This window comes from Pinus tabuliformis, chromosome 3_1, assembly GCF_031772625.1.
Source record: "Pinus tabuliformis cultivar Carrire ecotype Pingquan chromosome 3_1, CPIR1, whole genome shotgun sequence".
NCBI lineage: Eukaryota > Viridiplantae > Streptophyta > Pinopsida > Pinales > Pinaceae > Pinus > Pinus tabuliformis.
The window spans coordinates 683,085,746-683,157,834 of NC_142301.1; the positions used below are offsets into that span (position 1 = coordinate 683,085,746).

Here is a 72,089-nt window from a genome sequence, read left to right on the forward strand (position 1 = left end):
TGCCCTGAATGGGGTCTCTGTGATCAGGTGTACATAGATAAGGTCAGATCTGAGTTTGATACCCATGGCTTCTTCATAGTGAGGGTTCCAAGATTCATATTGGCACCGAATTTTATTTTATTTTTTGTAGTGATCACTAATATTTGATCGTTGTATTGAGATCATAGTATCAATGGGAATTCGTCCACTATAATCATATTTGTGAAGTCTCACTCTAGTAAATCATAGAGGGGATCAAAACCTTTCATCATTGATGCTCAAATTCAATCAGGACCAAATCCGGAGTTAGATTACTCGGATTCGACTTTTTTAGTGGGTTGATCTTTACTCTTTTGGCAGTTGAGCATCTGCACGTGCAACAGATACTTCGACGACATGCTAATATTTTTGTTACAGTTGAAGTCTCATGTACAACTCTCTCATCTGGGGAGAAGGGTGCACATCTGCCTGAATCTCTAGAATCCATATGAGATAACTAAATGGTATAATATCTGAAGCTCATGTTTTGAGAGAGAAGAGCTTTGGGTTATATCGTTGATCTAGTTTGAAAATGTCAGCTCAATATTCCATCATGAATTGGTCTAATAGTGGATCGTGGTTTTGATCTCGAGCTCACCCTCTACAGATATGTTGACTCTAGCTTTTTTGCTACAATCTAAATTTTCCCTTCATTGCCTCCAGGCCGATCAACAATTAGGCATAAAGGAAACATATTTGAATTGCAAGCCAAGACAAGTGGATATGCATACTTGTATTCGTGGGAACAAAGGCCTGCATTTGTTTGTTATGAAGCAATGACTATTATAACAAATTCTCATAAGTGTCATGCAAACAAACACGAAAGAGGCATATGCGTGGGGATTATCGTTGGGGTGTTAATTTGCCTATGTTATTGGGGAGATTACAATTGGGTTTTATTTTCCTCTCACCTCTCTTAAGCCCAATAAAAGCACATTTTTTATTATTAGTTGTTTGTACTACGGGTCCTTTTTCCATAAAGGATTTTTAAAAGAAGGATTATTTTTTTCTGGGCACAAATTATTTAAAACAAGGATATTAAATCTTAAAATTTCCATGCATTGTTTTATATGAAAATGATGCCGAATGGAGAATAGCCATATATCCATTTGGTTGATGTATTTGGTATCTTGATGGATGCTAGTTATGAAATCCTTTCTTGTTTGCCAGTGGTACAAATGTTGTTGAATTGATATGATTTGTAGCATGCTTTGAATTGTAAAGTAGTTGTTGTTGTCATCATCAACTTTTTTTTATAGTAATTTTTGTGGCTAGTGAAAACACATTTGCCAACTTTTGTTATCAAGATGGGTAAAATATTTTAGGATATTCATGAGAAGAAGGCACCAGATGAACTTCATGAAGAGGATATTCAATTGCAGTCAGTCTTAGCCCTTTTTCAAGGAGAGAATGCAACTCTTAAAAATAGGTTGCAAACTTCATTCGCTCAAAAAATCAAGAAGGTTGACCATCTAGATTCAACCATGGGAAAATATTTCCAAATTCTTGCAGATGAACTTCAAGAAAAGATTGACCTCCTTGATGAACTGGAGGAGGAAGTTGAGACTTTTTCTGACTCAAGAATAGAAAATTTAAGGAAGCAACTAGAAGAGAAAAAAGTTTAGCATGTTATGAATATTAATTGTTTAAAAGAAAAATGTTGGAACAATATCATTTTTTCAAACAAGATTATGATGCCTTATCTCAGCAACTAATTGAGAAGGAGGAGGTCATTCAAAAGTTTCAATATTCTAAGCAGGAACTTGAATTGGAAGTTAGTCTTCTTCAAAAATTTGAGATGGAGATAGTTGACGTTAAGGTGCCAAGCTCTCATTCTTCCACACTTGATGATGAATACCAGAAGCCTTGTAACACCCTCTTCCCACATCTACCCAAGCAACCAGCCAGTCGACGTAAACATGTGATGAGAGGCCACTATGATATGTCTTGACCTCCTAAGTCACATTAAGGAAGTGGAACCAACAGAAACACACCATACAGACATCCAACATCATCAACAGAACCCTTAGAGGACAAGTCATCCACTCAAACAGCTTGTCTCTAGGCCCCACTGCTATTTTAAGTCTCTTGGGCCATAGTCAGTCTCATGCTATTGGAAAGGGAGCGACCAACAACCTAAAGTCTCTTTCACATGTTTGACCACCAACGACTTTGGATGAGAATTGCTAGTGTTGTGCCATCAACCTTAGGATTTAAGTCACTTTTTCAGGCTCAGAGCCCAGGTCACTACCCAGAATTGATCCATCTCTTCAAATTAGTAAGATAAGATGGAAATTACAGTACTAATGAAAATACTCGTTCAAGACCTTGTCCAGACCCCTACTAGCCATGACAGGCATTTCATCCAACATGTTGCAAATGTGTAATCTACAGGTGTAGTTCAAAGTTCTGAGTATAGGGGTCTCATACTTAGCTGAGAATCACTAAGAACCATTGATGCCTCAATGCATCAACTACCATTCCATCCATTATGTCATAGATACATTGATCATTCAATTATAAGTAAAAAGAGCCACACATGGCTGCTGTCATAAAACACATACATAACCGGCATAATAGCAACAAAAAATACTCATGAAAGTATAGTAATATAGACCACATATAATTCATCAAAATGCTCATAGAAATACAACGAGAAATAACCATTCATTAATTATGTAAAATACAAACCCGGGATGGGACTTCCACGTTACACCCGACCGTAGAATGGCTATGCCAAAACTCTCTTCAGCCATTCACCCCTGAACCATATTCCAAGCATGAATGTGGGATATCATCGAACACATCAATTAAACCTCATCTAGGGATTCCAAAATCCATCCACCTCAACCCATCAAATAGTGATTCCACCTCATGGTTGAAAATCACAAAACCATCATCAAATTGGTCTCCATCCAAACCTTCCAGGGCTTTCAGAGCATTTGTTCCAACAATGGCTTCTAGGACTAGTAACTCAACCCATAGCTATCCTTGAGCTTCCTGAGAATTTGTCTAACCAAGGCTTACAAAATTAGTAACTCAACCCACCAAGGCTTCTAGGACTAGCAACTGAACCCAATTTGTTACAAGGATTCCAGAGCGTTTTCCCAACTAGGGCCGTTAGGAACTAATAACTCAACCCAAGCTAAGGAAACATGAGAACCAACCAAAAGAAAACAATGAAAATAAACCCACAATCACCATGGCTATCCAAGAAATGGCAAGGCTAGGAAATCCATTATCAACCTAAGCAAATCCTTCCTTCCAATGATAGATTAGAGCCAAGAAACTACATGCATGTTCCATGCATGCCAAAACTAGTGAAGGAAACATACATGCAACTCGATGCTTGCAAGCAAATCTGATGTAGCTGCTGATCCTTGTGCATCCTTTCACTTTCCTGTTTTTCCTTTGCCTTCTTGCTCCAAGAATCCAAGTACGCCACACCCTCCAAGAGTGCTCCAAGAAAATTCTAAGTGTCCAAGAGTATGAGAGAGAGAATAATGAGAGAGAGCTCCAACACAAAACTGACAAAAGGTTACCAATTGATCCTCAAAAGCCTTTTTATGGATGAGGCCTAGATTTTCCTCATTTTGCATTATTTCCTTCATTTTCCTGCTCACATGCAACATGTGACCTTTCACCTCATTTTTCTCCTAAATTTACATTATTTTCATAAATAATTGTACCAAAAGTGTCTTTTTGCATTTTAATGCCCTAGCCATTGCCTCTGCCATTTTTCTTAAGGATAAACAACCAAATGAACACCCCCTTAGGATATTTTTCCTAACATTCAGCTTGGAGTAATTGTCCCATTGACCGTGGTTATTTTTTTAAGCTTTTATTACATGGAATTTCCACCAGGGCTGTTATAGAACCCTCACCCTTGGGGGACACCATCCTCAATGTTCAATCACTCATATACCTCAACAACCTGTTGAAAGAAGACATAATTCTCACAGAGCTTTATAACACAACTCGATGCAGTATTTATATTGAAATATTTTCTTGAGAGAAAAACATCATGACAACATGACAACATACTGCATAGTGGAGCTTTATAACACAACTCATTACGGTATTTACAATGATCATCTTGCCGAGCGCCAACTCATATAACATCATAACATTGTGATAACATAAACACATGATATCATAATAACATGACACCCATATCGCATAGTGGAGCTTTATAACATAGCACGTTACAGTATTTACATTCATACGAAGGTGTACATATAGCGACATCATAAAAAAATATAGATACCAAAACATATGCCAAATCATATACCAAAACATATATGAAAACATATACTAAACACCATGTCTAAGCATATATCAAACCATCATGAACCATATATCAACCACCATAAAGCAAGTACCAAACCATCATAAAACAAATACCAAACCACCATATCAAACTGCTTTGCCTCAACTGGAAAACAAGGATATATAGCCCACATCTGATCCTCCATCGCCCATGTAGCTTCATTGGGCCCAAAGTGCTTCCGTTGCACTTTAAATTTCTCTATTGCCTGGTTTCGGAGCATGAACACCTTTTTCTGCAATATACACTGAGGCTCCGGCTGGAATTTTCCATATGGTTCCATCTGCAATAAAAACAGTCAATTACACGATTAACACCTTTAATATGCTTCTTAAGCAATGATACATGGAAAACATCATGGACTTTCACTTTTGAAGGACGTGCAATTCGATATGCTACTGGCCCAATCCTCTCAATGATGCAGAAGGGCCCACAAAACTGTGGTGCTAGCTTGGCACATGAGCCAATCCACAGGAGCTCTTCTTCAGTTTGATGCGCAAGTACAGTTGTTCCCCAACCTGGAACTCCTTGAACAACTTGTTCCTATATGCATAACTTTTTTGCCTATCCTGTGTTGTCTTTAGATTCTTCTTGATTACTTGCATTTCCTCTTCCATGTCTGCCAACATATCTTGTCCAAACAATACCTTGCTAACCAGATCAATCCAACTGATAGGAGTGTTACAACTCCACCCATGCAGTGCCTCAAAAGGACTCATCCTCGATGACTCTTGATAACTGTTGTTGTATGCAAAATCTACGAAGGGGAGATACTCTTCCCACTTTCATTGTTGATGCATCACATACATCCTCAACATGTCCTCGAATATCCTGTTGACCCTCTCTGTCTGTCCATATGTCCGCGGATGATAAGTTGTGCTGAAGGCAAACTCTGTGCCCAAACTTGCAAATAAATCCTTCCTAAACTTGGAAGTGAACTTCGCATCCCTATCTGACACAATATTCTTCAAAACACTGTGTTGTCTAACCACATCTCTGATGAATACTTGTGCCACATCACTAGCTGAGAACGTAGACTTCACTGGAAGGAAGGCAACCTTTGGAAACTTCTCCACAATGACCATGATGGATTCATGCTGCTTCACTGTCTTTGGAAAACCTGCGATGAAGTCCATGGAAATGACCTTCCATTTCAATTTCGTAATCGTGATCGGCTGTAGCAGTCCACCTGGATTCTTACACTTTGCTTTTACTTGCTGATAATCAAAACATCCAACCACAGACTCTGCTACATCCCTCTTCAATTTTGGCCAATAGTAAGATCTCTTCACTGTTGTCAATGTCTTTTGGTAACGTGGGTGACGTGAATATGGTTTCGCATGAAACTCCCTTAAGATCACTTTCTTGAGATCACTATCATCCGACACATATATACTGTCTCGGAACCTAACCAATCCATCTATTGTAAGACAATATTCCAAGCCTTGTGCACCTGCACCTGAACCTGTACCATTACCTGTACATGTACCATCACATGTACCTATACCTATACCATCACCTGTACCTGTACTCTGTTACAACCTATGCACAATCTCTATATATCTGACGTCCAGTTGTCCTGACCGCGAGATCATGTCCTGTAAATCTGTCCCATAAGAGCTCATAGCGACTAAGTGATTCACCTGTACTCGCCTGCTAAGAGCATCTGCCACTCTGATCTCCTTGCCTTTGATGTATCTGATCTCAAAGTCGAACTCGATGATCGTAGCCAACCACTGAGCTTACCTACCATTCAGATTTAGTTAGTCAAATAGATACCTCAACCCATTATGATCACTCATCAATGTGAAACTCTTGCCTAGAAGATAGTGTCTCCATATCTTCAGTTCATGTATAATTGTTGCCAACTCAAGATCATGTGTGGGATAGTTATGTTCATGCTCTTTCAGTTTCCACAAGTCATAGCATACTACCTGTCCATCCTGCATAAGGACTCCACCAAGTCCTCTCTTGCACGCATCTGTGCACACAACAAACTCTCTATTCGGGTCTGCAATCTTCAACAATGGTGTATGCGTTAACAACTACTTGAGCTTCTCAAAACTAGCCTCACATTCCTCTATCCATTGAAACTTCTTACCTTTTCTTTACAAAGATGTGATAGGATAAGAAATCTGCGAGAAGTTACTGATGAGCCTCTTGTAGTAACCTACCAAACCCATGAAAGATCTCACCTCATCCACATTCTTAGGAGATACCCACTCCATGATGTCTCTTATCTTTTCTGGATCTATTGCAATGCCTTCCTTGGAGACATATGCCCCAAGTAATGTACCTTCAACTGAAAGGAACTGCATTTTCTAAGCTTAACATACAACTGATCCTCTCTCAACAATTTCAACACTGCTGCTAGATGCTCGTCATGCTCTTTTTCATTTTTATAATATAACATTATATCATTAATGAACATGATAATAAACTTATCTAAATATGGATGCAATACATTATTCATTAAGCACATGAATGTAGCTGGAGCATTAGTTAAGCCAAATGGAACTACAACAAACTCATAATGCCCATAACTGGTCCTAAATGAAATCTTGTAAATTTCCTCTTCCTTGATGCATACCTGATGGTATCCGAATCTCAGATCAATCTTTGAGAACACTTCTTCTCCTTCAATCGATTGAACAAGTCGCCAATCCTCAACAAAGAGTACCTTTTCTTGATGGTCACTTTGTTCAACTGCTTGTAATCAATGCATAATATGACAGTACCATCTTTCTTCTTCATAAACAGGACCAGTGCACCCATGGTGATACACTTCGCCTAATGTATCCTTTGTCCAACATTTCCTTCGGCTGCAACTTTAACTCAACCAACTCAGTTGTACTTATCTTGTAAGGTGCTTTCGATGATGGAGCTGCCCCTGGCACTAACTCAATTGAAAAGTATACCTCCCTGTGAGGCGGCAACTTTGTAATGTCCTCAGGGAATACATCCTGAAATTGCTGCAATGCTGGATATCTGTTCAACACATCTGCATCCTCAACCTCCTTACCCTTATAGCTTGCACCCTTTCCTGCGGCTACGCTTTGCTTGCATAGCTATCACCATCCTAATAGATGCAACTTTCTTCTTACCTTACAAGACTCTTGGTTCTCCATTGTCATCAACACACTCAATAGATTTATCATAGAAGTCTACCTTGGTTCTATGTAGATACAGCTAGTCCATGCCTAATAACATACTGTATGAACCCAACGATAATACATTTAAATGCGCTGTTGTAGGCATACCAAATAAGTCAAATGCGCAATCTCTTACCCAGTGATGCACTCGCTTCTTTGTACCTGTATCCAACTGCACTAACTAAGACTCCACATACAATTCCTTACTCAAACCACACTTATCCACCATGTTAGGACTAACATAGTTATAATTAGATCTAGGGTTAATCAAAATAGAAATAGCTTGATCAAAAAGATTATCATCCATCTCAATGATAGATGGTTGATGCTCTGCCTGTTTGTTATCCAAGCCTGCATAGATATGTGGAATACTCTGACTAATGTCTCCAATAGTTTGCACCTCTTCTGCAATGTATATATGAGGTCTACCACCCTGATTCTACAGAAAATCTCTCTTGCGATGATATTTGCCACAATTCCAACACTCTATAGGCTTCTAGCCTCCATCCTTATTATTTTCTTCAAATCAATTTCCCTGTCGTCTATATGATGCATTGAACCTCTTAGGTGGTGCGACATTCTCCTTGTTACCCGAATCCTGTGGTCTTGCTCACTTCTTGTCTAAGTTTCCTTTGTTCTTTGCATTACCTCTTCATTCTGGCTTAGTCTCAGTTTTGTGCTTCATTTGTTCATAGCAATGCTTTAGCTTTTGAATGACCTCCTCCAAATATCTAGGCTCATCAAACTCAATCCTGTCTTTAAATTCAACTGGTAACCCAGTAATGAACCTCTAAATCTTGGCCTTCTCCAGTAATTGTGTCATCTATGTCTGATCGGTGACTTCCATGTGATCCACTGCCATATGCCCCATTAGTTTTGTTCTCTTGCTCATGATTGATCCAAATCATCCCATGTCGTTTCAAATCCGACAAGATTTGAAGTATGGCTGCATTTACCTCTGCTAACTTTTCCTGTGACTATATGATTCTGTCATTATCTTCCTTACAACTCCTTATCTCTTCCTTTAAGCTTCTCAGTGTTACTGCCAAATTGGAAGAGTTCCCAACACCATACTTCTCTTTGGATTCTTAGGGACAGTCTTTGTAGTCAACCATCTTGCTAGCCATTTGATGTTTCTCCTACAAGGTATATCATGTCAGTGAAACCAAATCAAAATAAACCACGTACCTTAGTATAGCTCAGGGAGGATACGTTGTCTGAAAGATGAAGCATGATACATGTATAACATAATCATAACAATATATAAAATAGTAAATAAGAATATAACCATGCAACTGCCATTCTAGCTAGGGTCCAGTCATCAATGCATGACCTTAACACAACACACACTATAACCTCATGCATGAAAACATCCACTACATCACAGTAACTTGACCACATGCAAACATGAAAATGCATAAACATAACATAACCATACATACCACGACCTTATGCATGATGACATAAAACATACCATTGTATATGGACCATGTACAACCACAATGTATACAATACACCAACTTACATACAGATAACACTCAAGCACGAGTACAGACTATTCCTAGACATAACACATATAATCAATCATAAATGAACAACAATAGTATGTAGCATCATGTAACCTAATACACAAGAATGATACATACGACCAAACATACAAGAATTTAACCAAGAAACCCCATGATACATGTAAGCGATATATAACAACACATAACTAGTCATATACTTACAAAGATGAATCCCACAAAAGCACGCTAAGTTCCACATGATGACATCACCACAATAATGTTCAACATCATGCAATTTTAACAACATATGGAATGCAAGTGTGAGAGACACACATGCAACTGACATACATGTATGACCGAAAGATAGCCCATCCAGTTCGAGGGGTGAACCATGCTCTGATACCATTACGTATTGCTATCCTCCCACATCTACCAAAACAAATAACCAACCGGGGTAAACATGTGACGAGAGGCCACTATGATATGATTCGGCCTCCTAAGTCATATTAAGGACGTGGAATTGATAGAAATATGCCATACAAACATCCAACATCATCAACAAAAGTCTCAGAGGACAAGTCAACCACTCAGATAGCCTGTCCCTGGGCCCCACTCTTGTTTTAGGTCTCTTGGGCCATAGTCACTCTCATGCTATGGGAAAGGGAGCGACCAACAACCTAAAGTTGCTCTCATAGGCCTGCTTGCCAATGAATGTGGACCAAAATTTCCAGTGTTGTGCCAGCGAACCCGAGATTTAAGCCACTTTTTTAGGCTCAAAGCCCAGGTCACTTCCCATAATTGATCCATCTCTTCAAATCAGTAAGATAACATGGAAATGATATTACTAAAGAAAATACTTGATCAAGACCTTGACTAGACCCCTACTAGCCATGACAGGCATTTCGTCAAACATATTGCAAATGTGTAATCTACAAGTGTAATTCACAGTTCTGAGCATAAGGGTCTCATACTTAGCTGAGAATAACTAAGAACCATTGATGCCTCAACGCATCAACTACCATTCCATCCATTAGGTCATAGATGCATTGATCATTCAATTATAAGTAAAAACATGATGAGAGCCACATATGGCTTTTGTTATAAAACACATAGATAACTAGAATAATAGCAGTAGAAAATACTCATGAAAGTACATTCATATAAAACACATATAATCCATCAAAATTCTCATAGAAATACAAGAAGAAATAATCATTCATTAGTGATGCAAAATCCAAACCCAGGATAGGACTTCCACATTCCACCAAATAGTAGAATGGTTGGGCCAAATCTCTCTTCAACCATTCACCCCTGTTCCATATTCCAAGCATGAATGTGGGATCTCATAGAACACATCAATAAAAACTCATACGAGGCTTCCAACAGCCACCCACCTCAACCCATCAAACAGTGATTCCACCTTAGGGACGAACATCAGAAAACCATCATCAGATTGGTCTCCATCCAAGCCTTCCAGGGATTCCAGAGTGTTTGTTCCAACCAAGGCTTCTAGGACTAGTAACTCAACCCACAACTATCATCGAGCTTCCAGAGTGTTTGTCCAACAAAGGCTTCCAAGACTAGTAACTCAACCCACCAAGGGCTTCCAAAGTGTTTGTCCAAGCAAGGATTCCAGGACCAGTAACTGAACCTAAGATGTTACAGGGCTTCGAGAGTGTTTGTCCAACCAGGGCCTCCAAGAACTAATAAGTCAACCCAAGATAAGGAAATATGAGAACCAACCAAAAAAAAACAATGAAAATAAACCCACAATCACCATGGCTATCCAAGAAATGGAAAGGCTAGGCAATCCATTATCAAGCCAGGCAATCCTCCATGCCAATGAAAAATCACAACCAAAAAACCACATGCATGTGCCATGCATGCCAAAAATAGTGAAGGAAACATACGTGCAACTCAGTATCTGCAAGAAACTCTAATGTAGTTGGTGATCCTGGTGCCTCCTTGCACTTTCCTTCTTTTCCTTTACCTTCTTGCTCAAGGAATCCAAGTACGCCATACCCTCCAAGAGTGCTCCAATAAAACTGTAAGTGTCCAAGAGTATGACAGAGAGAATGTTAGGCCCCTATACTACTAGTGTAACCCCTTATTGTTATTAGTATAACCCACTTATTATATTGATGTACCCATGTAGTGCCCATATTGTTACTATTATGCCACATAGAAGCCCACCATTGTTACTGTTGTGCCCTACAATATTATTGTTATGTAGGCTTTGATTGTATTGGGACCACTTAGACTCCTATATATAGAAAGGAGGTATTTTCATTTGTATCATCCAAGAATTGTTCATTTATGTAATGTAAAGGAGGTTGCCCCCTCGAAGAGGCTGAATTCTAAGGCGTGGATCTCTCTTTTCTATCTTTTTGTGAGCTGGTTTCATAACATTTGGTATCAGAGCTTTGGATTCTAGGGTTTCGCTGCTCCAAACAGGTCATCTTGGCAATTTCGCTATAACGTTTTTTCTGTGACGTTTCAGAAGTCGCAAAAAAAACCCATTTGAGAAGAGTTGGTGCTAAACCTTGGGTTCGAATTTCAGATCTTTTTGCGTGATATTTTCGGAGATATGATCTGCGGAATTTGGTCTTTTTGCAGACTCCTGAATTACACTCAAAACAGGTGACCTGGGGAAAATCGTCATAACTTTCTTTCTGAGCATCGGATTGAACTTTCGTAAGAAGGTACAGAAATCGGACGGACTGTAGTTTCAGTTTATATATTTTTCAGAGTCAAAGGTTGAAACAGGGACACGTGGCACTTCATACAAGTTCGCTCTACTGAATTAGTATATAATCAGGTCACTGCGGGAGGTTGTACATAACCTTTTCTTGGAGAATCCAATTTGGATCAGACTTGTGGCATTGGAAAGAGGACACAGAGGGCTACTACAGGTCACAATTTCAAAACTTAAAGATCCGAAAGTACAGAGTTACAGTCGTTTCAAGGTAGAGCTCCTAAAATCAAGAAAAAGCAAGATGAGGAAGTTTGATGGCAAGGATCCGGTAAATTGGATACTTCAGATGGAGCAATATTTTGATATACATGGTGTACAACTGTTACAAAAGGTATGTATTGCATCTTCATATTTAGAACCAGATCAATTTTTATGGTACAAAGGGCTTTGTTCTCGTAAAAAACTTGTTACGTGGTCAATTTTCACGGAGGAAATGATAGCACATTATGAGGATATAAAGAGCAACACCTTCTTTAGAGCAACACCACAACAATTGGAAAGAGTAAAAGGGCTTTGTGACATAATGGAAAGCAAAATTATGGAAACCAGGAAGCATACCCCTCACAACTATAAAGATGGAAGTGTTGTTTCTCCCAGCCTTCCACAACCTACAAGAGTTACACCACAACAATTGGAAGAAAAAAGAGAAAAAGGGCTTTGTTACAATTGTGATAGCAAATGCACTAAAGGTCATAGGTGTGCTGAGAAGAAATTATTTTACATAGAATATGAAGAGGAGGAAGAAAAGGATCAAGAAACATCAAAAGAAGAGGATATACGTCAGGACACCACCCTAGAGAAAGAAGAAATGAATCAGGCCATATCTTGTAAAGCATTGGCAAGAATTACCACTCCTCAAACTCTCAAGATAGAAGGACATATCAAGAAGAAAAAGGTGCAAGAAGTGAAAGATCACCTCAAGAAAGAAGAAATGAATCCAACCATATCTTGTAATTCAATGGATGAAATTACCACTCCTCAAACTATCAAGATAGAAGGACACATCAAGAAGAAAAATGTTCAAGAAGTGAAAGATCACATCGAGCATCAAGAAATGAATCCGACCATATCTTGTAAACGACTGGAAGAAATTACCACTCCTCAAAAGATAGAAGGACATATCAAGAAGAAAAAGGTTCAAGTAGAGAAAGATCATATCGAGCATCAACAGCAAGTTCTCCAACTTTTAAAGGATAACGCGACTTCGGTGCAAAATCAAATGAAACAACAGGTAGATCAACATCGTAGTGAAAAATGTTTTGATGTGAGTGATTGGTTATTTTTACTGCTACATCTAAAGCAAGCTATTTATGAGAAGGAAATGTTTGCAATACTACATGCATTTAAAAAATGGCGACCTTACCGAATGGGAAGACGCTTCAAGGATGAGGATGTGGAAGCATTGTTTTGTGCTATTTATATTATCCAACCAAATTGGATAAACGAAGCAACGGATGAATGGAAGAAGAACGAAGAAGTATGGCCACTTATTCAAAAGTTGCAAAAGATCCCAATTCAAGCAATATTGCCAGAAATTGAAGAGGAAGGAAAAATCATATTGGAACCTGGGGCAGTCACAGAAACAAGAACCCGACAGCTATGAAATCGATCAATTTCAGAGTATCTCATCAAGTGGAAGAACTTACCCGCTGAATATTCCACATGGGAGGACAAGAATTTTATATATAAGCATCAAGAACTACTCAAGCGTTGAGGACAACGCTTTTTGAAGGAGAGGGGCATGTTAGGCCCCTATACTACTAGTGTAACCCCTTATTGTTATTAGTATAACCCACTTATTATATTGATGTACCCATGTAGTGCCCATATTGTTACTATTATGCCACATAGAAGCCCACCATTGTTACTGTTGTGCCCTACAATATTATTGTTATGTAGGCTTTGATTGTATTGGGACCACTTAGACTCCTATATATAGAAAGGAGGTATTTTCATTTGTATCATCCAAGAATTGTTCATTTATGTAATGTAAAGGAGGTTTCCCCCTCGAAGAGGCTGAATTCTAAGGCGTGGATCTCTCTTTTCTATCTTTTTGTGAGCTGGTTTCATAACAGAGAATAATGAGAGAGAGCTCCAACAATGAACTAACAAAAGGTTACCAAATAATCCTCAAAAGCCTTTTTATGGATGAGGCCTCTATTTTCTTCATTTTCTATTATTTTCCTACACTGTTCGCCTCACATGGAACCTATGACCTTTCACCTCATTTTTCTCCTAATTTCCATTATTTTCATAAATAAATGTGCCAAACGTGTCTTTTTTCCTTTTAATGCCTTAGCCATTGCCTTTGCCAATTTCCTTAGCCATAAAAAACCAAATGAACACCCCCTAGGATGTCTTGCCCAAAATTTAGCTTGGAATAAGTTTCCCATCGACCATGGTTATTGTTTTTAAATTTTATTACATTGGATTTTCACCAAGGATATGACAAGCCTAATGTTGATGATCATGACTCATAGCATGCCTTTGTCACACTCAGTTTTGAAAACCATGCTACTGGTATTGGGTCTTGATTACTGAAAAAAATGGGATATACTAGAGGAGGACATGGGAAGAATAAACAGGGAATTGTTGCTTCTATTAACCCTGTAGTGCAGACATCAAGAGCGGGTCTTGGATACGATTTTGTTGTTGCCCCATCACCTACATCCAATTGTGAGGTGCTTGAAGAAAATGCTCCTATTCATTCTGATAAATAGATGGATGACACAGTTGAAAGTGTCATTCTAAATGAAAGTGTTGTTGCACTCAACTCTGAGTCTGTAGATGCAAAAACTAATCCATCGGCATGTCCTCGTCAGAGGAAATTACCCAAGCATCAAAATTATTTGTCAACTCGTATTCCAACATTCAGATCATTATAGAAGAGATGTGAGAGAATGAATCATCGACCAGTGCTGACCATTAAGATCGTTTGTGGATGGGTCGATGGATGGCCATGGTGTCAATTGAACCAGTGCTTGCAGGATTCATATCATCATGTTGCACCAGTTGTTTAGTGTTGATTTTTCTTGTTCCCTCAGTTGTGTTTCAGAGGGGAATTTGTTGACAATGGAGATTATTGACTATCGCTCCTTCCACAATTGTGTTTTAGGGGGGGCGATTAGATGGTGATAGATATTGTTGCATTGATCAATGTGATGGTGACAGTGTTCAAACAACTTCAAGAGTGTTGTTGTACGAAATTTTCCATACTTACAAGCCTCATTATTTGTTTGTTGGTTGATGGTATTGCTTTTGTTTGAAGCCTTTGTCCCAGTTCTATACCAACACCTAGTTTCTTTGAAGCATTTATTGGAGAAGTTGACAATGTTTTCCACCCTTGTGCCTCTGCAACAATCCTACTTCGGAGATCAATCGACCTCAATGAGGTTTCACGGCTCTCATCTTCAGAGTTTTGGTACTTCAACATTTCTTACTTCTTGATTGGAGCAGGGCTATGTTCTTTCCATTTAGTGGATCATTATGGGATCTACAATTTTAGTTCCATGATAATTTGAGCATTGACATATTTTTCTCTTTTGGGGGGGGCGTTTTTCCATATAAATTTTTCTCTTTTTCTTCACTTGTGAGAGTTTATACATGGGTACCTAATTAGGCCTTGTTGTTAGTATCCATTCTTTGTTCTCCCTATGTTTCACTTAAAGGGAGTGTTAGAATTGGCTTTTTCAATGCCTCATTTCCCTATAAGCTAAGTACTGTAAGCTCACATAAGGACTTGCATCTATCTAGTTGTCGTAGTTATCCTTAACCAACACTAGGCCTCCTATGTACTTTTACATAAGATTGCGAGTAATAAAATACTCTTCCAAGTTTAGCTCATTGACTATATTTTGGACATTTTAAGATATTCATTCATTTGGTTAAAAATTATCTTATATATACGATTAAATGAATAATATTCACCAAAAATATACTAATTTAGATATTTTTTATTAAATATGAATTAATATAAATTTTTAAATTATAATAATAACTTATAATACTATAAATACACACAACTTTGAATCCTTAAAAAATACTCTACTGCTGAAAAAGATGACATTGCTGAAAGAACCAAATGTTCCAGATCCGAACTTGAAGCACGCATAGGAGGAAAAGGTAGCACCAACGGATCAATCATGCTACCATGATTATTTAGTTATTAAATTATATGGATTTTTTTAGTAATAGAATTAATTTTTTTAATGTGGATAGAGTACGAAGCATGCATTTAAGTTGGGAACAATTATAATATTAAATAGAAAAACTAGGATATAATACTAGGGATCTTATTAGTCCCTGCCATCTGGCAATGGCATGGGACTATAGTAACCGGTTGGCGATGTTAAATAATTAATTGACCTGTTTGTTATTAGTCAAGATCACTTATAAACCAAAGTTTTCAGGCGCATATCATTTCACCATCTTATTTGGCCTCTTCCCGAGGCGGAGAGGCCAAAAGCATATATTATGTCTACTAATTTCGGAAATTATTTTGGAAATTTGTTTCGCTGTTTCACTAATGTAAACATTAGTTTCGCAATTTAACAAATATTTAATGATATTATGTTAGGCTAAAGTAAGTTTCCAAGTTGAAGCCTTGCATCCAGTCTTTCCAAGTTAAAGCATTGATTCCTCTGAACTAGTTTAATGTCTTCCACAGAAGAAAAGATATGGTATATCCCATGTTTGTCTTTTAAGACCCTATCAAGCAAAGTCCTCATCCTCTAATGTAAAGTTATGGACTTGAGGAACAATTCCCTTCTTTCCTTGGCGTAGCCAGGGTCAGGAACCCCGTGAGAAACCTCTTCCAAAATATCTGAATCTCAAAACACTTGGGGGTCCAAAGCAGTCGCGGACTCTTGGTTTCCAATCTTATTGCAGATCTAGAGAGACAACAAAATATAAATTGTCACTAGTTTTGTTAGAAATGGATTTTCCAATGCCTCATTTCCTTATGAGCTAAGTATGGTGAGTTGTAAGCTCAATAGGGACTTGCATCTGTCCAGTTGTCGTAGTTATCCTTAACTGACACTAAACCTCCTTCATTGCTATATAATGGAGGTATTCTATGTACTTTTACATGATATTGTGATTAATAAAATACTCTTTCATTATATCAGAGTGGGTGATTCTTGCCCTGTTGAATTCATTTTTGGAGTTTCCTAATTTTTTTCGTGCCCTGAATGGGGTCTCTGTGATCAGGTGTACATAGATAAGGTCAGATCTGAGTTTGATACCCATGGCTTCTTCATAGTGAGGGTTCCAAGATTCATATTGGCACCGAATTTTATTTTATTTTTTGTAGTGATCACTAATATTTGATCGTTGTATTGAGATCATAGTATCAATGGGAATTCGTCCACTATAATCATATTTGTGAAGTCTCACTCTAGTAAATCATAGAGGGGATCAAAACCTTTCATTATTGATGCTCAAATTCAATCAGGACCAAATCCGGAGTTAGATTACTCGGATTCGACTTTTTTAGTTGGTTGATCTTTACTCTTTTGGCAGTTGAGCATCTGTACGTGCAACAGATACTTCGACGACATGCTAATATTTTTGTTACAGTTGAAGTCTCATGTACAACTCTCTCATCTGGGGAGAAGGGTGCACATCTGCCTGAATCTCTAGAATCCATATGAGATAACTAAATGGTATAATATCTGAAGCTCATGTTTTGAGAGAGAAGAGCTTTGGGTTATATCGTTGATCTAGTTTGAAAATGTCAGCAATATTCCATCATGAATTGGTCTAATAGTGGATCGTGGTTTTGATCTCGAGCTCACCCTCTACAGATATGCTGACTCTAGCTTTTTTGCTACAATCTAAATTTTCCCTTCATTGCGTCCAGGCCGATCAACAATTAGGCATAAAGGAAACATATTTGAATTGCAAGCCAAGACAAGTGGATATGCATACTTGTATTCGTGGGAACAAATGCCTGCATTTGTTTGTTATGAAGCAATGACTATTATAACAAATTCTCATAAGTGTCATGCAAACAAACACGAAAGAGGCATATGCGTGGGGATTATCGTTGGGGTGTTAATTTGCCTATGTTATTGGGGAGATTACAATTGGGTTTTATTTTCCTCTCACCTCTCTTAAGCCCAATAAAAGCACATTTTTTATTATTAGTTGTTTGTACTACGGGTCCTTTTTCCATAAAGGATTTTTAAAAGAAGGATTATTTTTTTCTGGGCACAAATTATTTAAAACAAGGATATTAAATCTTAAAATTTCCATGCATTGTTTTATATGAAAATGATGCCGAATGGAGAATAGCCATATATCCATTTGGTTGATGTATTTGGTATCTTGATGGATGCTAGTTATGAAATCCTTTCTTGTTTGCCAGTGGTACAAATGTTGTTGAATTGATATGATTTGTAGCATGCTTTGAATTGTAAAGTAGTTGTTGTTGTCATCATCAACTTTTTTTTATAGTAATTTTTGTGGCTAGTGAAAACACATTTGCCAACTTTTGTTATCAAGATGGGTAAAATATTTTAGGATATTCATGAGAAGAAGGCACCAGATGAACTTCATGAAGAGGATATTCAATTGCAGTCAGTCTTAGACCTTTTTCAAGGAGAGAATGCAACTCTTAAAAATAGGTTGCAAACTTCATTCGCTCAAAAAATCAAGAAGGTTGACCATCTAGATTCAACCATGGGAAAATATTTCCAAATTCTTGCAGATGAACTTCAAGAAAAGATTGACCTCCTTGATGAACTGGAGGAGGAAGTTGAGACTTTTTCTGACTCAAGAATAGAAAATTTAAGGAAGCAACTAGAAGAGAAAAAAGTTTAGCATGTTATGAATATTAATTGTTTAAAAGAAAAATGTTGGAACAATATCATTTTTTCAAACAAGATTATGATGCCTTATCTCAGCAACTAATTGAGAAGGAGGAGGTCATTCAAAAGTTTCAATATTCTAAGCAGGAACTTGAATTGGAAGTTAGTCTTCTTCAAAAATTTGAGATGGAGATAGTTGACGTTAAGGTGCCAAGCTCTCATTCTTCCACACTTGATGATGAATACCAGAAGCCTTGTAACACCCTCTTCCCACATCTACCCAAGCAACCAGCCAGTCGACGTAAACATGTGATGAGAGGCCACTATGATATGTCTTGACCTCCTAAGTCACATTAAGGAAGTGGAATCAACAGAAACACACCATACAGACATCCAACATCATCAACAGAACCCTTAGAGGACAAGTCATCCACTCAAACAGCTTGTCTCTAGGCCCCACTGCTATTTTAAGTCTCTTGGGCCATAGTCTGTCTCATGCTATTGGAAAGGGAGTGACCAACAACCTAAAGTCTCTTTCACATGTTTGACCACAAACGACTTTGGATGAGAATTGCTAGTGTTGTGCCATCAACCTTAGGATTTAAGTCACTTTTTCAGGCTCAGAGCCCAGGTCACTACCCAGAATTGATCCATCTCTTCAAATTAGTAAGATAAGATGGAAATTACAGTACTAATGAAAATACTCGTTCAAGACCTTGTCTAGACCCCCACTAGCCATGACAGGCATTTCATCCAACATGTTGCAAATGTGTAATCTACAGGTGTAGTTCAAAGTTCTGAGTATAGGGGTCTCATACTTAGCTGAGAATCACTAAGAACCATTGATGCTTCAATGCATCAACTACCATTCCATCCATTATGTCATAGATACATTGATCATTCAATTATAAGTAAAAAGAGCCACACATGGCTGCTGTCATAAAACACATACATAACCGGCATAATAGCAACAAAAAATACTCATGAAAGTATAGTAATATAGACCACATATAATTCATCAAAATGCTCATAGAAATACAACGAGAAATAACCATTCATTAATTATGTAAAATACAAACCCGGGATGGGACTTCCACGTTACACCCGACCGTAGAATGGCTATGCCAAAACTCTCTTCAGCCATTCACCCCTGAACCATATTCCAAGCATGAATGTGGGATATCATCGAACACATCAATTAAACCTCATCTAGGGATTCCAAAATCCATCCACCTCAACCCATCAAATAGTGATTCCACCTCATGGTTGAAAATCACAAAACCATCATCAAATTGGTCTCCATCCAAACCTTCCAGGGCTTTCAGAGCATTTGTTCCAACAATGGCTTCTAGGACTAGTAACTCAACCCATAGCTATCCTTGAGCTTCCTGAGAATTTGTCTAACCAAGGCTTACAAAATTAGTAACTCAACCCACCAAGGCTTCTAGGACTAGCAACTGAACCCAATTTGTTACAAGGATTCCAGAGCGTTTTCCCAACCAGGGCCGTTAGGAACTAATAACTCAACCCAAGCTAAGGAAACATGAGAACCAACCAAAAGAAAACAATGAAAATAAACCCATAATAAACATGGCTATCCAAGAAATGGCAAGGCTAGGAAATCCATTATCAACCTAGGCTAATCCTTCCTTCCAATGATAGATTAGAGCCAAGAAACTACATGCATGTTCCATGCATGCCAAAACTAGTGAAGGAAACATACATGCAACTCGATGCCTGCAAGCAAATCTGATGTAGCTGCTGATCCTTGTGCATCCTTTCACTTTCCTGTTTTTCCTTTGCCTTCTTGCTCCAAGAATCCAAGTACGCCACACCCTCCAAGAGTGCTCCAAGAAAATTCTAAGTGTCCAAGAGTATGAGAGAGAGAATAATGAGAGAGAGCTCCAACACAAAATTGACAAAAGGTTACCAATTGATCCTCAAAAGCCTTTTTATGGATGAGGCCTAGATTTTCCTCATTTTGCATTATTTCCTTCATTTTCCTGCTCACATGCAACATGTGACCTTTCACCTCCTTTTTCTCTTAAATTTACATTATTTTCATAAATAATTGTACCAAAAGTGTCTTTTTGCATTTTAATGCCCTAGCCATTGCCTCTGCCATTTTTCTTAAGGATAAACAACCAAATGAACACCCCCTTAGGATATTTTTCCTAACATTCAGCTTGGAGTAATTGTCCCATTGAACGTGGTTATTTTTTTGAGCTTTTATTACATGGAATTTCCACCAGGGCTGTTATAGAACCCTCACCCTTGGGGGACACCATCCTCAATGTTCAATCACTCATATACCTCAACCTGTTGAAAGAAGACATAATTCTCACAGAGCTTTATAACACAACTCGATGCAGTATTTATAATGAAATATTTTCTTGAGAGAAAAACATCATGACAACATGACAACATACTGCATAGTGGAGCTTTATAACACAACTCATTACGGTATTTACAATGATCATCTTGCCGAGCGCTAACTCATATAACATCATAACATTGTAATAACATAAACACATGATATCATAATAACATGACACCCATATCGCATAGTGGAGCTTTATAACATAGCACGTTATAGTATTTACATTCATACGAAGGTGTACATATAGCGACATCATAAAAAAATATAGATACCAAAACATATGCCAAATCATATACCAAAACATATATGAAAACATATACTAAACACCATGTCTAAGCATATATCAAACCATCATGAACCATATATCAACCACCATAAAGCAAGTACCAAACCATCATAAAACAAATACCAAACCACCATATCAAACTGCTTTGCCTCAACTGGAAAACATGGATATATAGCCCACATCTGATCCTCCATCGCCCATGTAGCTTCATTGGGCCCAAAGTGCTTCCGTTGCACTTTAAATTTCTCTATTGCCTGGTTTCGGAGCATGAACACCTTTTTCTGCAATATACACTGAGGCTCCGGCTGGAATTTTCCATATGGTTCCATCTGCAATAAAAACAGTCAATTACACGATTAACACCTTTAATATGCTTCTTAAGCAATGATACATGGAAAACATCATGGACTTTCACTTTTGAAGGACGTGCAATTCGATATGCTACTGGCCCAATCCTCTCAATGATGCAGAAGGGCCCACAAAACTGTGGTGCTAGCTTGGCACATGAGCCAATCCACAGGAGCTCTTCTTCAGTTTGATGCGCAAGTACAGTTGTTCCCCAACCTGGAACTCCTTGAACAACTTGTTCCTATATGCATAACTTTTTTGCCTATCCTGTGTTGTCTTTAGATTCTTCTTGATTACTTGCATTTCCTCTTCCATGTCTGCCAACATATCTTGTCCAAACAATACCTTGCTAACCAGATCAATCCAACTAATAGGAGTGTTACAACTCCACCCATGCAGTGCCTCAAAAGGACTCATCCTCGATGACTCTTGATAACTGCGGTTGTATGCAAAATCTACGAAGGGGAGATACTCTTCCCACTTTCATTGTTGATGCATCACATACATCCTCAACATGTCCTCGAATATCCTGTTGACCCTCTCTGTCTGTCCATATGTCCGCGGATGATAAGTTGTGCTGAAGGCAAACTCTGTGCCCAAACTTGCAAATAAATCCTTCCTAAACTTGGAAGTGAACTTCGCATCCCTATCTGACACAATATTCTTCAAAACACTGTGTAGTCTAACCACATCTCTGATGAATACTTGTGCCACATCACTAGCTGAGAACATAGACTTCACTGGAAGGAAGGCAACCTTTGGAAACTTCTCCACAATGACCATGATGGATTCATGCCGCTTCCACAATTGTGTTTTAGGGGGGGCGATTAGATGGTGATAGATATTGTTGCATTGATCAATGTGATGGTGATAGTGTTCAAACAACTTCAAGAGTGTTGTTGTACGAAATTTTCCATACTTACAAGCCTCATTATTTGTTTGTTGGTTGATGGTATTGCTTTTGTTTGAAGCCTTTGTCCCAGTTCTTTACCAACACCTAGTTTCTTTGAAGCATTTATTGGAGAAGTTGACAATGTTTTCCACCCTTGTGCCTCTGCAACAATCCTACTTCGGAGATCAATCGACCTCAATGAGGTTTCACGGCTCTCATATTTAGAGTTTTGGTACTTCAACATTTCTTACTTCTTGATTGGAGCAGGGCTATGTTCTTTCCATTTAGTGGATCATTATGGGATCTACAATTTTAGTTCCATGATAATTTGAGCATTGACATATTTTTCTCTTTTGGGGGGGCGTTTTTCCATATAAATTTTTCTCTTTTTCTTCACTTGTGAGAGTTTCTACATGGGTACCTAATTAGGCCTTGTTGTTAGTATCCATTCTTTGTTCTCCCTATGTTTCACTTAAAGGGAGTGTTAGAATTGGCTTTTTCAATGCCTCATTTCCCTATAAGCTAAGTACTGTAAGCTCACATAAGGACTTGCATCTATCTAGTTGTCGTAGTTATCCTTAACCAACACTAGGCCTCCTATGTACTTTTACATAAGATTGCGAGTAATAAAATACTCTTCCAAGTTTAGCTCATTGACTATATTTTGGACATTTTAAGATATTCATTCATTTGGTTAAAAATTATCTTATATATACGATTAAATGAATAATATTCACCAAAAATATACTAATTTAGATATTTTTTATTAAATATGAATTAATATAAATTTTTAAATTATAATAATAACTTATAATACTATAAATACACACAACTTTGAATCCTTAAAAAATACTCTACTGCTGAAAAAGATGACATTGCTGAAAGAACCAAATGTTCCAGATCCGAACTTGAAGCACGCATAGGAGGAAAAGGTAGCACCAACGGATCAATCATGCTACCATGATTATTTAGTTATTAAATTATATGGATTTTTTTAGTAATAGAATTAATTTTTTTAATGTGGATAGAGTACGAAGCATGCATTTAAGTTGGGAACAATTATAATATTAAATAGAAAAACTAGGATATAATACTAGGGATCTTATTAGTCCCTGCCATCTGGCAATGGCATGGGACTATAGTAACCGATTAGCGATGTTAAATAATTAATTGACCTGTTTGTTATTAGTCAAGATCACTTATAAACCAAAGTTTTCAGGCGCATATCATTTCACCATCTTATTTGGCCTCTTCCCGAGGCGGAGAGGCCAAAAGCATATATTATGTCTACTAATTTCGGAAATTATTTTGGAAATTTGTTTCGCTGTTTCAATAATGTAAACATTAGTTTCACAATTTAACAAATATTTAATGATATTATGTTAGGCTAAAGTAAGTTTCCAAGTTGAAGTTTCCAGGTGGTGCATATGTTAGGCTAAAGTAAGTTTCCAAGTTGAAGTTTCCAGGTGGTGCATGTTGTTGAAGTTCCAGCTATTGCATGCATGTTGTTGTGTCTACCAGTCCATATCTGCATGTAATCTGACCAGTGGGCAAAACACCTTGGAGGTATGGCGTGTTGTAGGCCTGTGCGCAGAACATATTGGAGGTATGCACACCAACTAACTGCTTTGGAAAGCATTACCTTTCCATTTAAGTTGATCTAGCAGAGTGCCAGTTCCTTTTTATTTCTACAAACTTCCTCTTCCTATCGCTTCCCTGATCTTAGCCTCCGTATTGACCTGACCTGAACCTCTGGTCGTGAACTGAATTTGATTTCATGCTTGTAGAGAAATCTAACATACTTAGGAAATGACTCTTACTTATATCCATTTGGAAACCTGCTCTCCAGTCTCTGTCCCAACACCTCTCTCTTTTCAAAGGCTATACGGGGCTCGAATCCTTGCATGATCCCAAGATGTTAACGCCTCAAATGATTTATGGCGGCACTATGGTTTTTAATTTCCCCAAAACCCTCTGAGCTGCCCCAGCCTACAGCCATGTGCAGCGACAAATCTGAACCATGTCCACTATTCACCTACAAAGGCAATAGAGGGGCGGTGCATGTGTAGTGACAAATCTAAACTGTTTCCAGTGTTCACCTACAAAGACAATAGAGGCGAGATAACAACGTTAACAATATTTACCAGATGGAACCATCTTGTATATTTGTAGTTGAAAGCAATTTCAAGAAAGCAACAATGGTGAAAATTTGTAGGTGAAAGCAATTTCAAGAAAGCGGCAAGGAGTACAGTGTTTCTAGATTTGTAAAGAATGCATACATACCCAATCTCAATCTACCCAATTGGCTTTCTCTCGAAGGGGGGGCTGTCATGGTTACGGTTCTGGGGATTCTTCCTATGTGCCAACTTCGATCCCCTGGGGATGAATAGAATCACTGAGCTGAACATTCATACAGAGTATCACGCTCTTATCTTTCTTGATACAATCACTCTCTCTGATTGACCCAGTTCTGGTGTTGTGGAGCTGTTTCTTTCGTTGTGACGTCATGCTACTTTATGAGCAGAGCAATGATGCCATTTCCCACCAATTGGTAGGATTTCATAAATAATAGGTCAAATCCAATAAGTAATGAGGAGCATGTCTCTCACACCTTTAGCCATGAAAAACCAGGCGCCCACCTCTGGAAGTAATTCCTCTTCCACCTTGGCCACCTTTGTGCAGCATCATCACAATAAATTCTTCTTCCACCCTGGCTACCTTTGTGCAACATCATCGCAACAACAGTACAACTCGAGAAGGAGCATCTGAGAGATGGTGTGTTGCTGATAAGGACGTTGTGAATAGACAAGATGTCGCTGATAGACAGTCTCATTGACAGTTGAGAGAACTTTAGCTCATGTTTGCTCCTACTACAAGTACTAACCAAACTTTAAAGCTTTTTCACTCAGTTATCCAACACACAAGATTAACATAGAATGGTGCCTGTCACCATTGTCCTGCTCTTCAGCCATGCTTCAATCATGCATTGTGATGCATTATGTTCAACCACATCTCTGTGGCGCTTGGCTTGTCTCTCGTGGTGGGGCCAAAAACCTGGCTGGCTTGCTTCAGGCTGGCTTCGGAACAACTTGGCTTCTTTAGCTTGCTGGCTAGCTGGTTGGCCTAGTTGGGATTAATTAGATTGCTTGGTAGGCTAGTTGAAAGAAACCGAGCAAGGGCTTGCTTCCCGACGTGCTAAGACGTGTATCTAAACCTGAAAACCCGAGGCTGGCATCACACCCCTGACCCTTGCTTGATAGATCCTTCACATACATAAATGTTGGTGCTTGGATTAATTACTTATTTATTGAAGGGGCCTCGACCTTTTGAACGATCCAAATCAAGAGCAAGACGATGAGAGAGCGCATAAGATGTTCCCCACATTTGCCTGCCAAACCTACCTACGCCTACCAAGATAGACATAGTAACCCTTCCTCGGCCCGTAGTGTCTAGATAAATTTCTTTTACTGGCTTGCGTGTTTCTATCTTCTTGGCTTCCAGGAGTGTCGCTTCTCTGGCTTCTCTACTAGCTTACTGGCTTTGTCTAGCTTAGCTGGCCTCGCTACTGCCAAACACCCCACTTTCAAATTTACCACCCTCAGACGAGGACACCAAAGCTGGTGGTCTTGGGTGCATCTGCTTCTAGGATTGGTCATGGAACTGGTCCCCTCGCCCCTTCTTATGAGTATTCAACAGTTGAATTGATTTCAGTTATGAATGATTCTTCCACTCTTTGTAACTAGCTAGTTCCCCCGTTAGTGGTGGTCTCCCATCAAACCGCCAAACTCGATATGTTTCTATAAATCAAACCTGCCAATGATACTACACACTGCTGGTCGTATGAGAGAACTTTGCTATATTTGTGTGGATCAAGAAGCCAAGTTGTCGGATAAGGGAAATCCTGGCTAGATGGCCGGCCTAGCTAGGATTAATTAGATCGCTTGGTGGGCTGATCGAGAGAAACCGAGCAAGGGCTTGCTTGCCGACTTGCTAGGACGTGTGTCTAAACCTGACAACCATGCAGTCCTCAACCACCTGCTCACTGTGCTTAAGGCAGAGACTAGCTGTCGTGCAAGCCTTCTTGTTGATCTTATATTTGGGAGTGTAGTTTCCCACATCAATTATCACTCTAGATTGTCTCGCATAAAATTCAATTATCACTTTTTAAATTCAAAGTTTTTATGTAAATTTTAAACTTGAAACCAATCATTTTTTTTTTATAAATTTAAAACTAAAACCTGTATAGGTTAGGTAATTGGTATAATAATGATTTGACTATTATTCTTAATTCTTTTGAATGATAGTGAGTTGATTATTATTCTTAATTTTTTTTTTTATAAAATTTGAAAGTGAATTTTTTGATGTAAATTTTAAGCTTTAAACTAATTTTTTTATAAAATTTAAAACTAAAATTTGTTTAGTTAATTTGCATGATAGTTAGTTGACTGGTCTTGGTTATATATATGGTTGGTCTTGGTTGTATATATGGTTAATCTGTTTTTGGTGGGGTGTTGAGTTTTTGAGTGAGTTTACATAATCTTAGGCCTGGTGAGGGCTTTATTTCCCAATTTTTTAATTATTTGGTTTTGTGTCTATGCATTGGAATATGTGAGCATCATTTTTTCAGTTAGCCCGATTTAGTCTGCTTTCTCTTATATCCCCATGTCACATTTTATCTAAGTAAGGAACCTAAGAGAATGCCAACATTTACTCAATATGTTAAAGGGAAGGTATAGGTAGCCATAGGGGAGGAATATGTCTAATTAACAAAGTTTATATATATATTCAAAACGCAAAAAATATATATTTTACTATCCATTTCACTTTAAAGTTTACACTTAAAATATATATGTAAATTTTCAAAATACAAAAAATCCTTTCATATTTTATTAGCCATTTCACTTTACACTTAAAATATATACATGTATGGAAATTTTCAAATCACAAAAAATCATTTCATTTAATTAGCATTTTATTAAATTTACATTTTTTTTTTTTATTATTATTAAATATATAATTTTTTAATAAAAACTGTTATCTTAAATTATAATTATAATTCTATTATAGTAAAATATGAATGAAATTAATAATATATTAATAAATTTAAATTTAACTTTAAAATTTAAAAAATACAAAGAAATCATTTCATATTTTATTAGATATGATTGCTTTCTTTCATTAATTATATTTAGGGTAAAATACTATATATTCATTAATCATATTTAGGATAAAAATTTGATGAGCCTCTTGTAGTAACCTACCAAACCCATGAAAGATCTCACCTCATCCACATTCTTAGGAGATACCCACTCCATGATGTCTCTTATCTTTTCTGGATCTATTGCAATGCCTTCCTTGGAGACATATGCCCCAAGTAATGTACCTTCAACTGAAAGAAACGGCATTTTCTAAGCTTAACATACAACTGATCCTCTCTCAACAATTTCAACACTGCTGCTAGATGCTCGTCATGCTCTTTTTGATTTTTAGAATATAACATTATATCATTAATGAACATGATAATAAACTTATCTATATATGGATGCAATACATTATTCATTAAGCACATGAATGTAGCTGGAGCATTAGTTAAGCCAAATGGAACTACAACAAACTCATAATGCCCATACCTGGTCCTAAATGAAATCTTGTAAATTTCCTCTTCCTTGATGCATACCTGATGGTATCCGAATCTCAGATCAATCTTTGAGAACACTTCTTCTCCTTCAATTGATTGAACAAGTCGCCAATCCTGAACAAAGAGTACCTTTTCTTGATGGTCACTTTGTTCAACTGCTTGTAATCAATGCATAATATGACAGTACCATCTTTCTTCTTCATAAACAGGACCAGTGCACCCATGGTGATACACTTCGCCTAATGTATCCTTTGTCCAACATTTCCTTCGGCTGCAACTTTAACTCAACCAACTCAATTGTACTTATCTTGTAAGGTGCTTTCGATGATGGAGCTGCCCCTGGCACTAACTCAATTGAAAAGTCTACCTCCCTGTGAGGCGGCAACTTTGTAATGTCCTCAGGGAATACATCCTGAAATTGCTGCAATGCTGGATATCTGTTCAACACATCTGCATCCTCAACCTCCTTACCCTTATAGCTTGCACCCTTTCTTGCGGCTACGCTTTTCTTGCATAGCTATCACCATCCTAATAGATGCAACTTTCTTCTTACCTTACAAGGCTCTTGGTTCTCCATTGTCATCAACACACTCAATAGATTTATCATAGAAGTCTACCTTGGTTCTATGTAGATACAACTAGTCCATGCCTAATAACATACTGTATGAACCCAACGATAATACATTTAAATGCGCTGTTGTAGGCATACCAAATAAGTCAAATGCGCAATCTCATACCCAGTGATGCACTCGCTTCTTTGTACCTGTATCCAACTGCACTAACTAAGACTCCACATACAATTCCTTACTCAAACCACACTTATCCACCATGTTAGGACTAACATAGTTATAATTAGATCTAGGGTTAATCAAAATAGAAATAGCTTGATCAAAAAGATTATCATCCATCTCAATGATAGATGGTTGATGCTCTGCCTGTTTGTTATCCAAGCCTGCATAGATATGTGGAATACTCTGACTAATGTCTCCAATAGTTTGCACCTCTTCTGCAATGTATATATGAGGTCTACCACCCTGATTCTACAGAAAATCTCTCTTGCGATGATATTTGCCACAATTCCAACACTCTATAGGCTTCTAGCCTCCATCCTTATTATTTTCTTCAAATCAATGTCCCTGTCATCTATATGATGCATTGAACCTCTTAGGTGGTGCGACATTCTCCTTGTTACCCGAATCCTGTGGTCTTGCTCACTTCTTGTCTAAGTTTCCTTTGTTCTTTGCATTACCTCTTCATTCTGGCTTAGTCTCAGTTTTGTGCTTCATTTGTTCATAGCAATGCATTAGCTTTTGAATGACCTCCTCCAAATATCTAGGCTCATCAAACTCAATCCTGTCTTTAAATTCAACTGGTAACCCAGTAATGAACCTCTAAATCTTGGCCTTCTCCTCTGTGAGGTAAGGAACATATCTCAGTAACTCCAAACACTTACGAGTGTACTCATCATCTCTCATGGAACCCATCTTTAGTTCATAATTTGTTTTTCCATGTCATCAAAGTACCTTTCTGACAAGTAATTCTTCTTAAATAGCCACTCAAACTCACTCCAAGAAAAATCTTCTTCATGAATACACCTAACATTCTTCACATCTTCCCACCAAATGCCCGCTTTAGCTTTGAGATTGAAGGTAGCTAGACTAGCTTTCATGTTCTCTGAATAATCATGAATCCTGAAGAACTTCCTCATGCCAAGCAACCATGCCTCTGCATCCTGTGGTTTCTTAATTTCCCCATCAAAAGTAGGTGGGTTCACTTTCTTAAATTCATTTGACAAGTATCCCTTATCACTCCTCCTAAGGATGATACTGATGACGATCATAACGCCTATTTGAATCAAAACTAGAATCCATGTGTATGTCCCTTCTCCTTTATGGAGTGTCCAACAATATGCCATCTTGGATTGTGTCATCTATGTCTGATCGGTGACTGCCATGTGATCCACTGCCATATGCCCCATTAGTTTTGTTCTCTTGCTCATGATTGATCCAAATCATCCCATGTCGTTTCAAATCCGACAAGATTTGAAGTATGGCTACATTTACCTCTGCTAACTTTTCCTGTGACTATATGATTCTTTCATTATCTTCCTTACAACTCCTTATCTCTTCCTTTAAGCTTCTCAGTGTTACTGCCAAATTGGAAGAGTTCCCAACACCATACTTCTCTTTGGATTCTTAGGGACAGTCTTTGTAGTCAACCATATTGCTAGCCATTTGATGTTTCTCCTACAAGGTATATCATGTCAGTGAAACCAAATCAAAATAAACCACGTACCTTAGTATAGCTCAGGGAGGATACATTGTCTGAAAGATGAAGCATGATACATGTATAACATAATCATAACAATATATAAAATAGTAAATAAGAATATAACCATGCAACTGCCATTCTAGCTAGGGTCCAGTCATCAATGCATGACCTTAACACAACACACACTATAACCTCATGCATGAAAACATCCACTACATCACAGTAACTTGACCACATGCAAACATGAAAATGCATAAACATAACATAACCATACATACCACGACCTTATGCATGATGACATAAAACATACCATTGTATATGGACCATGTACAACCACAATGTATACAATACACCAACTTACATACAGATAACACTCAAGCACGAGTACAGACTATTCCTAGACATAACACATATAATCAATCATAAATGAACAACAATAGTATGTAGCATCATGTAACCTAATACACAAGAATGATACATACGACCAAACATACAAGAATTTAACCAAGAAACCCCATGATACATGTAAGCGATATATAACAACACATAACTAGTCATATACTTACAAAGATGAATCCCACAAAAGCACGCTAAGTTCCACATGATGACATCACCACAATAATGTTCAACATCATGCAATTTTAACAACATATGGAATGCAAGTGTGAGAGACACACATGCAACTGACATACATGTATGACCGAAAGATAGCCCATCCAGTTCGAGGGGTGAACCATGCTCTGATACCATTACGTATTGCTATCCTCCCACATCTACCAAAACAAATAACCAACCGGGGTAAACATGTGACGAGAGGCCACTATGATATGATTCGGCCTCCTAAGTCATATTAAGGACGTGGAATTGATAGAAATATGCCATACAAACATCCAACATCATCAACAAAAGTCTCAGAGGACAAGTCAACCACTCAGATAGCCTGTCCCTGGGCCCCACTCTTGTTTTAGGTCTCTTGGGCCATAGTCACTCTCATGCTATGGGAAAGGGAGCGACCAACAACCTAAAGTTGCTCTCATAGGCCTGCTTGCCAATGAATGTGGACCAAAATTTCCAGTGTTGTGCCAGCGAACCCGAGATTTAAGCCACTTTTTTAGGCTCAAAGCCCAGGTCACTTCCCATAATTGATCCATCTCTTCAAATCAGTAAGATAACATGGAAATGATATTACTAAAGAAAATACTTGATCAAGACCTTGACTAGACCCCTACTAGCCATGATAGGCATTTCGTCAAACATATTGCAAATGTGTAATCTACAAGTGTAATTCACAGTTCTGAGCATAAGGGTCTCATACTTAGCTGAGAATAACTAAGAACCATTGATGCCTCAACGCATCAACTACCATTCCATCCATTAGGTCATAGATGCATTGATCATTCAATTATAAGTAAAAACATGATGAGAGCCACATATGGTTTTTGTTATAAAACACATAGATAACTAGAATAATAGCAGTAGAAAATACTCATGAAAGTACATTCATATAAAACACATATAATCCATCAAAATTCTCATAGAAATACAAGAAGAAATAATCATTCATTAGTGATGCAAAATCCAAACCCAGGATAGGACTTCCACATTCCACCAAATAGTAGAATGGTTGGGCCAAATCTCTCTTCAACCATTCACCCCTGTTCCATATTCCAAGCATGAATGTGGGATCTCATAGAACACATCAATAAAAACTCATACGAGGCTTCCAACGGCCACCCACCTCAACCCATCAAACAGTGATTCCACCTTAGGGACGAACATCAGAAAACCATCATCAGATTGGTCTCCATCCAAGCCTTCCAGGGATTCCAGAGTGTTTGTTCCAACCAAGGCTTCCAGGACTAGTAACTCAACCCACAACTATCATCGGGCTTCCAGAGTGTTTGTCCAACAAAGGCTTCCAAGACTAGTAACTCAACCCACCAAGGGCTTCCAAAGTGTTTGTCCAACCAAGGATTCCAGGACCAGTAACTGAACCTAAGATGTTACAGGGCTTCGAGAGTGTTTGTCCAACCAAGGCCTCCAAGAACTAATAAGTCAACCCAAGCTAAGGAAATATGAGAACCAACCAAAAACAAACAATGAAAATAAACCCACAATCACCATGGCTATCCAAGAAATGGAAAGGCTAGGCAATCCATTATCAAGCCAGGCAATCCTCCATGCCAATGAAAAATCACAACCAAAAAACCACATGCATGTGCCATGCATGCCAAAAATAGTGAAGGAAACATACGTGCAACTCAGTATCTGCAAGAAACTCTAATGTAGTTGCTGATCCTGGTGCCTCCTTGCACTTTCCTTCTTTTCCTTTACCTTCTTGCTCAAGGAATCCAAGTACGCCATACCCTCCAAGAGTGCTGCAATCAAACTGTAAGTGTCCAAGAGTATGACAGAGAGAATAATGAGAGAGAGCTCCAACAATGAACTAACAAAAGGTTACCAAATAATCCTCAAAAGCCTTTTTATGGATGAGGCCTCTATTTTCTTCATTTTCTATTATTTTCCTACACTGTTCGCCTCACATGGAACCTATGACCTTTCACCTCATTTTTCTCCTAATTTCCATTATTTTCATAAATAAATGTGCCAAACGTGTCTTTTTTCCTTTTAATGCCTTAGCCATTGCCTTTGCCAATTTCCTTAGCCATAAAAAACCAAATGAACACCCCCTAGGATGTCTTGCCCAAAATTTAGCTTGGAATAAGTGTCCCATCGACCATGGTTATTGTTTTTAAATTTTATTACATTGGATTTTCACCAAGGATATGACAAGCCTAATGTTGATGATCATGACTCATAGCATGCCTTTGTCACACTCAGTTTTGAAAACCATGCTACTGGTATTGGGTCTTGATTACTGAGAAAAATGGGATATACTAGAGGAGGACATGGGAAGAATAAACAGGGAATGGTTGCTCCTATTAACCCTGTAGTGCAGACATCAAGAGCGGGTCTTGGATACGATTTTGTTGCTTCCCCATCACCTACATCCAATTGTGAGGTGCTTGAAGAAAATGCCCCTATTCATTCTGATAAATAGATGTATGACACAGTTGAAAGTGTCATTCTAAATGAAAGTGTTGTTGCACTCAACTCTGAGTCTGTAGATGCAAAAACTAATCCATCGGCATGTCCTCGTCAGAGGAAATTACCCAAGCATCAAAATTATTTGTCAAATCGTATTCCAACATTCAGATCATTATAGAAGAGATGTGAGAGAATGAATCATCGGCCAGTGCTGACCATTAAGATCGTTTGTGGATGGGTCGATGGATGGCCATGGTGTCAATTGAACCAGTTCTTGCAGGATTCGTATCATCATGTTGCACCAGTTGTTTAGTGTTGATTTTTCTTGTTCCCTCAGTTGTGTTTCAGAGGGGAATTTGTTGACAATGGAGATTATTGACTATCGCTCCTTCCACAATTGTGTTTTAGGGGGGGCGATTAGATGGTGATAGATATTGTTGCATTGATCAATGTGATGGTGACAGTGTTCAGACAACTTCAAGAGTGTTGTTGTACGAAATTTTCCATACTTACAAGCCTCATTATTTGTTTGTTGGTTGATGGTATTGCTTTTGTTTGAAGCCTTTGTCCCAGTTCTTTACCAACACCTAGTCTCTTTGAAGCATTTATTGGAGAAGTTGACAATGTTTTCCACCCTTGTGCCTCTGCAACAATCCTACTTCGGAGATCAATCGACCTCAATGAGGTTTCACGGCTCTCATCTTCAGAGTTTTGGTACTTCAACATTTCTTACTTCTTGATTGGAGCAGGGCTACGTTCTTTCCATTTAGTGGATCATTATGGGATCTACAATTTTAGTTCCATGATAATTTGAGCATTGACATATTTTTCTCTTTTGGGGGGGCGTTTTTCCATATAAATTTTTCTCTTTTTCTTCACTTGTGAGAGTTTCTACATGGGTACCTAATTAGGCCTTGTTGTTAGTATCCATTCTTTGTTCTCCCTATGTTTCACTTAAAGGGAGTGTTAGAATTGGCTTTTTCAATGCCTCATTTCCCTATAAGCTAAGTACTGTAAGCTCACATAAGGACTTGCATCTATCTAGTTGTCGTAGTTATCCTTAACCAACACTAGGCCTCCTATGTACTTTTACATAAGATTGCGAGTAATAAAATACTCTTCCAAGTTTAGCTCATTGACTATATTTTGGACATTTTAAGATATTCATTCATTTGGTTAAAAATTATCTTATATATACGATTAAATGAATAATATTCACCAAAAATATACTAATTTAGATATTTTTTATTAAATATGAATTAATATAAATTTTTAAATTATAATAATAACTTATAATACTATAAATACACACAACTTTGAATCCTTAAAAAATACTCTACTGCTGAAAAAGATGACATTGCTGAAAGAACCAAATGTTCCAGATCCGAACTTGAAGCACGCATAGGAGGAAAAGGTAGCACCAACGGATCAATCATGCTACCATGATTATTTAGTTATTACATTATATGGATTTTTTTAGTAATAGAATTAATTTTTTTAATGTGGATAGAGTACGAAGCATGCATTTAAGTTGGGAACAATTATAATATTAAATAGAAAAACTAGGATATAATACTAGGGATCTTATTAGTCCCTGCCATCTGGCAATGGCATGGGACTATAGTAACCGGTTGGCGATGTTAAATAATTAATTGACCTGTTTGTTATTAGTCAAGATCACTTATAAACCAAAGTTTTCAGGCGCATATCATTTCACCATCTTATTTGGCCTCTTCCCGAGGCGGAGAGGCCAAAAGCATATATTATGTCTACTAATTTCGGAAATTATTTTGGAAATTTGTTTCGCTGTTTCACTAATGTAAACATTAGTTTCGCAATTTAACAAATATTTAATGATATTATGTTAGGCTAAAGTAAGTTTCCAAGTTGAAGTTTCCAGGTGGTGCATGTTGTTGAAGTTCCAGCTACTGCATGCATGTTGTTGTGTCTACCAGTCCATATCTGCATGTAATCTGACCTGTGGGCAAAACACCTTGGAGGTATGGCGTGTTGTAGGCCTGTGCGCAGAACATATTGGAGGTATGCACACCAACTAACTGCTTTGGAAAGCATTACCTTTCCATTTAAGTTGATCTAGCAGAGTGCCAGTTCCTTTTTATTTCTACAAACTTCCTCTTCCTATCGCTTCCCTGATCTTAGCCTCCGTATTGACCTGACCTGAACCTCTGGCCGTGAACTGAATTTGATTTCATGCTTGTAGAGAAAGCTAACATACTTAGGAAATGACTCTTACTTATATCCATTTGGAAACCTGCTCTCCAGTCTCTGTCCCAACGCCTCTCTCTTTTCAAAGGCTATACGGGGCTCGAATCCTTGCATGATCCCAAGATGTTAATGCCTCAAATGATTTATGGTGGAACTATGGTTTTTAATTTCCCCCAAACCCTCTGAGCTGCCCCAGCCTACAACCATGTGCAGCGACAAATCTGAACCATGTCCACTATTCACCTACAAAGGCAATAGAGGGGCGGCGCATGTGTAGTGACAAATCTAAACTGTTTCCAGTGTTCACCTACAAAGACAATAGAGGCAAGATAACAACGTTAACAATATTTACCAGATGGAACCATCTTGTATATTTGTAGTTGAAAGCAATTTCAAGAAAGCAACAATGGTGAAAATTTGTAGGTGAAAGCAATTTCAAGAAAGCGGCAAGGAGTACAGTGTTTCCAGATTTGTAAAGAATGCATACATACCCAATCTCAATCTACCCAATTGGCTTTCTCTCGAAGGGGGGACTGTCATGGTTACGGTTCTGGGGATTCTTCCTATGTGCCAACTTCGATCCCCTGGGGATGAATAGAATCACTGAGCTGAACATTCATACAGAGTATCACGCTCTTATCTTTCTTGATACAATCACTCTCTCTGATTGACCCAGTTCTGGTGTTGTGGAGCTGTTTCTTTCGTTGTGACGTCATGCTACTTTATGAGCAGAGCAATGATGCCATTTCCCACCAATTGGTAGGATTTCATAAATAATAGGTCAAATCCAATAAGTAATGAGGAGCATGTCTCTCACACCTTTAGCCATGAAAAACCAGGCGCCCACCTCTGGAAGTAATTCCTCTTCCACCTTGGCCACCTTTGTGCAACATCATCACAATAAATTCTTCTTCCACCCTGGCTACCTCTGTGCAACATCATCGCAACAACAGTACAACTCGAGAAGGAGCATCTGAGAGATGGTGTGTTGCTGATAAGGACGTTGTGAATAGACAAGATGTCGCTGATAGACAGTCTCATTGACAGTTGAGAGAACTTTAGCTCATGTTTGCTCCTACTACAAGTACTAACCAAACTTTAAAGCTTTTTCACTCAGCTATCCAACACACAAGATTAACATAGAATGGTGCCTGTCACCATTGTCCTGCTCTTCAGCCATGTTTCAATCATGCATTGTGATGCATTATGTTCAACCACATCTCTGTGGTGCTTGGCTTGTCTCTCGTGGTGGGGCCAAAAACCTGGCTGGCTTGCTTCAGGCTGGCTTCGGAACAACTTGGCTTCTTTAGCTTGCTGGCTAGCTGGTTGGCCTAGTTGTGATTAATTAGATTGCTTGGTAGGCTGGTTGAAAGAAACCGAGCAAGGGCTTGCTTCCCGACGTGCTAAGACGTGTATCTAAACCTGAAAACCCGAGGCTGGCATCACACCCCTGACCCTTGCTTGATAGATCCTTCACATACATAAATGTTGGTGCTTGGATTAATTACTTATTTATTGAAGGGGCCTCGACCTTCTGAACGATCCAAATCAAGAGCAAGACGATGAGAGAGCGCATAAGATGTTCCCCACATTTGCCTGCCAAACCTACCTACGCCTACCAAGATAGACATAGTAACCCTTCCTCGGCCCATAGTGTCTAGATAAATTTCTTTTACTGGCTTGCGTGTTTCTATCTTCTTGGCTTCCAGGAGTGTCGCTTCTCTGGCTTCTCTACTAGCTTACTGGCTTTGTCTAGCTTAGCTGGCCTCGCTACTGCCAAACACCCCACTTTCAAATTTACCACCCTCAGACGAGGACACCGAAGCTGGTGGTCTTGGGTGCATCTGCTTCTAGGATTGGTCATGGAACTGGTCCCCTCGCCCCTTCTTCTGAGTATTCAACAGTTGAATTGATTTCAGTTATGAATGATTCTTCCACTCTTTGTAACTAGCTAGTTCCCCCGTTAGTGGTGGTCTCCCATCAAACCGCCAAACTCGATATGTTTCTATAAATCAAACCTGCCAATGATACTACACACTGCTGGTCGTATGAGAGAACTTTGCTATATTTGTGTGGATCAAGAAGCCAAGTTGTCGGATAAGGGAAATCCTGGCTAGATGGCCGGCCTAGCTAGGATTAATTAGATCGCTTGGTGGGCTGATCGAGAGAAACCGAGCAAGGGCTTGCTTGCCGACTTGCTAGGACGTGTGTCTAAACCTGACAACCATGCAGTCCTCAACCACCTGCTCACTGTGCTTAAGGCAGAGACTAGCTGTCGTGCAAGCCTTCTTGTTGATCTTATATTTGGGAGTGTAGTTTCCCACATCAATTATCACTCTAGATTGTCTCGCATAAAATTCAATTATCACTTTTTAAATTCAAAGTTTTTATGTAAATTTTAAACTTGAAACCAAACATTTTTTTTTTATAAATTTAAAACTAAAACCTGTTTAGGTTAGGTAATTGGTATAATAATGATTTGATTATTATTCTTAATTCTTTTGAATGATAGTGAGTTGATTATTATTCTTAATTTTTTTTGTTTATAAAATTTGAAAGTGAATTTTTTGATGTAAATTTTAAGCTTTAAACTAATTTTTTTATAAAATTTAAAACTAAAATTTGTTTAGTTAATTTGCATGATAGTTAGTTGACTGGTCTTGGTTATATATATGGTTGGTCTTGGTTGTATATATGGTTAATCTGTTTTTGGTGGGGTGTTGAGTTTTTGAGTGAGTTTACATTATATTAGGCCTGGTGAGGGCTTTATTTCCCAATTTTTTTAATTATTTGGTTTTGTGTCTATGCATTGGAATATGTGAGCATCATTTTTTCAGTTACCCCGATTTAGTCTGCTTTCTCTTATATCCCCATGTCACATTTTATCTAAGTAAGGAACCTAAGAGAATGCCAACATTTACTCAATATGTTAAAGGGAAGGTATAGGTAGCCATAGGGGAGGAATATGTCTAATTAACAAAGTTTATATATATATATTCAAAACGCAAAAAATATATATTTTACTAACCATTTCACTTTAAAGTTTACACTTAAAATATATATGTAAATTTTCAAAATACAAAAAATCCTTTCATATTTTATTAGCCATTTCACTTTACACTTAAAATATATACATGTATGGAAATTTTCAAATCACAAAAAATCATTTCATTTAATTAGCATTTTATTAAATTTACATTATTTTTTTTTTATTATTAAATATATAATTTTTTAATAAAAACTGTTATCTTAAATTATAATTATAATTCTATTATAGTAAAATATGAATGAAATTAATAATATATTAATAAATTTAAATTTAACTTTAAAATTTAAAAAATACAAAGAAATCATTTCATATTTTATTAGTTATGATTGCTTTCTTTCATTAATTATATTTAGGGTAAAATACTATATATTCATTAATCATATTTAGGATAAAAATTTGATATATAATTATTTATAATTAAGCTAAGAATTTTTTGATATGAAGGTGATCGAGTGCTTTGTGAAGGAACTCCTCCTTGATGTGAAGTCAGGAGTTCAATTCCTTGCCTATAAGAATAATATATTAGAGATGATGAAGATGTAGTCCCACCATATTTACAAAAAGAAATAAAATAGAATATAATATATTATCTCTAAATATATGATATATTTTCAATTTTCTACATCAATAACATATATATATATATATATATATAGATATAATTTTTTTTTTTTTTTTTTTTTTTTTTTTTTTTTTTTATATAAATATAATTTTTAGAAGCATACCTAGGTTAGTTATATTGTAATTGGTTTTTGGTGAAAAAAAATTGGTTTCAATTAAAACTACAAAAAAAAATTATAAAGTTTTTATAATATTTTAAAACTAACTTTTTTAAAATTAAAATTTATTTTTAGATAAAATTTCTTTTTTATTGGTAATAAATATAGATTTGACAATTTTTATGTGATTTGTCTTTTAATAAAAATTTTGTAAATTTTTATAATTTATTTTATGATCTAATTTATTTAAAATGTAAATTTATTAAAATCGCAAATTCTATATCAATAAATTTTTCAAAATATCAAATCCATATTTATAATTAAAAAAACAATTTAAGCCATAGAAATTTGACACAGAAACATGACTAGCAATCAATGTAACTCAGAAGCATGACTAGCAAAAATTAATATTGCAAATTGTTGTGATGCAGGAGCATGAACTGTAATGATTAATAATACAAATCAATAAAGTGGACATACCTTAATAACAAAGTAACAAAGGGACGTGGGGCGATACCAATGAACCCATCTGTGCATGTTCATAATGAGCCAGGAGAGAAACATGAACAAACTTGTGATCAAAACGGGAATTGAAACCTGTCCATGGACAACTATTCGAATAGGGTAAGTGGAAACAATAATGTGTGGATTCAAATGCGTGGAGGGAGAGCGATCAACCGATGGACAACAATTCAAATAGGGTAAGTGGAAACGAAACCTGTGGATTCAACAAGTGGAGGGAGGGCGATCAACCTGAGGTGGAGGAAAATTGGAATGAAATTTAAAATGAAAATGAAAAAACAAAAAAACCAATAGGATGATGGCTGATAAATGTATTCGATTAAAAACATTCCCTTCAAAGCAAATCTTGTCCATTATTTATTTAAAATGAAATTGAAATTCTTCGAGCCCACATTCGTTTGTTGAAATAGATAAGTCAGATTTACCTATAATAGAGCAAGCAATATATTTCTAACCTGAGTAATTGTAATCCGAGGTGATACCGAAAAGATACTTTGTGAATGGTAATTTATTATTATAATTTACAATGAGGGTAATTTAATATTATATGGATTATTTTTATTTTTTGGTGGATTTTTTTAGTTTAATTTATCTAAAATTTTGCAGGAATTTATTGAAATTACAAGTTTGATGAATAAACTCTGCATATTAGAAGTGTCCTAGAAATTTTCTAAAGTGGGGAATGCATATATATAATTAAAAAATGAATTTAAATAACATAAATCAAAATTTCACCACAAATTTGTCTGCCAAATATAATACAAAGTTAGGTTTACCTATAATAGAGTAAGCAAAATATTTCTAACCAGAGTAATTGTAATCAAAGGTAAATTCCTGGTACCAAAAAGATATTTTACACCTAGTAATTTATTATTAACTCTTATAATTTACCATTATTGCAATTTAACTGATAGGTTGATATACAATTTAACTGATAGGCTGCACTCAAGCTTGGGTTGGGTTTGGTGCCATTAATATAATACGGAGTCAGGTTTACCGAGTAAGCAAAATATTTCTCAACTAAGGAATTGTAATAAGAGGTAATATTTGGGAGACAACGACGTCCCTAAGACAGGGCCGGCGCCAGCCTTACAGCGAAGCAGCAACCCTACCCATATTTGCAGCTAACGCTCACGGCGTTGATCGTGGGAATTTATTTTGGATTTTGCTTCGTTCAATTCAATTCCCAGACAAGGACGGCCCGATCGCCGAAACGCCAGAGCCCTAACCCAGTCCCGTTTTTGTGAAATGAGCCCTAACTGCATCGACTACTTACGGGTCAACTACGTTATATTATATTCCACATCGTCAGTCGCCGCTTTCGAACATCAAGACTTGACAATGCTCCTTTTATTGTCGAACGTAACAATTATGTTTTATTCATGAAGGTGCGTGAATTAATAGATGGACAGTACATTTTGGGAATTTATTTTTTAATCAGAATTTACTGTTTTAGAATTTATTCATTTAATTTGAATTTGAGTTTAGTTTAGTTTAGTTAGTTTGTTTTTTTGTGAGAGATTATGTGAGTTTTAAAGAGTGACACTCTTAATAGGTGGTTTGATGGTATTTAAGTGATAAAAAATTATTTGAATATTGTATTTGGTTTCAATCACACTAAGTTGAATGGGTGTAATAGTTAACAGCGTGTATTTCTCTTTAAAAAATGACAGATTCAAACTTAAAATGATAAAATAAAATATAATTGTGTGGACTTATTTTTTCTTTTTACATTAATAATAATATTTTGTAATAAAATTATAATTTTTTAAATATATAAATAAATTTAATACTCTATCAAATTTGTGATTGTAATAAATTTCTTGAAACTTTTCATAGAACTTTTTAACAAATTTTAGAAAAAATCCCAGAAACGAATCTATGGACTTATTAAGGATCATTCAGACACCATATTCTAGAAATTTCCGGGAGCTTATCTAGCCCCATCGTATCCGTTCAATTAATCATACATGAATCCTCGACTTTTCATAGCAATTATTAACAAATTTTACAAAATTTCCAAGAAATGAATCTGTGAACTTATTAAGGAATCATTCAGATACCATATTCTAGAATTTTCCTTTTCCTGGAGCTTATCCAGCCCCATCGTATTCGTTCACTTAGTCATACCATGAATCCTTGACCTTTGCTGCACCACTGCTTTTTCTATCGCTAACGTCGACAACTAAGTTTTGACCAAATCAATTCATGCTCACCATAAACACGATTGATCTTTTCAGGGGTCTATATAAAGAGGCTCAGAATGGTAACGCATTATAAATCAATCTGGTATTGCGTTCGATAACAATATCAATCAATCCAGAGCGGTTGCTGCGTGTAGTAATGGCCTCCATGGAGATACGCAAACTTCTGGCTATTGTTCTTTTGCTGCATAATCTGCTTCCTATCGCTATGGGTATGGAAGCGCTTTTGGAATCCAGAATTGCTTAAACTTGTTTTGTTTATGAAAATTATTAGGCATAACATAACATTCTTCTATTTGTGTGCATCTGTGTGCAGGAGCGAACGGCCATATCTTGAGGGAATACATAGGCGCCTTCAGCAACGGCGTGAAATTTTCAGATGTGCCAATCAATCCGAGGGTGGAGGTCCACTTCATTCTCTCATTCGCCATCGATTATACGACCGGATCCGCTTCCCCTTCTCCCACAAACGGAAAGTTCAACATCTTCTGGGACACCGGCAGCCTGACTCCCAAGGCCGTGCAGGCCATAAAGGCCCAACACAAGAACGTGAAGGTCGCGCTGAGCTTAGGCGGGGATAGCGTGGGCAACGGTCACCCTGTCCAGTTCAAGCCATCGTCGGTGTCTTCGTGGGTTAACAACGCTGTCACGTCGCTGTCGAAGATAATCAAAGAATACCATCTCGATGGCATCGACATCGACTACGAGCATTTTCAGGCCGACGATAACACGTTTGTAAATTGCATCGGGCAGTTGATCACGCGGTTAAAGCGGAGCAAAGTCATCTCCTTCGCGTCCATCGCCCCCTTCGAAGACAGGGGCGCTGTGCAGTCCCATTACACAGCCTTATGGGGCAAATACGGGCACGTGATTGACTACGTTAACTTCCAGTTCTACGCGTACGATGCCAGCACCACGGTTTCTCAGTTCATCCAGCACTACAATACTCAGGCATCTCTGTACAAGGGAGGGAGAATACTGGTTAGTTTTAGTACAGAGAAAGGCGCTGGAGGTCTCTTGCCCGATCATGGGTTCTTTCGGGCATGCAAGATGCTGAAGCAGAAGGGGGAATTGGAGGGCATCTTTGTGTGGTGTGCAGACAAGTCAAAGTCTAATGGCTTCAAATATGAAAAGCAAGCAGAAGCTCTTTTGGCGTGACTGGATTGATTTGATAGCCGCTACTTATCATAGCGAATCATCACTCACTCAGACGATGCCCTATAATAACTAAAGGAATAAATATTTGGGTTCCAATTGCATTGTAACCGCCAGCCTTGGAATTTCAAATTTACTTCGCCTATTTAGTATTTACTGAAAATTTGGTCAGTTGTTTTTTCTCCCTTTCCATTTATTGTAAGTTAGTGAACGGTATGGATAAGTCAGCGAAAGTTAATGAACATTATATAAAAGAAAATAACAGCTTATTGCGTAAGTTAAGTCAGCGAAAGTTAATGAACATCGTGCAAACGAAAATAACAGTAATTTTATGATAGGAAAAATATTTTAATATTTTAGATTTTTACGATTTATATTATAGAGTGATAATAAGATAATTTTTTGGATTAATTATATCATGGAATTTAGGTTAACATTAATTTATTTTTAAAACAAAAATTAAAAATATTTAAATAGCAGAGATACGTCCTGGCCAGAAATTAATCATTGTAAATGGAAAAAAAAATCATTATTGAAATCGCAATAACAATTTGTTTTAATATAAGTTAACAGTTGGTTTTGATATAAGTTTTTATGAGTTTATCTTTTAAAATGAAGAAAAATATTCGTAATAAGTAAAAAACCAATCACGATTATAGAATATTCCTAATAAGTAAAAAAGCCAATCGCCACAATTATATAGAATAAACTCTGAAAAGAATTTTGTAAATCTTTAGATTTGAGATAGTGACCATTGGCCTCCTCTACCAGTAAACCTGCAATTTAACCAATAATCGATTTATGGCTAATAGCTTAAATGCTCGATATGTCAAACAAATAACACAAGTAAATCATTTGATTACATAGGTACTGCAAGTTATCAAATAACACAAGTAAATATATGTTTACATAGGTGCTTCTCACTACTTAGCGGCATATATACAACCATGAGAGAGTGAAACTGGTAGTTTCATAACACAATTTCAGAAGAGGAAAGACATATATGAAATGATATACAAAGGGGAAAACATAGTGTCCATTGCTCCGATTGGAATCAACCAAACTGTTTCATTAATCTTTGAAGATGGAGTCCAAATCACCAGTCCATTACTTTTAACAATTGTATATGCTCGAGCACCTTATGAACAAGCAAATTGAACCAAAGTGGAACCACTCTCTCTACAAACAGAGCTCAGAACTTGCCAAAGTAGAATTCGGGGCTCTAGAATGCAGAAATTGGGAACCTCATTTAAGTGTTTTTTCCTTCTATTTATAAGGAGAGAGGAAGATTTGAATGACAATTACAAAATATCTCAGCCGAGCTCCAGTTGTCTCATCGACTAGCTGTCTGAGCTTGCGATGGCTCTGTTGTCCAAAATTATTACAACAGATTTGATTACTTCTTTAAAATGCAACAAAGTACAAAATAACAAAACATGGGAAATCTAAATAATGATTGTAGAAAAATATCTCCATCCCAATTCCTGTGATCGCCTCTGATTAGGCCACGCCTTTTCCATGATGTTCCTCCTTTGTTAGTCGGCAGGTTCACCTCTCATCTTCGCCTTAACTTCTTGAATTCCCCACTTTTTGGAGAAAGGAGCAACTAACTCTCGGTTTCTTGTCACAGTGCAGATACAGAGATCGACCTCATAGTCTTTCATTCCATTGTTGCGTGGAGCTCCATGTTGAGAAACTGATTATCAAGTGACCTGCACACTGCTTCCTGAGTCTTATACCTCCATTTATCTGACTCAAGATGTGCGTCAGAGCACAGAGATGGCTTGTATCACCTTAAGGCAGACCCAACACTCTTTCCTGCGGATCGTGGTCCTTGCTGCCTTGACCCAACGATCTTTGACAATGACTGTTACACTTGAGACCAACTCCTATGTTCCTGCATTCAATCTTGCAGCTACCGATTCATACATTCTTTAAATCCATATACTTCCTTATTGGAGCAATTCCATATCGATTCCATGTTTCCATCACCGATATGGTTGATGCTATGATATTGCAATCATCGGTATCTTTGGACCTCTGATATGCAACTTCTGATATATCCAACCTCCAGTATTCCTCCCTAAGGCTTCAATCCTTGAACTTCAGCAGACCATATATTTTGATCCAAGAGTCCATTTTTGGACTTCCAAATATCGTTGGAAAGCTTGTTCAGAGCACTTTCTAATGGAGACGGTTTGATTTAGCCTTTGATTCCTTCTATTGCTCGGAAAATGATTGAAAAATTCTCTTCTCATTTACTCTTTGGAGAGCCAGAAACACATTTTGTAGTAAGTGACAACATTGGCTCGAATTGGGGACAATGCCTTGCTGGCAAGGTGTGAGAACCTGCAAACTAGTAGCCTTCACCATTGGGAATGGAGTAAAAAATATATCGAACCTATAAAACCAAAAAATCTCCATGGAACTTTATATGTTGGGAGTCCTTTCCTCATAAAACTAAAATGAAAAATTACAAACTGTAAGAATTGGAAATTAAGTACTCACATAGTGAGCTTATTTATATACAACTCCTGCTTAGGCATAAGGCTCAATTCACCCAAGTGAGACCAACCTTCGAATGATACTAGCCCAACATCTGAGTACTAGACCTTATGTCATTGTTCTCTTGGAAGTCAACAACTAAAATAGGCATGCCTCACTGCCCCCAAATTGATATTTGATGCTCAACTCTTTTAATCTCATCCATGATCCTTCTAGTTGGGATTGGAATTGATATATATTGTTGCAGGCCAAAGAAATATGTTTACAATAAGATTAAAACAATGGAGTCGCCAAGGTGAGAGATCTTCAACCCACACTTCCCTTGCTCACCCGACAGAGGGAATGTAAAAATTGTCGTATCCACAGAAAAAATAATTTTTATCGTTCCCCAACAACGGTGCCAGAAAGATGTTATAGGATTTTCTATCGCCTATCACACAATTGCTTTCAGAAGATATAGAAGCCTCTTAGAGACAATCTCTGGGTCGATAGGAGACCAGTGCTTAGGGCATCTGAGATGAGTGCTTTTGAAGATTATCTAAAGGCTTTCTGATGCACTCCATATGTCACATAATTGGTTTAATAGCCCTTCACCAAGGTAAATTAAAGCAAGCACATAGATTGAAATAAACGCTAGTAGATATGACTAATCTCAAAGAGAAATGTGTTGGTTTTGGTGGCCGACACACAAAAATACACAGTTTAACATTGTTATTGTCGTATAGATGAATAGGAGGAAGGAAAAGGAGGGAAATCAATGCATCGGACTGGAAATAACAAAAATCATAAGCAACAATCTCTAGCAGAAATATGCAAGGGAGAGGAGGTGAAAATGCAGAAAAAGTGGAGCACGAATTAAGGTCTCAACCTCTATGCCTCATGAATACATTTGTCACCAATTAGCGTAAGTAAATCTGTGCTTACATACAAGAATTGTAGGTTATCAAATAACACAAGTAAATCTGTGGTTACACAGGCACTGCAGACTATCAAATAAAACAAGTAAATGTGTTCACACAAGTACTTCTCACTACTTAGAAGCATACATAAACCCATGAGAGAGTGAAACCGGCAACTTCATAACATATTTTTAGAAGAGGAAGGACATACATGAAATGATAAACAAAGGGCAAAACATAATGTGCATTGCTCAGATAGGAATCGACCAAATTGTTTCATTAATCTTTGAATATGGAGTCAAAATCACCAGTCCATTACATTTAACAATTGTATGTGCCTAAGCACCTTATGAACAAGCAAATTGAACCAAAGTGGAAACACTCTCTCTACAAACAGAGCTCAAAACTTGAAAAAGCAAAATCCGGGCCTTTAGAATGCAGAAATTGGGAACCTTGTTTAAGTGTTTCTTCCGTCTATTTATAAGGAGAGGGGAATCTTTGAACAATATTTACAAAATATCTCAGCCGAGCTCCAGCTGTCTGATTGACTAGCTGTCTCGTCATGCGATGGCTCTGCTGCCCAAAATGATTACAACAGATTTGATTGCTTCTTTAAAATGTAACAAAGTACAAAATAACAAAACACGGGAAAACTGAATAAAGACCATATCAAAATATATCCATGCCAATTCTTGTGATCGCCTCTGATCATGCCACACCTTGTCCATTATGAGTCCATCATATATGTGGCTTATGAATTGTTGCATATATCTGGGGAGGTTGCTAGTTCTCTATCAAAATTTAACACTGAAAAATAAATTATATGCTATGAAAAAGGTTAATTGTTTTCTATGACTAATGTTAAATATAGAGATATAATTGAATGCTTAACCTCTCATCATCCTTGATGTCATTTATTCCACTAATCAATGACATGTATGCCAAAATTTCGATAATTTTAAGAAAATTATGAATGGATATTTACAAATCCATGAAATAAATTTGATGGTAAGTTATCCATCATTATTCCAAAGTTCATATAAAACCTATTAGGTATATATAACAGTTAATGTGAGTTTACTCTTCATATCCGATTATAGTGAATTAATGTGAGTTTACTCTTCATATCAGGTTATAGTTTCTAATTGCAAAATAAAACAAGTTTAGTTTATATATACATATCTATATCTATATATATATATAATAGTATGAAAATATAGTAAATTATTTAATTAGTCATAACTTAATTATGGAACTCTATAGGTGTTTTTAAGTTGTCTCAAGGGAAACTTGATATTTTTAACCACCAACATAATTCATTAAAACAAGTCTAACTATAACATAATTGCAATACAAAAAATTGTCACTAAGCATTCCACCCATTTAAGAGTAAGAATAAGTAACAAGGGCGGGTCTTTTGGGAGAAAAGAGGTTAGATTAACATTGCAAATGGATTTCCAGATGTTCAAGCCTTGCATCCAGTCTTTCCAAGTTAAAGCATTGATTCCTCTGAACTAGTTTAATGTCTTCCACAGAAGAAAAGATATGGTATATCCCATGTTTGTCTTTTAAGACCCTATCAAGCAAAGTCCTCATCCTCTAATGTAAAGTTATGGACTTGAGGAACAATTCCCTTCTTTCCTTGGCGTAGCCAGGGTCAGGAACCCCGTGAGAAACCTCTTCCAAAATATCTGAATCTCAAAACACTTGGGGGTCCAAAGCAGTCGCGGACTCTTGGTTTCAAATCTTATTGCAGATCTAGAGAGACAACAAAATATAAATTGTCACTAGTTTTGTTAGAAATGGATTTTCCAATGCCTCATTTCCTTATGAGCTAAGTATGGTGAGTTGTAAGCTCAATAGGGACTTGCATCTGTCCAGTTGTCGTAGTTATCCTTAACTGACACTAAACCTCCTTCATTGCTATATAATGGAGGTATTCTATGTACTTTTACATGATATTGTGATTAATAAAATACTCTTTCATTATATCAGAGTGGGTGATTCTTGCCCTGTTGAATTCATTTTTGGAGTTTCCTAATTTTTTTCGTGCCCTGAATGGGGTCTCTGTGATCAGGTGTACATAGATAAGGTCAGATCTGAGTTTGATACCCATGGCTTCTTCATAGTGAGGGTTCCAAGATTCATATTGGCACCGAATTTTATTTTATTTTTTGTAGTGATCACTAATATTTGATCGTTGTATTGAGATCATAGTATCAATGGGAATTCGTCCACTATAATCATATTTGTGAAGTCTCACTCTAGTAAATCATAGAGGGGATCAAAACCTTTCATCATTGATGCTCAAATTCAATCAGGACCAAATCCGGAGTTAGATTACTCGGATTCGACTTTTTTAGTGGGTTGATCTTTACTCTTTTGGCAGTTGAGCATCTGCACGTGCAACAGATACTTCGACGACATGCTAATATTTTTGTTACAGTTGAAGTCTCATGTACAACTCTCTCATCTGGGGAGAAGGGTGCACATCTGCCTGAATCTCTAGAATCCATATGAGATAACTAAATGGTATAATATCTGAAGCTCATGTTTTGAGAGAGAAGAGCTTTGGGTTATATCGTTGATCTAGTTTGAAAATGTCAGCAATATTCCATCATGAATTGGTCTAATAGTGGATCGTGGTTTTGATCTCGAGCTCACCCTCTACAGATATGCTGACTCTAGCTTTTTTGCTACAATCTAAATTTTCCCTTCATTGCCTCGAGGCTGATCAACAATTAGGCATAAGGGAAACATATTTGAATTGCAAGCCAAGACAAGTGGATATGCATACTTGTATTCGTGGGAACAAAGGCCTGCATTTGTTTGTTATGAAGCAATGACTATTATAACAAATTCTCATAAGTGTCATGCAAACAAACACGAAAGAGGCATATGTGTGGGGATTATCGTTGGGGTGTTAATTTTCCTATGTTATTGGGGAGATTACAATTGGGTTTTATTTTCCTCTCACCTCTCTTAAGCCCAATAAAAGCACATTTTTTATTATTAGTTGTTTGTACTACGGGTCCTTTTTCCATAAAGGATTTTTAAAAGAAGGATTATTTTTTTCTGGGCACAAATTATTTAAGACAAGGATATTAAATCTTAAAATTTCCATGCATTGTTTTATATGAAAATGATGCTGAATGGAGAATAGCCATATATCCATTTGGTTGATGTATTTGGTATCTTGATGGATGCTAGTTATGAAATCCTTTCTTGTTTGCCAGTGGTACAAATGTTGTTGAATTGATATGATTTGTAGCATGCTTTGAATTGTAAAGTAGTTGTTGTTGTCATCATCAACTTTTTTTTATAGTAATTTTTGTGGCTAGTGAAAACACATTTGCCAACTTTTGTTATCAAGATGGGTAAAATATTTTAGGATATTCATGAGAAGAAGGCACCAGATGAACTTCATGAAGAGGATATTCAATTGCAGTCAGTCTTAGCCCTTTTTCAAGGAGAGAATGCAACTCTTAAAAATAGGTTGCAAACTTCATTCGCTCAAAAAATCAAGAAGGTTGACCATCTAGATTCAACCATGGGAAAATATTTCCAAATTCTTGCAGATGAACTTCAAGAAAAGATTGACCTCCTTGATGAACTGGAGGAGGAAGTTGAGACATTTTCTGACTCAAGAATAGAAAATTTAAGGAAGCAACTAGAAGAGAAAAAAGTTTAGCATGTTATGAATATTAATTGTTTAAAAGAAAAATGTTGGAACAATATCATTTTATCAAACAAGATTATGATGCCTTATCTCAGCAACTAATTGAGGCGGCAACTTTGTAATGTCCTCAGGGCATACATCCTGAAATTGCTGCAATGCTGGATATCTGTTCAACACATCTGCATCCTCAACCTCCTTACCCTTATAGCTTGCACCCTTTCCTGCGGCTAAGCTTTGCTTGCATAGCTATCACCATCCTAATAGATGCAACTTTCTTCTTACCTTACAAGACTCTTGGTTCTCCATTGTCATCAACGCACTTAATATATTTATCATAGAAGTCTACCTTGGTTCTATGTAGATACAACTAGTCCATGCCTAATAACATACTGTATGAGCCCAACGATAATACATTTAAATGTGCTGTTGTAGGCATACCAAATAAGTCAAATGCGCAATCTCTTACCCAGTGATGCACTCGCTTCTTTGTACCTGTATCCAACTGCACTAACTAAGACTCCACATACAATTCCTTACTCAAACCACACTTATCCACCATGTTAGGACTAACATAGTTATAATTAGATCTAGGGTTATTCAAAACAGAAATAGCTTGATCAAAAAGATTATCATCCATCTCAATGATAGATGGTTGATGCTCTGCCTGTTTGTTATCCAAGCCTGCATAGATATGTGGAATACTCTGACTAATGTCTCCAATAGTTTGCACCTCTTCTGCAATGTATATATCAGGTCTACCACCCTGATTCTACAGAAAATCTCTCTTGCGATGATATTTGCCACAATTCCAACACTCTATAGGCTTCTAGCCTCCATCCTTATTATTTTCTTCAAATCAATGTCCCTGTCATCTATATGATGCATTGAACCTCTTAGGTGGTGCGACATTCTCCTTGTTACCCGAATCCTGTGGTCTTGCTCACTTCTTGTCTAAGTTTCCTTTGTTCTTTGCATTACCTCTTCATTCTGGCTTAGTCTCAGTTTTGTGCTTCATTTGTTCATAGCAATGCATTAGCTTTTGAATGACCTCCTCCAAATATCTAGGCTCATCAAACTCAATCCTGTCTTTAAATTCAACTGGTAACCCAGTAATGAACCTCTAAATCTTGGCCTTCTCCTCTGTGAGGTAAGGAACATATCTCAGTAACTCCAAACACTTACGAGTGTACTCATCATCTCTCATGGAACCCATCTTTAGTTCATAATTTGTTTTTCCATGTCATCAAAGTACCTTTCTGACAAGTAATTCTTCTTAAATAGCCACTCAAACTCACTCCAAGAAAAATATTCTTCATGAATACACCTAACTTTCTTCACATCTTCCCACCAAATGCTCGCTTTAGCTTTGAGATTGAAGGTAGCTAGACTAGCTTTCATGTTCTCTGAATAATCATGAATCCTGAAGAACTTCCTCATGCCAAGCAACCATGCCTCTGCATCCTGTGGTTTCTTAATTTCCCCATCAAAAGTAGGTGGGTTCACTTTCTTAAATTCATTTGACAAGTATCCCTTATCACTCCTCCTAAGGATGATACTGATGACGATCATAACGCCTATTTGAATCAAAACTAGAATCCATGTGTCTGTCCCTTCTCCTTTCTGGAGTGTCCAACAATATGCCATCTTGGATTGTGTCATCTATGTCTGATCGGTGACTGCCATGTGATCCACTGCCATATGCCCCATTAGTTTTGTTCTCTTGCTCATGATTGATCCAAATCATCCCATGTCGTTTCAAATCCGACAAGATTTGAAGTATGGCTGCATTTACCTCTGCTAACTTTTCCTGTGACTATATGATTCTATCATTATCTTCCTTACAACTCCTTATCTCTTCCTTTAAGCTTCTCAATGTTACTGCCAAATTGGAAGAGTTCCCAACACCATACTTCTCTTTGGATTCTTAGGGACAGTCTTTGTAGTCAACCATCTTGCTAGCCATTTGATGTTTCTCCTACAAGGTATATCATGTCAGTGAAACCAAATCAAAATAAACCACGTACCTTAGTATAGCTCAGGGAGGATACGTTGACTGAACGATGAATCATGATACATGTATAACATAATCATAACAATATATAAAATAGTAAATAAGAATATAACCATGCAACTGTCATTCTAGCTAGGGTCCAGTCATCAATGCATGACCTTAACACAACACACACTATAACCTCATGCATGAAAACATCCACTACATCACAGTAACTTGACCACATGCAAACATGAAAATGCATAAACATAACATAACCATACATACCACGACCTTATGCATGATGACATAAAACATACCATTGTATATGGACCATGTACAACCACAATGTATACAATACACCAACTTACATACAGATAACACTCAAGCACGAGTACAGACTATTCCTAGACATAACACATATAATCAATCATAAATGAACAACAATAGTATGTAGCATCATGTAACCTAATACACAAGAATGATACATACGACCAAACATACAAGAATTTAACCAAGAAACCCCATGATACATGTAAGCGATATATAACAACACATAACTAGTCATATACTTACAAAAATGAATCCCACAAAAGCACGCTAAGTTCCACATGATGACATCACCACAATAATGTTCAACATCATGCAATTTTAACAACATATGGAATGCAAGTGTGAGAGACACACATGCAACTGACATACATGTATGACCGAAAGATAGCCCATCCAGTTCGAGGGGTGAACCATGCTCTGATACCATTACGTATTGCTATCCTCCCACATCTACCAAAACAAATAACCAACCGGGGTAAACATGTGACGAGAGGCCACTATGATATGATTCGGCCTCCTAAGTCATATTAAGGACGTGGAATTAATAGAAATATGCCATACAAACATCCAACATCATCAACAAAAGTCTCAGAGGACAAGTCAACCACTCAGATAGCCTGTCCCTGGGCCCCACTCTTGTTTTAGGTCTCTTGGGCCATAGTCAATCTCATGCTGTGGGAAAGGGAGCGACCAACAACCTAAAGTTGCTCTCATAGGCCTGCTTGCTAGTGAATGTGGACCAAAATTTCCAGTGTTGTGCCAGCGACCCCGAGATTTAAGCCACTTTTTTAGGCTCAAAGCCCAGGTCACTTCCCATAATTGATCCATCTCTTCAAATCAGTAAGATAACACGGAAATGATAGTAATAAAGAAAATACTTGTTCAAGACCTTGACTAGACCCCTACTAGCCATGACAGGCATTTCGTCAAACATATTGCAAATGTGTAATCTACAAGTGTAATTCACAGTTCTGAGCATAAGGGTCTCATACTTAGCTGAGAATCACTAAGAACCATTGATGCCTCAATGCATCAACTACCATTCCATCCATTAGGTCATAGATACATTGATCATTCAATTATAAGTAAAAACATGATGAGAGCCACATATGGTTGTTGTCATAAAACACATAGATAACTAGAATAATAGCAGTAGAAAATACTCATGAAAGTACATTCATATAAAACACATATAATCCATCAAAATTCTCATAGAAATACAAGAAGAAATAATCATTCATTAGTGATGCAAAATCCAAACCCAGGATAGGACTTCCACATTCCACCAAATAGTAGAATGGTTGGGCCAAATCTCTCTTCAACCATTCACCCCTGTTCCATATTCCAAGCATGAATGTGGGATCTCATAGAACACATCAATAAAAACTCATACGAGGCTTCCAACGGCCACCCACCTCAACCCATCAAACAGTGATTCCACCTTAGGGACGAACATCAGAAAACCATCATCAGATTGGTCTCCATCCAAGCCTTCCAGGGATTCCAGAGTGTTTGTTCCAACCAAGGCTTCCAGGACTAGTAACTCAACCCACAACTATCATCGGGCTTCCAGAGTGTTTGTCCAACAAAGGCTTCCAAGACTAGTAACTCAACCCACCAAGGGCTTCCAAAGTGTTTGTCCAACCAAGGATTCCAGGACCAGTAACTGAACCTAAGATGTTACAGGGCTTCGAGAGTGTTTGTCCAACCAGGGCCTCCAAGAACTAATAAGTCAACCCAAGCTAAGGAAATATGAGAACCAACCAAAAACAAACAATGAAAATAAACCCACAATCACCATGGCTATCCAAGAAATGGAAAGGCTAGGCAATCCATTATCAAGCCAGGCAATCCTCCATGCCAATGAAAAATCACAACCAAAAAACCACATGCATGTGCCATGCATGCCAAAAATAGTGAAGGAAACATACGTGCAACTCAGTATCTGCAAGAAACTCTAATGTAGTTGCTGATCCTGGTGCCTCCTTGCACTTTCCTTCTTTTCCTTTACCTTCTTGCTCAAGGAATCCAAGTACGCCATACCCTCCAAGAGTGCTCCAATCAAACTGTAAGTGTCCAAGAGTATGACAGAGAGAATAATGAGAGAGAGCTCCAACAATGAACTAACAAAAGGTTACCAAATAATCCTCAAAAGCCTTTTTATGGATGAGGCCTCTATTTTCTTCATTTTCTATTATTTTCCTACACTGTTCGCCTCACATGGAACCTATGACCTTTCACCTCATTTTTCTCCTAATTTCCATTATTTTCATAAATAAATGTGCCAAACGTGTCTTTTTTCCTTTTAATGCCTTAGCCATTGCCTTTGCCAATTTCCTTAGCCATAAAAAACCAAATGAACACCCCCTAGGATGTCTTGCCCAAAATTTAGCTTGGAATAAGTGTCCCATCGACCATGGTTATTGTTTTTAAATTTTATTACATTGGATTTTCACCAAGGATATGACAAGCCTAATGTTGATGATCATGACTCATAGCATGCCTTTGTCACACTCAGTTTTGAAAACCATGCTACTGGTATTGGGTCTTGATTACTGAGAAAAATGGGATATACTAGAGGAGGACATGGGAAGAATAAACAGGGAATGGTTGTTCCTATTAACCCTGTAGTGCAGACATCAAGAGCGGGTCTTGGATACGATTTTGTTGCTGCCCCATCACCTACATCCAATTGTGAGGTGCTTGAAGAAAATGCTCCTATTCATTCTGATAAATAGATGGATGACACAGTTGAAAGTGTCATTCTAAATGAAAGTGTTGTTGCACTCAACTCTGAGTCTGTAGATGCAAAAACTAATCCGTCGGCATGTCCTCGTCAGAGGAAATTACCCAAGCATCAAAATTATTTGTCAACTCGTATTCCAACATTCAGATCATTATAGAAGAGATGTGAGAGAATGAATCATCGACGAGTGCTGACCATTAAGATCGTTTGTGGATGGGTCGATGGATGGCCATGGTGTCAATTGAACCAGTGCTTGCAGGATTCGTATCATCATGTTGCACCAGTTGTTTAGTGTTGATTTTTCTTGTTCCCTCGGTTGTGTTTCAGAGGGGAATTTGTTGACAATGGAGATTATTGACTATCGCTCCTTCCACAATTGTGTTTTAGGGGGGGCGATTAGATGATGATAGATATTGTTGCATTGATCAATGTGATGGTGACAGTGTTCAGACAACTTCAAGAGTGTTGTTGTACGAAATTTTCCATACTTACAAGCCTCATTATTTGTTTGTTGGTTGATGGTATTGCTTTTGTTTGAAGCCTTTGTCCCAGTTCTTTACCAACACCTAGTTTCTTTGAAGCATTTATTGGAGGGAGAGCGATCAACCGATGGACAACAATTCAAATAGGGTAAGTGGAAACGAAACCTGTGGATTCAACAAGTGGAGGGAGGGCGATCAACCTGAGGTGGAGGAAAATTGGAATGAAATTTAAAATGAAAATGAAAAAACAAAAAAACCAATAGGATGATGGCTGATAAATGTATTCGATTAAAAACATTCCCTTCAAAGCAAATCTTGTCCATTATTTATTTAAAATGAAATTGAAATTCTTCGAGCCCACATTCGTTTGTTGAAATAGATAAGTCAGATTTACCTATAATAGAGCAAGCAATATATTTCTAACCTGAGTAATTGTAATCCGAGGTGATACCGAAAAGATACTTTGTGAATGGTAATTTATTATTATAATTTACAATGAGGGTAATTTAATATTATATGGATTATTTTTATTTTTTGGTGGATTTTTTTAGTTTAATTTATCTAAAATTTTGCAGGAATTTATTGAAATTACAAGTTTGATGAATAAACTCTGCATATTAGAAGTGTCCTAGAAATTTTCTAAAGTGGGGAATGCATATATATAATTAAAAAATGAATTTAAATAACATAAATCAAAATTTCACCACAAATTTGTCTGCCAAATATAATACAAAGTTAGGTTTACCTATAATAGAGTAAGCAAAATATTTCTAACCAGAGTAATTGTAATCAAAGGTAAATTCCTGGTACCAAAAAGATATTTTACACCTAGTAATTTATTATTAACTCTTATAATTTACCATTATTGCAATTTAACTGATAGGTTGATATACAATTTAACTGATAGGCTGCACTCAAGCTTGGGTTGGGTTTGGTGCCATTAATATAATACGGAGTCAGGTTTACCGAGTAAGCAAAATATTTCTCAACTAAGGAATTGTAATAAGAGGTAATATTTGGGAGACAACGACGTCCCTAAGACAGGGCCGGCGCCAGCCTTACAGCGAAGCAGCAACCCTACCCATATTTGCAGCTAACGCTCACGGCGTTGATCGTGGGAATTTATTTTGGATTTTGCTTCGTTCAATTCAATTCCCAGACAAGGACGGCCCGATCGCCGAAACGCCAGAGCCCTAACCCAGTCCCGTTTTTGTGAAATGAGCCCTAACTGCATCGACTACTTACGGGTCAACTACGTTATATTATATTCCACATCGTCAGTCGCCGCTTTCGAACATCAAGACTTGACAATGCTCCTTTTATTGTCGAACGTAACAATTATGTTTTATTCATGAAGGTGCGTGAATTAATAGATGGACAGTACATTTTGGGAATTTATTTTTTAATCAGAATTTACTGTTTTAGAATTTATTCATTTAATTTGAATTTGAGTTTAGTTTAGTTTAGTTAGTTTGTTTTTTTGTGAGAGATTATGTGAGTTTTAAAGAGTGACACTCTTAATAGGTGGTTTGATGGTATTTAAGTGATAAAAAATTATTTGAATATTGTATTTGGTTTCAATCACACTAAGTTGAATGGGTGTAATAGTTAACAGCGTGTATTTCTCTTTAAAAAATGACAGATTCAAACTTAAAATGATAAAATAAAATATAATTGTGTGGACTTATTTTTTCTTTTTACATTAATAATAATATTTTGTAATAAAATTATAATTTTTTAAATATATAAATAAATTTAATACTCTATCAAATTTGTGATTGTAATAAATTTCTTGAAACTTTTCATAGAACTTTTTAACAAATTTAGAAAAAATCCCAGAAACGAATCTATGGACTTATTAAGGATCATTCAGACACCATATTCTAGAAATTTCCGGGAGCTTATCTAGCCCCATCGTATCCGTTCAATTAATCATACATGAATCCTCGACTTTTCATAGCAATTATTAACAAATTTTACAAAATTTCCAAGAAATGAATCTGTGAACTTATTAAGGAATCATTCAGATACCATATTCTAGAATTTTCCTTTTCCTGGAGCTTATCCAGCCCCATCGTATTCGTTCACTTAGTCATACCATGAATCCTTGACCTTTGCTGCACCACTGCTTTTTCTATCGCTAACGTCGACAACTAAGTTTTGACCAAATCAATTCATGCTCACCATAAACACGATTGATCTTTTCAGGGGTCTATATAAAGAGGCTCAGAATGGTAACGCATTATAAATCAATCTGGTATTGCGTTCGATAACAATATCAATCAATCCAGAGCGGTTGCTGCGTGTAGTAATGGCCTCCATGGAGATACGCAAACTTCTGGCTATTGTTCTTTTGCTGCATAATCTGCTTCCTATCGCTATGGGTATGGAAGCGCTTTTGGAATCCAGAATTGCTTAAACTTGTTTTGTTTATGAAAATTATTAGGCATAACATAACATTCTTCTATTTGTGTGCATCTGTGTGCAGGAGCGAACGGCCATATCTTGAGGGAATACATAGGCGCCTTCAGCAACGGCGTGAAATTTTCAGATGTGCCAATCAATCCGAGGGTGGAGGTCCACTTCATTCTCTCATTCGCCATCGATTATACGACCGGATCCGCTTCCCCTTCTCCCACAAACGGAAAGTTCAACATCTTCTGGGACACCGGCAGCCTGACTCCCAAGGCCGTGCAGGCCATAAAGGCCCAACACAAGAACGTGAAGGTCGCGCTGAGCTTAGGCGGGGATAGCGTGGGCAACGGTCACCCTGTCCAGTTCAAGCCATCGTCGGTGTCTTCGTGGGTTAACAACGCTGTCACGTCGCTGTCGAAGATAATCAAAGAATACCATCTCGATGGCATCGACATCGACTACGAGCATTTTCAGGCCGACGATAACACGTTTGTAAATTGCATCGGGCAGTTGATCACGCGGTTAAAGCGGAGCAAAGTCATCTCCTTCGCGTCCATCGCCCCCTTCGAAGACAGGGGCGCTGTGCAGTCCCATTACACAGCCTTATGGGGCAAATACGGGCACGTGATTGACTACGTTAACTTCCAGTTCTACGCGTACGATGCCAGCACCACGGTTTCTCAGTTCATCCAGCACTACAATACTCAGGCATCTCTGTACAAGGGAGGGAGAATACTGGTTAGTTTTAGTACAGAGAAAGGCGCTGGAGGTCTCTTGCCCGATCATGGGTTCTTTCGGGCATGCAAGATGCTGAAGCAGAAGGGGGAATTGGAGGGCATCTTTGTGTGGTGTGCAGACAAGTCAAAGTCTAATGGCTTCAAATATGAAAAGCAAGCAGAAGCTCTTTTGGCGTGACTGGATTGATTTGATAGCCGCTACTTATCATAGCGAATCATCACTCACTCAGACGATGCCCTATAATAACTAAAGGAATAAATATTTGGGTTCCAATTGCATTGTAACCGCCAGCCTTGGAATTTCAAATTTACTTCGCCTATTTAGTATTTACTGAAAATTTGGTCAGTTGTTTTTTCTTCCTTTCCATTTATTGTAAGTTAGTGAACGGTATGGATAAGTCAGCGAAAGTTAATGAACATTATATAAAAGAAAATAACAGCTTATTGCGTAAGTTAAGTCAGCGAAAGTTAATGAACATCGTGCAAACGAAAATAACAGTAATTTTATGATAGGAAAAATATTTTAATATTTTAGATTTTTACGATTTATATTATAGAGTGATAATAAGATAATTTTTTGGATTAATTATATCATGGAATTTAGGTTAACATTAATTTATTTTTAAAACAAAAATTAAAAATCAATATTTTCAATTATTTAAATAGCAGAGATACGTCCTGGCCAGAAATTAATCATTGTAAATGGAAAAAAAAATCATTATTGAAATCGCAATAACAATTTGTTTTAATATAAGTTAACAGTTGGTTTTGATATAAGTTTTTATGAGTTTATCTTTTAAAATGAAGAAAAATATTCGTAATAAGTAAAAAACCAATCACGATTATAGAATATTCCTAATAAGTAAAAAAGCCAATCGCCACAATTATATAGAATAAACTCTGAAAAGAATTTTGTAAATCTTTAGATTTGAGATAGTGACCATTGGCCTCCTCTACCAGTAAACCTGCAATTTAACCAATAATCGATTTATGGCTAATAGCTTAAATGCTCGATATGTCAAACAAATAACACAAGTAAATCATTTGATTACATAGGTACTGCAAGTTATCAAATAACACAAGTAAATATATGTTTACATAGGTAACACAAGTAAATCATTTGATTACATAGGTACTGCAAGTTATCAAATAACACAAGTAAATATATGTTTACATAGGTGCTTCTCACTACTTAGCGGCATATATACAACCATGAGAGAGTGAAACTGGTAGTTTCATAACACAATTTCAGAAGAGGAAAGACATATATGAAATGATATACAAAGGGGAAAACATAGTGTCCATTGCTCCGATTGGAATCAACCAAACTGTTTCATTAATCTTTGAAGATGGAGTCCAAATCACCAGTCCATTACTTTTAACAATTGTATATGCCCGAGCACCTTATGAACAAGCAAATTGAACCAAAGTGGAACCACTCTCTCTACAAACAGAGCTCAGAACTTGCCAAAGTAGAATTCGGGGCTCTAGAATGCAGAAATTGGGAACCTCATTTAAGTGTTTTTTCCTTCTCTTTATAAGGAGAGAGGAAGATTTGAATGACAATTACAAAATATCTCAGCCGAGCTCCGGTTGTCTCATCGGCTAGCTGTCTGAGCTTGCGATGGCTCTGTTGTCCAAAATTATTACAACAGATTTGATTACTTCTTTAAAATGCAACAAAGTACAAAATAACAAAACATGGGAAATCTAAATAATGATTGTAGAAAAATATCTCCATCCCAATTCCTGTGATCGCCTCTGATTAGGCCACGCCTTTTCCATGATGTTCCTCCTTTGTTAGTCGGCAGGTTCACCTCTCATCTTCGCCTTAACTTCTTGAATTCCCCACTTTTTGGAGAAAGGAGCAACTAACTCTCGGTTTCTTGTCACAGTGCAGAAACAGAGATCGACCTCATAGTCTTTCATTCCATTGTTGCGTGGAGCTCCATGTTGAGAAACTGATTATCAAGTGACCTGCACACTGCTTCCTGAGTCTTATACCTCCATTTATCTGACTGAAGATGTGCGTCAGAGCACAGAGATGGCTTGTATCACCTTAAGGCAGACCCAACACTCTTTCCTGCGGATCGTGGTCCTTGCTGCCTTGACCCAACGATCTTTGACAATGACTGTTACACTTGAGACCAACTCCTATGTTCCTGCATTCAATCTTGCAGCTACCGATTCATACATTCTTTAAATCCATATACTTCCTTATTGGAGCAATTCCATATCGATTCCATGTTTCCATCGCCGATATGGTTGACGCTCTGATATTGCAATCATCAGTATCTTTGGACCTCTGATATGCAACTTCTGATATATCCAACCTCCAGTATTCCTCCCTAAGGCTTCAATCCTTGAACTTCAGCAGACCATATATTTTGATCCAAGAGTCCATTTTTGGACTTCCAAATATCGTTGGAAAGCTTGTTCAGAGCACTTTCTAATGGAGAGGGTTTGATTTAGCCTTTGATTCCTTCTGTTGCTCGGAAAATGATTGAAAAATTCTCTTCTCATTTACTCTTTGGAGAGCCAGAAACACATTTTGTAGTAAGTGACAACATTGGCTCCAATTGGGGACAATGCCTTGCTGGCAAGGTGTGAGAACCTGCAAACTAGTAGCCTTCACCATTGGGAATGCAGTAAAAAATATATCGAACCTATAAAACCAAAAAATCTCCATGGAACTTTATTTGTTGGGAGTCCTTTCCTCATAAAACTAAAATGAAAAATTACAAACTGTAAGAATTGGAAATTAAGTACTCACATAGTGAGCTTATTTATATACAACTCCTGCTTAGGCATAAGGCTCAATTCACCCAAGTGAGACCAACCTTCGAATGATACTAGCCCAACATCTGAGTACTAGACCTTATGTCATTGTTCTCTTGGAAGTCAACAACTAAAATAGGCATGCCTCACTGCCCCCAAATTGATATTTGATGCTCAACTCTTTTAATCTCATCCATGATCCTTCTAGTTGGGATTGGAATTGATATATATTGTTGCAGGCCAAAGAAATATGTTTACAATAAGATTAAAACAATGGAGTCGCCAAGGTGAGAGATCTTCAACCCACACTTCCCTTGCTCACCCGACAGAGGGAATGTAAAAATTGTCGTATCCACAGAAAAAATAATTTTTATCGTTCCCCAACAACGGTGCCAGAAAGATGTTATAGGATTTTCTATCGCCTATCACACAATTTCTTTCAGAAGATATAGAAGCCTCTTAGAGACAATCTCTGGGTCGATAGGAGACCAGTGCTTAGGGCATCCGAGATGAGTGCTTTTGAAGATTATCTAAAGGCTTTCTGATGCACTCCATATGTCACATAATTGGTTCAATAGCCCTTCACCAAGGTAAATTAAAGCAAGCACATAGATTGAAATAAACACTAGTAGATATGACTAATCTCAAAGAGAAATGTGTTGGTTTTGGTGGCTGACACACAAAAATACACAGTTTAACATTGTTATTGTCGTATAGATGAATAGGAGGAAGGAAAAGGAGGGAAATCAATGCATCGGACTGGAAATAACAAAAATCATAAGCAACAATCTCTAGCAGAAATATGCGAGGGAGAGGAGGTGAAAATCTGTGCCTCATGAATACATTTGTCACCAATTAGCGTAAGTAAATCTGTGCTTACATACAAGAATTGTAGGTTATCAAATAACACAAGTAAATCTGTGGTTACACAGGCACTGCAGACTATCAAATAAAACAAGTAAATGTGTTCACACAGGTACTTCTCACTACTTAGAAGCATACATAAACCCATGAGAGAGTGAAACCGGCAACTTCATAACATATTTTTAGAAGAGGAAGGACATACATGAAATGATAAACGAAGGACAAAACATAATGTGCATTGCTCAGATTGGAATCGACCAAATTGTTTCATTAATCTTTGAATATGGAGTCAAAATCACCAGTCCATTACATTTAACAATTGTATGTGCCTAAGCACCTTATGAACAAGCAAATTGAACCAAAGTGGAAACACTCTCTCTACAAACAGAGCTCAAAACTTGAAAAAGAAAAATTCGGGCCTTTAGAATGCAGAAATTGGGAACCTTGTTTAAGTGTTTCTTCCGTCTATTTATAAGGAGAGGGGAATCTTTGAACAATATTTACAAAATATCTCAGCCGAGCTCCAGCTGTCTGATTGACTAGCTGTCTCGTCATGCGATGGCTCTGCTGCCCAAAATGATTACAACAGATTTGATTGCTTCTTTAAAATGTAACAAAGTACAAAATAACAAAACATGGGAAAACTGAATAAAGACCATATCAAAATATATCCATGCCAATTCTTGTGATCGCCTCTGATCATGCCACACCTTGTCCATTATGAGTCCATCATATATGTGGCTTATGAATTGTTGCATATATCTGGGAGGTTGCTAGTTCTCTATCAAAATTTAACATTGAAAAATAAATTATATGTTATGAAAAAGGTTAATTGTTTTCTATGACTAATGTTAAATATAGAGATATAATTGAATGCTTAACCTCTCATCATCCTTGATGTCATTTATTCCACTAATCAATGACATGTATGCCAAAATTTCGATAATTTTAAGAAAATTATGAATGGATATTTACAAATCCATGAAATAAATTTGATGGTAAGTTATCCATCATTATTCCAAAGTTCATATAAAACCTATTAGGTATATATAACAGTTAATGTGAGTTTACTCTTCATATCTGCTTATAGTGAATTAATGTGAGTTTACTCTTCATATCAGGTTATAGTTTCTAATTGCAAAATAAAACAAGTTTAGTTTATATATACATATCTATATCTATATCTATATCTATATATATATAATAGTATGAAAATATAGTAAATTATTTAATTAGTCATAACTTAATTATGGAACTCTATAGGTGTTTTTAAGTTGTCTCAAGGGAAACTTGATATTTTTAACCACCAACATAATTCATTAAAACAAGTCTAACTATAACATAATTGCAATACAAAAAATTGTCACTAAGCATTCCACCCATTTAAGAGTAAGAATAAGTAACAAGGGTGGGTCTTTTGGGAGCAAAGAGGTTAGATTAACATTGCAAATGGATTTCCAGATGTTCAAGCCTTGCATCGAGTCTTTCCAAGTTAAAGCATTGATTCCTCTGAACTAGTTTAATGTCTTCCACAGAAGAAAAGATATGGTATATCCCATGTTTGTCTTTTAAGACCCTATCAAGCAAAGTCCTCATCCTCTAATGTAAAGTTATGGACTTGAGGAACAATTCCCTTCTTTCCTTGGCGTAGCCAGGGTCAGGAACCCCGTGAGAAACCTCTTCCAAAATATCTGAATCTCAAAACACTTGGGGGTCCAAAGCAGTCGCGGACTCTTGGTTTCCAATCTTATTGCAGATCTAGAGAGACAACAAAATATAAATTGTCACTAGTTTTGTTAGAAATGGATTTTCCAATGCCTCATTTCCTTATTAGCTAAGTATGGTGAGTTGTAAGCTCAATAGGGACTTGCATCTGTCCAGTTGTCGTAGTTATCCTTAACTGACACTAAACCTCCTTCATTGCTATATAATGGAGGTATTCTATGTACTTTTACATGATATTGTGATTAATAAAATACTCTTTCATTATATCAGAGTGGGTGATTCTTGCCCTGTTGAATTCATTTTTGGAGTTTCCTAATTTTTTTCGTGCCCTGAATGGGGTCTCTGTGATCAGGTGTACATAGATAAGGTCAGATCTGAGTTTGATACCCATGGCTTCTTCATAGTGAGGGTTCCAAGATTCATATTGGCACCGAATTTTATTTTATTTTTTGTAGTGATCACTAATATTTGATCGTTGTATTGAGATCATAGTATCAATGGGAATTCGTCCACTATAATCATATTTGTGAAGTCTCACTCTAGTAAATCATAGAGGGGATCAAAACCTTTCATCATTGATGCTCAAATTCAATCAGGACCAAATCCGGAGTTAGATTACTCGGATTCGACTTTTTTAGTGGGTTGATCTTTACTCTTTTGGCAGTTGAGCATCTGCACGTGCAACCGATACTTCGACGACATGCTAATATTTTTGTTACAGTTGAAGTCTCATGTACAACTCTCTCATTTGGGGAGAAGGGTGCACATCTGCCTGAATCTCTAGAATCCATATGAGATAACTAAATGGTATAATATCTGAAGCTCATGTTTTGAGAGAGAAGAGCTTTGGGTTATATCGTTGATCTAGTTTGAAAATGTCAGCTCAATATTCCATCATGAATTGGTCTAATAGTGGATCGTGGTTTTGATCTCGAGCTCACCCTCTACAGATATGCTGACTCTAGCTTTTTTGCTACAATCTAAATTTTCCCTTCATTGCCTCCAGGCCGATCAACAATTAGGCATAAAGGAAACATATTTGAATTGCAAGCCAAGACAAGTGGATATGCATACTTGTATTCGTGGGAACAAAGGCCTGCATTTGTTTGTTATGAAGCAATGACTATTATAACAAATTCTCATAAGTGTCATGCAAACAAACACGAAAGAGGCATATGCGTGGGGATTATCGTTGGGGTGTTAATTTGCCTATGTTATTGGGGAGATTACAATTGGGTTTTATTTTCCTCTCACCTCTCTTAAGCCCAATAAAAGCACATTTTTTATTATTAGTTGTTTGTACTACGGGTCCTTTTTCCATAAAGGATTTTTAAAAGAAGGATTATTTTTTTCTGGGCACAAATTATTTAAAACAAGGATATTAAATCTTAAAATTTCCATGCATTGTTTTATATGAAAATGATGCCGAATGGAGAATAGCCATATATCCATTTGGTTGATGTATTTGGTATCTTGATGGATGCTAGTTATGAAATCCTTTCTTGTTTGCCAGTGGTACAAATGTTGTTGAATTGATATGATTTGTAGCATGCTTTGAATTGTAAAGTAGTTGTTGTTGTCATCATCAACTTTTTTTTATAGTAATTTTTGTGGCTAGTGAAAACACATTTGCCAACTTTTGTTATCAAGATGGGTAAAATATTTTAGGATATTCATGAGAAGAAGGCACCAGATGAACTTCATGAAGAGGATATTCAATTGCAGTCAGTCTTAGCCCTTTTTCAAGGAGAGAATGCAACTCTTAAAAATAGGTTGCAAACTTCATTCGCTCAAAAAATCAAGAAGGTTGACCATCTAGATTCAACCATGGGAAAATATTTCCAAATTCTTACAGATGAACTTCAAGAAAAGATTGACCTCCTTGATGAACTGGAGGAGGAAGTTGAGACTTTTTCTGACTCAAGAATAGAAAATTTAAGGAAGCAACTAGAAGAGAAAAAAGTTTAGCATGTTATGAATATTAATTGTTTAAAAGAAAAATGTTGGAACAATATCATTTTTTCAAACAAGATTATGATGCCTTATCTCAGCAACTAATTGAGAAGGAGGAGGTCATTCAAAAGTTTCAATATTCTAAGCAGGAACTTGAATTGGAAGTTAGTCTTCTTCAAAAATTTGAGATGGAGATAGTTGACGTTAAGGTGCCAAGCTCTCATTCTTCCACACTTGATGATGAATACCAGAAGCCTTGTAACACCCTCTTCCCACATCTACCCAGGCAACCAGCCAGCCGACGTAAACATGTGATGAGAGGCCACTATGATATGTCTTGACCTCCTAAGTCACATTAAGGAAGTGGAACCAACAGAAACACACCATACAGACATCCAACATCATCAACAGAACCCTTAGAGGACAAGTCATCCACTCAAACAACTTGTCTCTAGGCCCCACTGCTATTTTAAGTCTCTTGGGCCATAGTCAGTCTCATGCTATTGGAAAGGGAGCGACCAAAAACCTGAAGTCTCTTTCACATGTTTGACCACCAACGACTTTGGATGAGAATTGCTAGTGTTGTGCCATCAACCTTAGGATTTAAGTGACTTTTTGAGGCTCAGAGCCCAGGTCACTACCCAGAATTGATCCATCTCTTCAAATTAGTAAGATAAGATGGAAATTACAGTACTAATGAAAATACTCGTTCAAGACCTTGTCCAGACCCCTACTAGCCATGACAGGCATTTCATCCAACATGTTGCAAATGTGTAATCTACAGGTGTAGTTCAAAGTTCTAAGTATAGGGGTCTCATACTTAGCTGAGAATCACTAAGAACCATTGATGCCTCAATGCATCAACTACCATTACATCCATTATGTCATAGATACATTGATCATTCAATTATAAGTAAAAAGAGCCACACATGGCTGCTGTCATAAAACACATACATAACCGGCATAATAGCAACAAAAAATACTCATGAAAGTATAGTAATATAGACGACATATAATTCATCAAAATGCTCATAGAAATACAACGAGAAATAACCATTCATTAATTATGTAAAATACAAACCCGGGATGGGACTTCCACGTTACACCCGACCGTAGAATGGCTATGCCAAAACTCTCTTCAGCCATTCACCCCTGAACCATATTCCAAGCATGAATGTGGGATATCATCGAACACATCAATTAAACCTCATCTAGGGATTCCAAAATCCATCCACCTCAACCCATCAAATAGTGATTCCACCTCATGGTTGAAAATCACAAAACCATCATCAAATTGGTCTCCATCCAAACCTTCCAGGGCTTTCAGAGCATTTGTTCCAACAATGGCTTCTAGGACTAGTAACTCAACCCATAGCTATCCTTGAGCTTCCTGAGAATTTGTCTAACCAAGGCTTACAAAATTAGTAACTCAACCCACCAAGGCTTCTAGGACTAGCAACTGAACCCAATTTGTTACAAGGATTCCAGAGCGTTTTCCCAACCAGGGCCGTTAGGAACTAATAACTCAACCCAAGCTAAGGAAACATGAGAACCAACCAAAAGAAAACAATGAAAATAAACCCACAATCACCATGGCTATCCAAGAAATGGCAAGGCTAGGAAATCCATTATCAACCTAGGCAAATCCTTCCTTCCAATGATAGATTAGAGCCAAGAAACTACATGCATGTTCCATGCATGCCAAAAGTAGTGAAGGAAACATACATGCAACTCGATGCCTGCAAGCAAATCTGATGTAGCTGCTGATCCTTGTGCATCCTTTCACTTTCCTGTTTTTCCTTTGCCTTCTTGCTCCAAGAATCCAAGTACGCCACACCCTCCAAGAGTGCTCCAAGAAAATTCTAAGTGTCCAAGAGTATGAGAGAGAGAATAATGAGAGAGAGCTCCAACACAAAATTGACAAAAGGTTACCAATTGATCCTCAAAAGCCTTTTTATGGATGAGGCCTAGATTTTCCTCATTTTGCATTATTTCCTTCATTTTCCTGCTCACATGCAACATGTGACCTTTCACCTCCTTTTTCTCCTAAATTTACATTATTTTCATAAATAATTGTACCAAAAGTGTCTTTTTGCATTTTAATGCCCTAGCCATTGCCTCTGCCATTTTTCTTAAGGATAAACAACCAAATGAACACCCCCTTAGGATATTTTTCCTAACATTCAGCTTGGAGTAATTGTCCCATTGACCGTGGTTATTTTTTTGAGCTTTTATTACATGGAATTTCCACCAGGGCTGTTATAGAACCCTCACCCTTGGGGGACACCATCCTCAATGTTCAATCACTCATATACCTCAACAACCTGTTGAAAGAAGACATAATTCTCACAAAGCTTTATAACACAACTCGATGCAGTATTTATAATGAAATATTTTCTTGAGAGAAAAACATCATGACAACATGACAACATGACAACATACTGCATAGTGGAGCTTTATAACACAACTCATTACGGTATTTACAATGATCATCTTGCCGAGCGCCAACTCATATAACATCATAACATTGTGATAACATAAACACATGATATCATAATAACATGACACCCATATCGCATAGTGGAGCTTTATAACATAGCACGTTACAGTATTTACATTCATACGAAGGTGTACATATAGCGACATCATAAAAAAATATAGATACCAAAACATATGCCAAATCATATACCAAAACATATATGAAAACATATACTAAACACCATGTCTAAGCATATATCAAACCATCATGAACCATATATCAACCACCATAAAGCAAGTACCAAACCATCATAAAACAAATACCAAACCACCATATCAAACTGCTTTGCCTCAACTGGAAAACAAGGATATATAGCCCACATCTGATCCTCTATCGCCCATGTAGCTTCATTGGGCCCAAAGTGCTTCCGTTGCACTTTAAATTTCTCTATTGCCTGGTTTCGGAGCATGAACACCTTTTTCTGCAATATACACTGAGGCTCCGGCTGGAATTTTCCATATGGTTCCATCTGCAATAAAAACAATCAATTACATGATTAACACCTTTAATATGCTTCTTAAGCAATGATACATGGAAAACATCATGGACTTTCACTTTTGAAGGACGTGCAATTCGATATGCTACTGGCCCAATCCTCTCAATGATGCAGAAGGGCCCACAAAACTGTGGTGCTAGCTTGGCACATGAGCCAATCCACAGGAGCTCTTCTTCAATTTGATGCGCAAGTACAGTTGTTCCCCAACCTGGAACTCCTTGAACAACTTGTTCCTATATGCATAACTTTTTTGCCTATCCTGTGTTGTCTTTAGATTCTTCTTGATTACTTGCATTTCCTCTTCCATGTCTGCCAACATATCTTGTCCAAACAATACCTTGCTAACCAGATCAATCCAACTGATAGGAGTGTTACAACTCCACCCATGCAGTGCCTCAAAAGGACTCATCCTCGATGACTCTTGATAACTGTTGTTGTATGCAAAATCTACGAAGGGGAGATACTCTTCCCACTTTCATTGTTGATGCATCACATACATCCTCAACATGTCCTCGAATATCCTGTTGACCCTCTCTGTCTGTCCATATGTCCGCGGATGATAAGTTGTGCTGAAGGCAAACTCTGTGCCCAAACTTGCAAATAAATCCTTCCTAAACTTGGAAGTGAACTTCGCATCCCTATCTGACACAATATTCTTCAAAACATTGTGTAGTCTAACCACATCTCTGATGAATACTTGTGCCACATCACTAGCTGAGAACGTAGACTTCACTGGAAGGAAGGCAACCTTTGGAAACTTCTCCACAATGACCATGATGGATTCATGCCGCTTCACTGTCTTTGGAAAACCTGCGATGAAGTCCATGGAAATGACCTTCCATTTCAATTTCATAATCGTGATCGGCTGTAGCAGTCCACCTGGATTCTTACACTTTGCTTTTACTTGCTGATAATCAAAACATCCAACCACAGACTCTGCTACATCCCTCTTCAATTTTGGCCAATAGTAAGATCTCTTCACTGTTGTCAATGTCTTTTGGTAACGTGGGTGACGTGAATATGGTTTCGCATGAAACTCCCTTAAGATCACTTTCTTGAGATCACTATCATCTGACACATATATACTATCTCGGAACCTAACCAATCCATCTATTGTAAGACAATATTCCAAGCCTTGTGCACCTGCACCTGAACCTGTACCATTACCTGTACATGTACCATCACATGTACCTATACCTATACCACCACCTGTACCTGTACTCTGTTACAACCTATGCACAATCTCTATATATCTGACGTCCAGCTGTCCTGACCGCGAGATCATGTCCTGTAAATCTGTCCCATAAGAGCTCATAGCGACTAAGTGATTCACCTGTACTCGCCTGCTAAGAGCATCTGCCACTCTGATCTCCTTGCCTTTGATGTATCTGATCTCAAAGTCGAACTCGATGATCGTAGCCAACCACTAAGCTTACCTACCATTCAGATTTAGTTAGTCAAATAGATACCTCAACCCATTGTGATCACTCATCAATGTGAAACTTTTGCCTAGAAGATAGTGTCTCCACATCTTCAGTTCATGTATAATTGTTGCCAACTCAAGATCATGTGTGGGATAGTTATGTTCATGCTCTTTCAGTTTCCACAAGTCATAGCATACTACCTGTCCATCCTGCATAAGGACTCCACCAAGTCCTCTCTTGCATGCATCTGTGCACACAACAAACTCTGTATTCGGGTTTGCAATCTTCAACAATGGTGTATGCGTTAACAACTACTTGAGCTTCTCAAAACTAGCCTCACATTCCTCTATCCATTGAAACTTCTTACCTTTTCTTTACAAAGATGTGATAGGATAAGAAATCTGCAAGAAGTTATTGATGACCCTCTTGTAGTAACCTACCAAACCCATGAAAGATCTCACCTCATCCACATTCTTAGGAGATACCCACTCCATGATGTCTCTTATCTTTTCTGGATCTATTGCAATGCCTTCCTTGGAGACATATGCCCCAAGTGATGTACCTTCAACTGAAAGAAACTGCATTTTCTAAGCTTAACATACAACTGATCCTCTCTCAACAATTTCAACACTGCTGCTAGATGCTCGTCATGCTCTTTTTCATTTTTAGAATATAACATTATATCATTAATGAACATGATAATAAACTTATCTAAATATGGATGCAATACATTATTCATTAAGCACATGAATGTAGCTGGAGCATTAGTTAAGCCAAATGGAACTACAACAAACTCATAATGCCCATACCTGGTCCTAAATGAAATCTTGTAAATTTCCTCTTCCTTGATGCATACCTGATGGTATCCGAATCTCAGATCAATCTTTGAGAACACTTCTTCTCCTTCAATTGATTGAACAAGTCGCCAATCCTGAACAAAGAGTACCTTTTCTTGATGGTCACTTTGTTCAACTGCTTGTAATCAATGCATAATATGACAGTACCATCTTTCTTCTTCATAAACAGGACCAGTGCACCCATGGTGCACCCATGGTGATTTCGAGCATCAAGAAATGAATCCGACCATATCTTGTAAACGACTGGAAGAAATTACCACTCCTCAAAAGATAGAAGGACATATCAAGAAGAAAAAGGTTCAAGTAGAGAAAGATCATATCGAGCATCAACAGCAAGTTCTCCAACTTTTAAAGGATAAC

At 37.3% G+C, this 72,089-nt stretch overlaps 2 protein-coding genes across 2 annotated transcripts; both read left to right on the top strand.

The window, feature by feature from the left end:
* Positions 1-42,213: 42,213 nt before the first annotated feature.
* LOC149188951 (chitinase 2-like) lies at positions 42,214-43,584 on the top strand. The gene is made up of 2 exons (XM_089413123.1): positions 42,214-42,364; positions 42,469-43,584. The coding sequence occupies exons 1-2, from the start codon at positions 42,292-42,294 to the stop codon at positions 43,308-43,310; spliced, it is 915 nt and encodes a 304-aa protein (XP_089269249.1). The 5' UTR covers positions 42,214-42,291; the 3' UTR covers positions 43,311-43,584.
* A 14,590-nt stretch (positions 43,585-58,174) lies between these two features.
* LOC149188952 (chitinase 2-like) lies at positions 58,175-59,439 on the top strand. Its single transcript, XM_089413124.1, has 2 exons — positions 58,175-58,325; positions 58,430-59,439. The coding sequence occupies exons 1-2, from the start codon at positions 58,253-58,255 to the stop codon at positions 59,269-59,271; spliced, it is 915 nt and encodes a 304-aa protein (XP_089269250.1). The 5' UTR covers positions 58,175-58,252; the 3' UTR covers positions 59,272-59,439.
* The last annotated feature ends 12,650 nt before the right edge of the window (positions 59,440-72,089 follow it).

Coding starts and splice junctions, on each gene's coding strand:
- LOC149188952 (XM_089413124.1), top strand. CDS start 58,253: ATGGCCTCCATGGAGATACGCAAACTTCTGGCTATTGTTCTTTTGCTG. Junction 58,326..58,429: donor TCTGCTTCCTATCGCTATGG/GTATGGAAGCGC, acceptor ATCTGTGTGCAG/GAGCGAACGGCCATATCTTG.
- LOC149188951 (XM_089413123.1), top strand. CDS start 42,292: ATGGCCTCCATGGAGATACGCAAACTTCTGGCTATTGTTCTTTTGCTG. Junction 42,365..42,468: donor TCTGCTTCCTATCGCTATGG/GTATGGAAGCGC, acceptor ATCTGTGTGCAG/GAGCGAACGGCCATATCTTG.